The following is a 72,089-nucleotide window of genomic DNA, read 5'->3' on the forward strand; positions in this document are numbered from 1 at the left end:
CTAAACGGTTATCTCAAAAATGGCAGATAACCAAAAAAGGTCACATGTGGGTTTTGGGTGAAATGCAAATAAACTGTTCTCGCGTCTTTTTATGGTTATATTGTGCTGTGAAGTAAATCCATTAATCATCGTGGGTTTATCCTAGGGTTATAATACAATTACGACTATTTCAAATTTCAAGTACCCATTAGTACCTATACCCATGGGTACCCATATGAATGAGCACGCATATTCATGAGCTGTTCGAGCCCACATTTTGGCAAACCTCACACTGGCCAGCATTGTTTTTTATGAGGTTGACATAACTCCTGAGGAGCGAGACGAGACTGAAAAATTGCTGCGAGACACTGAAAGGTCTCTCACTATATCAGCAGAAGAAATTGATACCTACCAAATACTAAAGGCAAAATTTAAAAGTGCCTTGGAGAAAATTAAAGCGAATGGTCCAACATCACAGTTGTGGGTCCAATACTTTCGTATGACCACTTTGATAAAACTATTCATCCAGGCAGAGCGTGCTTGTGATTGGAACCTTCATTTGTACACTGTCCACAAGATGCTCCCTTTTTTCCACGCAGCTGGACATTTTTTGTATGCTAAGAGCGCGCACCTCTACCTTCAGGATATGATAGCTCTACAAGATCGGATGGATAAAAGTGAATACGACATGTTCACAAAAGGATCCTTCACCATTTGCCGGTCTGACAAGTTTTGGTCTGGGTTGTGGTCAGACCTAACAATTGAGCAGAAGCTGATGCGATCCATGAAAACCTACGGTGGGTTGACCCAAGGAAGAGGAATCTCCCAAAGTGTTCTGGCAAGGTGGACAACAGGAATGGTGTTTATGTTGAACATTTGTGAAGAACTGGAAAGTTTTTGCAGCTTATCATGTCATACTGGAGAGCAGCATGTAGACATGAGACCTTCTCGAATCATCCGAGATAATAGTGATGTGGAAAAACTAAAAAAACTGGTTTGCTCTCCACCCTCCATTTCCCAAAACTGACAGTTTAATTTCTATCAGTAGTGGTTTACTGGCAGGTCCTGAAATTAATTGCCACACAGCCCAGAGAGTTGGATCGGAAGGAGTAATGAAAATTGTGGGGAAAATGTACGACAAGGTAGTAATATAACGGAAAAATAAAGTAATCACGCTGGCATCGATCACCTCAACCGTTAAACTGCCGGACAAAAACAGAAGAGTGGCTGTGGATCCGCTCACAATTTTTCAGCGAGTGTGTATTGCAAAGAAATCTGAACAGGATTTACAGGATGACTTCAAATATGAGTTGGCCCCGTTCCCGATGTCTCTGTTCAATGCACAAGGGATGCGCAAGGGCACAAAATCTACTCTGTACTCTGCCTTCACTCCTCTTTCCAGCCACACGCCGATAGATGCCAGCACTCACGTCACTTTGGATGTTGGCTACCTCTTGCACAAGGTCGTGTGGCGGAAAAGCACGGTTCGAGCACTTTTGGCGCGTTATACCACCTACGTCCGAAACCACTTTGGGAAGAACGTCTCCATCGTTTTTGACGACTACCCCGAAGATGCTACCAAAAAAAACACCAAAACAGCGGAACGACTCCGGCGCTACGCAGCTCATTCCAGCTACGAATTGACTTTCGATGAATCCACAGTAATTCAAATTGCTCAAGAGCATGTTTTGGGCAATGAAAACAATAAGAGACGCCTTATAACTCTTCTCTGTGACGCCTTTCAGAAGGAGGGAGTAGAAGTGGCTGTTGCCGAAGAAGATGCTGATGGAGAGATCGTCATAATGGCGTTATCAAAAAAAGCAGATGCCGATCGGGTCGTCATAGTGGGAGAAGATGTCGACCTGCTCGTTCTTCTCAATGGTTTAGGCGCTGAAGAGACAAACGTCCATCTTTAGAAGAGCACGAAGGGAGAAGCTGGTTGCTGTCACTACTCTACGACCTCCTACAACAACCAGGACTCCCGACAATTACCAGGAACGGTACTATTTACCCACGCGTTTGCCGGGTGCGATACCACCTCAGCACCGTTTGGCCAAGGAAAGACCAAAATCAGCACACTTCTGAGCAAGAGTGAACCACTTGCTGAGCAAGTGGAGGTCTTCCTTCGGCCAGACTCTACCTCACAAGCCGTGAGTGAAGCAGGCATCAAGTGCTTCATGGCTCTATATGGGGGTGACATCGCGAGGGATACTTTGGATTTCCTGAGGTATAAGACATTTGTCACTTCAACAAACATAAACCTCGCCCGTTTGCCACCGACGGAAGATGCTGCAGGCCACCATGCAGCAAGGTGCTACCTCCAAGTGCAGAAGTGGCGGGGAGTCAACTTGAATCCCACTGAATGGGGGTGGAAGCTGTCTTCTCAAGTACTCACCCCCATCCCCACCACGATGGATCCCGCACCTCCTGCCCTTTTGCGAAAAATTTCGTGTAAATGCAATAAAGGATGCTCTGGGAGCTGCTCGTGTAGAAAGGCTGGGCTCCACTGCTCAGTCCTCTGTCAGTTATGCGGTGGCAAATTTTGCATTAACGTCCCGGATGTGGAGCTTAAATGCTCGGACGATGAAGATGACCCGACTACAGACTGGGTGCCTTTCCCAGCTAAGATAAAAAGAAAGACATGATTTGGCAACCAAGACACAATACCTACATGATTTATATTATTTTATTTTTTTGTGTACATGTAATTTGTCCTTATAGTAGGTACCATGATGTTTGTACAAGCATTTTGGTATGTAGGTATATAAAACAATGTTTGAAGATGACGTAATTCCCGATAGATGTAATATCTTTTCTTTTTTTCATCAAATATCTGTTAACTGTTTGATAAATAAAAACATTAAAAAACGTGAGAACAGTTTATTTGCATTTCACCCAAAATCCACTTTTGACTGTTTTTGGTTATCTACCATTTTTGAGAGAACCGTTTAGTCTACAGATATCAATCTAGTCTTAAATAAAAGCTTATTAAATTTACAACAACTTTATTTCATACAATATTTGACGTGAGATGCGTATTTTAGAAATTATTTTACAAAATAAGTGACCATTTCGAAAAAATTTCACTTTTTGGAAAAAATTGCCTATTTTTGAAGAACTGTATCTTGAAAATCAATGGCTTTATATAGCTTGCTTTGGTTTCAAATTATAGCAAATTTAGTCTTCTTTAAAAGTATGTTTACAGACTTTACCGGTCAGACCCTTCCTTTACTGAGATATTGAGCAAAAACTGAAAAAAATCCGAAAATTTCCTGGTTTTTTAGGTCCACCGCCGCTTGCACAGCACTTTCGAAGTTGCAAAAAAAATTTTTTAATACTGGTTTAGGTCCTAACAACATATAAAAAATTCAGAATGACTGGACCTTTTGCAAGCACAACCCCCTTTTCATGTTTAACTTGACTGGACTATATGTATTCTAAAGGAATTGAACATGTTGTTGAAATTTTCTCATTTATATGATACAATAATATTGTATACCATTTCTTTTAATGAAATGTAATTATTATTTTTCGGAATAACTTATTGAGTAAAACCTCAAATTATAATATTTAAATATTGAAGACAATATTAGTGATTTTTAAACGAAAATCTGAAACAGAAAAATCAGAAAAGGAAACGGTCACATCTGGGACTCGAACCCAGGACCCTTGTCTTTCCGGGACAATGCTCTACCAACTGCGCTAATAAAACCCTATCCTCATCGGTCACTTTTAACTGTATCATACTTCGAATAAGAACTACCAACGTTGTCTTCATTTTTTCACCGCACATTTTTATTGGCAACTATCTTTATGTATGATCGCAAGATTCAACCCGAACTAAATGCAATCCTAGACAGCGTCTTATAGATAAACCTATCTTATTGTTTTTATTTTTAATGTGCGACATCTATTGACTTTTTCTGCAAGTCTAGAAATGAATTATTATTTTTCGGAATAACTTATTGAGTAAAACCTCAAATTATAATATTTAAATATTGAAGACAATATTAGTGATTTTTAAACGAAAATCTGAAACAGAAAAATCAGAAAAGGAAACGGTCACATCTGTTTCAGATTTTCGTTTAAAAATCACTAATATTGTCTTCAATTGTTAGAAATTGGAGTTTGGTTGGCTTTGCATAGATGTCGCTGTGTGTAGATGCTTGCCTTTCCAACGGACTGAAGTTAATAAATAAGTTGATAGTTTTTTCAATAGATGTCGCCATAAATTCTTCTCTGCTAAAAGTCAATAAATAGGTTGATTTATAATTTTCTTCCTCTTCTGCAATAAACATTTCTGGCGAAACAAGTGGGTTTAAATTTCTACCTGGATCCAAAATTATACATTGGACCTTCGTGCCGCATCCGTATTATCGATTGAATCGCGGATGATAAAAGAACCAGCAAACATCTTCAACATCCAACATCAGAGGGGATCTTCAGAAAAACGGGCAAGTGACCATATCCCATATACCTACCTTATTTTCCCAGGCAGGAGAGCATGATTTATTACACAGCCGTATTTCTTTGTTTGTTTTAAAATTGAATCGGGCTGATTGTTACCAAGTGTTGTTTGAATTGATTTCATACCCATCATCGAAATTGTAGTAAGCAATAATAATTGTTACAACAATATAAAAAGAAGTTAGAATACAAAGCAAGTATTTTAAATTTCTTAAAAGATTTATTACGAGCGGTTATATTTGAAAATCCGTTAGTTTAAATTTCGAAAGTTACCGCGAGTCGGTAAAAAACACCAACCCAGCCGCGAAGCAAGCTGACGCATGCGCGGTGGAGATTGTGGAGAGAATAACAATAGTGTCAAATTGTTTTCTTTTTGACAGCCATCGGGCTGTTGCATTTATAAAATTCAGATAAAATTCATTGTTTATCGGTTAATTAGTAAAGTTCTGTGATCAAGGACAGTGCACGTGTAGTGATTGATTACAAGTGATTATCATTTGACAATACGTTCTGTGAATACCTCCTTTCTTGATATTTAAAAATGGATCTCAAAACTTTGATTAACCAGCGTGGAATTTGCAAGGCGAAATTAACTAGGTTCAATGAATATATAAACGGTGATAATTTGTCGCAATCTGAAATTGAAGTCAGATTGAAGAAACTTGAACCAATTTTAGACACTTTCGACTCATTACAAGATAACATAGAAGCAATTTCGCCGGAAGAATTAACCAAAACAGAAAGGCAAGCATTTGAAAATTTATATTATAATCTTGTTGCTAAGGCTAAAGATAAATTGTTAAATAAAGTTCAGAATACAACATCACATAACATACGTTTGCCTATACTTGAGTTGCCAAAATTTAATGGGAGTTACGAAAATTGGTTGAATTTTCGGGATACTTTTGTTGCTTTAGTTGAAAATAATCCATCTTTAGAAGTTATTCAAAAATTGTATTATCTGCGATCATGCCTTGAAGGTGACGCAGCTAAATTATTAACCTCACTTCCAAATAACCAGGAGAACTATCATACTGCATGGGAGATGTTAACTTCTCGCTATCAAAATATAAAAATTATTATACATAAGCACGTTGAAGCATTATTTAAATTGCCTGAAATAAAATTTGAAAATTCCGTAGCATTAAGGAATCTTATCGATGAATCCGAATTACATTTAAAATCGTTAAATAAGTTAAATATACCCACCGAAAATTGGGATATCATGTTAATATATTTATTGTCGCGAAAACTAGATAGTGAAACTCGACATCATTGGGAAGTATTTGCCACAAAAGAGAATCTACCCACATATAAAGAGTTTATAAAATATTTATCAGATCGAGTTCAGATTTTAGAATTTGCTGGGATTACTGAAGGAAAATTTAATCAAAATAAAACTTTTCCTTTCAAATACCGAAAAGAAGCTATGATTTCTTTAACGCCTCAAATGACAAAATGTATTATTTGCAAGGGCGATCATAAGGTTTATAATTGTAAAAAATTTTTAATATTAAATACTAAGGATAGAATTATAAAGATACGTCAAGTAAATGCGTGTTTGAAATGTTTGTGCTTGGGTCATAAGCTAAAAGAATGTAAAAGTAAATACAATTGTCGTATATGCGAAAATAACTCGCACAATACTTTGTTGCATTTAAAAAAGGAAACAGATAATTCGAAGTCTCAGGATAAGGATTCACCATCAACATCAAATAATGAACCTTTAGTTACAAATCACTCTACGAAAATATCTAATAGTTTTGTTTTGTTATCTACCGCCGTTATTAAAGTGTTGAATAATAACGGAAATTTGATTAAGGCTAGAGTTTTATTGGATAGTGGTTCTCAATCCAATTTTATAACAGAAGAATTTGCAACAAGGTTGCAATTAAAACCCAAAAGGGCAAACATACCGATTACCGGAATCCAAAACAAAATATTGAATATTAAAAATAGCATAAATTTAAGAATTTTCTCGAACTATTCACCGTATGAAAGAGACATAGAATGTCTCGTTTTGAAAGAAGTAACAAGTCATCTGCCGCAAATTTCTTTTCAGAGAAAGGATGCCAACATACCTGATGGTCTTCAGTTAGCGGATCCTGCCTTCTATGAAACAAGCTCCATAGATATGCTACTCGGAGCGGAAATCTTTTGGGAAATTATGAAGCAAGATCAACTTCGAAATGGAGACTCAGGACCCATATTACAGAGAACTGAATTCGGATGGCTGGTGTCAGGACCCATCGTCACAACAAAAATAAAAAGGCCAGTAAAATCTTGTCAACTATCATTAAATATAATCCATAAACAGATTGAAAACTTCTGGAAATTAGAAGAATTCCAACCGGTGAAGCACCGGAGCCATGAGGAGCGAGCGTGCGAGGAGATTTTCAAGGACACTTATAAAAGGAATGACAATGGTCGTTTCATGGTAAGCTTACCACAGCGCCCCTGTGTTAAACAGTTGGGAGAAACGCTGCCCATGGCGGAAAAAAGACTTTGCAATTTGCAAAGGAAATTTTCTTCAAATCCTGACCTGATGAAAAAATATAAAGAATTCATGCAAGAATATATAGACTTGGGTCACATGACCCGGTGCGAAGCACCTTCTAATGAAGATTGTTATTTTTATTTGCCACATCATGCAGTATTGAAAGAATCGAGCACTACCACTAAGACTCGAGTGGTATTTGACGGTTCAGCAAAATCATCCAATGGTATATCGTTAAACGATGCTCTCATGATAGGACCTGTTTTACAGAAAGATTTAGCCGCACAATTGATATGTTTCAGAAAACACCAGTACGCGATAACAGCCGACATTGAGAAAATGTACAGGCAAGTATTGGTGCGACCCGAAGACAGAGATCTACAGCGAATAGTATGGAAAAATTTCCCGGAGGAGGAAATTCAGCATTATCGACTTAACACCGTTACCTACGGTCTGGGGCCGTCATCATTTTTGGCAACTAGATGCCTCCAACAGCTGGGAAATGAAAATATATCATCAAACCACAAGGTCAGTCAGATTATAAAGAATAATTTTTATGTGGATGATTTAATTACTGGAGATGAAACTGAAGAAAACTGTTTAATAATTAAAGAACAACTAATATCCATCATGGCATCCGCTGGGATGAACTTAAGGAAATGGCGGTCGAATTTGCCCTCGTTATGTTCGAAGGAAGAAAACATGTCAGATATGATTATTAGTACAGATTCAAATGACAACAAAATATTAGGCCTGTCTTGGAACAATCAGCAGGATAATTCCCTATACACAGTGAAGTTATTAAAAAATCCAATTAATAGCAAACGACAAATACTGTCATGCATTGCGTCCATATTTGACCCGTTAGGATTAATAGGTCCTGTTACTGTTATTGCTAAATTATTGATGCAAAAATTGTGGCAGGCAAAGCTTCAATGGGATGAGCCTATTCCATATGATATGTTGAAGACATGGGAAGCATATGTGAATGAACTGCCTCAATTAAATAATTTAAGAATAGGTAGAAAGATAATATGTCAAGATCATGTAAATTTACAGCTACATGGATTTTGTGACGCCTCAGAAAAGGCATATTCGTCCTGTGTTTATATGGTGTCTACTGACAAATTGGGTAAGAAGTACTCCAATTTGATAATGTCCAAATCACGGGTAGCGCCTTTGAAAAGTGTTTCTCTACCCAAGTTAGAATTATGTGGAGCCGTATTACTGACAAGACTAGTGAATTACATTAAAGATGCTCTATGTACTCCGGATATACCTACTACATACTGGTGTGATTCCCAAATAGTACTGTGCTGGATCAGGGATCAGCCGGTAAGATGGAACACTTTCGTTGCTAATAGAGTGGCGGAAATCCAGGAAACCAGTCAGCCGGAGCAATGGAACCATGTACGGTCGGAAGACAATGCAGCAGACGTGCTTTCCAGAGGAATCAGCGTTTCACAGTTATTAATTTCCAGCATTTGGTGGCATGGTCCAGGTTGGCTGACGTTGGATTCAGCGTGCTGGCCAAATTCCAACTCATTTTGTATTGATCCACCAGAGATCAAAACAAGCTCGGCACTGTTGTCTGCTGTGAAACAGGACTGGGACATTTTTGATAGATATTCCAATTTTTCCAAATTACAGAGAGTAACAGCATACATTAATAGATTTATTTTTAATTGTAGAAACCCTTCGCAGCGCCGCTATAGTAAATTGACAGTGAGTGAGTTGGAAAATTCAGTAAACAAATTAATATCTCGGGCGCAATCATACTGTTTCAGAGACGAAATTCGAGCTTTAAATAATGGAGGTAATATACCTAGGAATAGTGCACTAAAGTCATTAGATCCTTTTATTGAAAGGGATCTAATTCGTGTGGGGGAAATGTAATTGTAATTGTAATTGTTTATAACCTTGTAATATTTTAACCGCATCCTCTCAAGTGTGATGCAGGTAACCTGCATCACACCTGATAGAATGTGTTGTTGAAAAAACTATTTTATCTTAATATTACTCCTTAAGTGTTTACAATGGTATTAGCAAATTTATCACAAGTTCGGGTATTCAAACCTAGTATATAAATAGACTACACTTGTAAACAGTTGACGAGCTATTATTATATGTTCATAAAAAGCAATTTTTTTTTAATATATACTATGTACTCCCTAAATTGAATTTTCAGGTTCATGCATTTATAACTTGTACTTTATATTATAAATAGTTTTAATAATGTACTTTATCATATTTCAGTAATAGAAAATTTACTTTATATGAATAATAATTGTACAGCTTCTAGTATAAACACACAAGATGTTTCTAGGCTACCCTTACATGACATTCATGCCATCATTCAGCCAATAGCTTGAAATAATTTTGCCCATTTTTAGCCAAGCTCCAAGCCAAATGTTGTTGAAGCCGCACTAGTTATAGATTTACTTTTTAAGCTCATGGAATAGTTTTATACAACTAGTGATATAGGTGATATACAATAATGCAAATAATCTTAAAATCATAATTTTTATTGCATTAAAAATTGTTCATGATGTACATACAGTAATTTAATAAAGTCTCAGACATATGTTTTCAAACAGTATTGTAGTCCTAGGTATAAAGAACCAATTTTAAAAATTAAGATTTCTCTTTATGTCGTTATAACTTTATAACTGGAGGGGAGGCGTGTGGAGAATCACTTACCAACCTTATAAGTTAATTTTTAGATGTGTAATCCCTAAACGCAGAGACCTGAACGGCTTAAAGATAACCATAGATCATTCCGAGTTCAATAGCCGTTCTGACGAGTCCTGTTATACGTTTGTCATTGTTTGTCTCCACATTAAAGCCTTTCTAGTTTAATGTAAAATTGTGATCTTTTAAATCTGTTAAAATAAAATTATCCTTCTGAAATATAATCGTGTTTATTGGAGTCAAAATATACTTGGATGGTGACGTTGTTTGTAACACAGGTAATAATAATAATAATAATAATAATTGGATAATTTTTATAGCGCCGTTTTTGTGAAAAATCACCTCAAGGGCGCTGTACAATGTATTTCCTAGGATCTACATTTGTTATTTAGACCAACTGTGCCAGCACGAGGTTCGTCATCCGTTCAGGCATGTGTCTGCCGCCAATATAGCGCTGACATGTGTCTGCTGCCAATAAAGAGCGCTGACACAACATCCTCACATAGACAACAAACCTTGGCAGCACCGCTGTGACGCTCGACGAAGACAGAAGATGGAGACTCTGCTGCAAGAGTCCTAGGTAGCGAAGGAACTGTACCAGCTGCTGCAGGGAGAGAGACTACCCCGTCCACCAACTGTGCCAGCACGAGGCTCGTCATCCGTTCAGGCATGTGTCCGCCGCTAATATAGCGCTGACATGTGTCTGCTGCCAATAAAGAGCGCCGACACAACTTCCTCACATAGATAACAGACCTTGGCAGCACCGCTGTGCAAAATCACCTCATCCTAGTTTACCTTAGTCTCTCCAGTCACCTCCCAGCCTTTCATGCCACCTAGTGCATCCTCTCGACCCTTTCAGACTCCTTCCTGGCTCCAATACATTATTTCTATTGTCGTGATCCGACGATTTCACACCTCTGTCTCAGACCCTTAGGGCTCGCTTATCGCAGGCTATCATAAGCAAAATCTTGAACCAAAGTCAAAGTGAAGTTTATGTGTGTCATCTGTAACAAAATACATAAACAAAAACAGAAAATAAAAACAAATACAAAAACTTTAAACAAAATATGGCTTATCTGTTCTCCAAGCAGACATCCTCGGTTGAAAAGGTCCCGTAAATCCCGACACCACTTGACACTTGAGTCAGGTATAAAATCTTCGACTGCATTGAGAAATCTTTGTTCTAGCTTCACTTTGAAAATTTAATCGGTTTAAAATGCGTTGGAAACAAAGTGGTGAAACCCACAAATTTATAAACATGAAACTCTCAGGGCAGGCTCGAAACCAAAAGTTCTACTTGGCACACATTCCTTGCTTAATTCACATTATGTAGCATAGGCTTTATTTAAAACCTATAAAGTGAGATAAACATTACCATTTTGCAGCCAAATCGACGTTTCTTACCAATTTCGTGTGTAATTCTTAGTTTAAATCTCCCGCCAATGTCACCTGCTAGTTCCAAATGCATCCTTGAGGCGGCGCCAGTAGTGGGACGCCACCAGTGACGCTATATTTTCATGCTTCATTAGCATTAGCATTTATTTTGCGAAGGTCAAACACGTTTGGTTTGTTTACAAACATCAAATACCGTAAAATAACCTGTTTTTCAGTATACATTACTCTTCTACCGGTTAGTGGTCGAGTGGTCCACAGGGTCAGGTTTCCACAGCGGTGTAGCGGATTCAACCCACTGCTAGTTCGGTCTCTACCATTGCACGTGCTTCATTTTTAGTTTATTCGTTTCCTTGGTATATATGATTTTTTTTTTACCTTTATCTAAATTCGAATAATTGACAACTTTTTCATTCCAGCACACCACCACAGAAGCCATGATCACCTACTATGGAGGCATGGTGCCCCCCTACAGCCCCGTGGAGATGTCAGTGCGAGCCTACACTTACTGGGGTGCTGCGGGGGCCATGCAGATGGGGCTCCACTCCCCACAGGCGCCTCCTACCCCACCCACCAGACCCAGGCTGTTTGTGTTGTATAATTCACAGCTACTAAAGTACGCCACCCAATAATATTATAAAATATATACATATTTAAGCTCACCGTATCCACGATGGTGATCGAAATTACCCAGTTTTGTGATCCATCGGCGGCTATCCTTGTATGTGGATTTTGCATAAGAGATAGAATAGGATAGTTCTCACACATAACACACTTCAGTAGTGTGTATCACTAGTTAAATTTTTATTTTAAATCAGTCAGTGAACATATCAATATAACAAAATGGCTTCACACCACCCTAAGGTATATTTATTATTACCCACTTGAATGCCAGCAGATATCTAACATTTACACCCGTCAAGTGCCGGCATCATATGCTAACAGCTCAACCACACATGACACGATTTTATGGTATTTTGAAACTTAAAATATGCCCCTAACATACCAAAATGTATTATGTAGCCTGCAGTGGCGGATTAACCCTAAGGCAAAGTAGGCACGTGCCTAGGGGCGCCAGTTACAAAGGGGCGCCGGCGGGCGCCCCTAGAATTAAAAAAAAAGTGGGTGTGTCAAGCCTACGCAAGACAGAAGTGAAACTTCTAGTATTCCTCTCTCTCTATTTTCATTTCATCATCTCTATTTTCTCTCTTAGGTTAGTTTGAAAATTAGAGGTTAAATAATTCAACGACGAAGCATGGATTTGCTTTTTCTAATATTTTCTTATAGATGAATGACGTTCGATTAATGTATAGTTCCAAAAATTTTCAATTTATTCACAAGTATACAATATTACATAAATAACAATATTACAATTAAAAATTACAAAGAAATTACAATGACAATTTACCAATCATGTGCCATTTTCATTGTCAATTTCATGAATATCATTTCCTAATGTCGTGATAATTGGGTTATGGTAACTAAAGTGCGAGATATTTCACTGTTAATATAATCTCGCCAATATATTAAACAATCCTATTCCAACAATACTACTATATTGTGAAATATTTATCAACTCTTATAGGTTATATTTACCTTATGTTAATGTCATCACTGTGTGAATCAGACTCTCCTCTTCTTTGGTGATTCTCAGGGGATATTTCCTCTTGTGCCACTGATGTGTTCATCACCTCTATCTCGTCACTACTCATTTTTTACACTGAAATTCTGTACCAAACCGTATGAACCACAATCAATTACGTATTTCACTCGTATTACACTCACGACGCAGTATACTAACCAAGCAGCTGATGCTTGGCGTGGCGCAGTTCGCTGGTGTCTGAGAGAGAGGAAAGAAGAGAAGAGAGAGAACGTTCGTGAGCGGCTCCCCCACCTCAACAAGCGCATATGGTGAGAGAGGGACAGTGAACGGTGAGCGGTGGTGGGGGTACCCGCATTTTCGTGTCGATCCTGACTCGGTTTTACTCCGTCCCCGAACATTACGCGCCTAAAGAAGTTTCACTTCAAAAATATATATATAAACTTAATTTTGTAAGTAAGTATGCACCTGCTTACACAATATAAAAGATTATTTACTTCTGTAGAGATGCAGAGCTTCCAAAGCATACTCGCCTTCTTGATTATTCCTCCATGCCTCCATCGCATGATTTTTTAATAGAAGACCGCTCGCTCGTGGATTCGTTCGCGGGCGTTGCTAGATTGCAGGGCAAAGGGCGCAGCGGGGGCAGGGGCTAAGCGGCCGGCACCGGACTTCCGAACGGATGACGGGGTGACAGTCACACTCATCACTTTCAGCTTGGATGTCGCCGGTTACGCGCGCTTCTATTGATTACGTACTCGCAGCGGTATTTGTGTGAATTAATTAGTACATTGCGTTTTAGTTCATTACCCAAATAATGAGTGAATTGAAGAAGAAACCTAGTGGTGCAGCTTATAAAAGGAAGGCTAAGGAAAAAGAAGAAAAAAATCAAAATATTATAAAGCATACGAAACATATTGAGACATTTTTTTCTAAATTAAAAAGTGACGATTCGGAATTTTCTAACGCAATTCACAGTGCGTCTTCTACCGAGTCTATTCAATGTGAAATTCCTACTAGTTCTAAACAACACGATTTTTCCATGCTGCCTACTCTGTCAGCCGTACAAGTTGTGCACTTGTAGCAGTCGCAAAATAGACTGTTTATCGTGGGATGTGACCCAGTCAAGTGGGATATCAATAACGAAACACAAGAATACATTGCAATTAATGGATTTAATCAAAATCAAAATGCAGATTTTTCATTGAGTAAGAGAATATATGAAGATAAAATCTCACGTTTTTTAACAAAAACAATGTTTGAAAGAAAGTTGTTAAATAGAGAAAAACTTCCAAGGAAATGGCTTATTTACTCTCCAAGCACAGGTAAAGTTTATTGTGGACCTTGTTTATTATTCGGTGGTGGAACTAGTTTTGGAAAACAAGATGTTGGTTTTAATGATTGGAAGAACGCATCGAATAGATTAGAAAGCCACGAAAACTCATGTGAACATAAAACATGTATTTTGAGCTTGCAACGTAGATCTAACATTGACGGTCGTGTCGATCATGAGCTCGCCGCTCAATTTCTAGAAGAGATGACTTATTGGCGTGAAGTTTTAAAACGAGTGGTTGCCACTGTAAAATCTTTAGCATCGCGTGGTTTACCTTTTAGAGGACATGACGAAAAACTTGGCTCTCTTCATAACGGAAATTACTTAATGACGCTGGAACTCATAGCGGAGTTTGATCCGTTTTTAAGTAAACATATTGCTCAATATGGCGGCAAGGGAAAGGGATATACCAATTACTTAAGTTCTACAAAGTGTGACGAATTTATTGAATTGATGGCAAACAAAATATTAACACAAATAAAACATGAAATCAAGATATCAAAATATTATTCAATAATAGTGGATTCAACACCAGATATTTCCCACATTGACCAATTAACTTTCGTGATCCGATACATTCAAACCGACGGTACGCCCGTTGAACGTTTTCTTAAGTTTATCGCAAATGTCGGTCACAAATCACAAGACATAGCAAATGCTATTATTAAAACATTGGACATGATTGAAATTAATATATTAGACTGTAGAGGCCAGTCGTATGATAATGCCGCAAATATGTCAGGCATTTACAATGGATTACAGGCCAAAATAAAAGAACTATGTCCCCTAGCAGAATATATACCCTGCTCTGCACATTCGCTTAACCTAGTGGGTGAATGTGCCGCTGAATGCGCTCAAGAAGCTTGTTGGTTCTTTGGTCTCCTTCAAGAAATCTACACATTTTTTACAGCTTCAACTCAAAGATGGCAAACTCTACAAGCACAAATAATCCTAGGTAATGATAAAAAAAATAAAACTACTGTCAAAAATCCATCTGACATACGCTGGTCAGCTCGAGCAGATGCTTGCAAAAGTTTGAAAGAGTCATTTCCAGAAATTTGCAATGCTTTAATTGCTATCGAGAGCAATACAGAGCAAAAACGTTCTGTTGTAGGTATGTGAAGCTAAAGGCATAAGATTGAAATTAGAACGACTAGAAACTGCTTTCATGATCGTGTTTTGGGGTTTTATTTTAGTTCACATGAATAAAACCAATAAAAAATTACAGTCCGTTGATATTGATATTTGTACAGTTATTCAAATGTATGACAGTCTGATTCTAATAATTTCTTCAGAAAGGGAAAATTTTAATAAATATGAAGAGCAAGCCTTAGAATTCGCATTAGTCAGAGAATATGAAAAGGACATCAAGAGGATACGGAAGAGAAAACTCACAGCAGATGAATCTGCCGAAGATATTACTTTTTCATTATCTGGTCGGGAAACATTTAGAGTGACAGTATATTTAGTAATTATAGACAGACTTGTCGTTGAACTTCAAAAGAGACGAGAAGCGTACAGCAATTTTTATACCAAATTTTCGTTTTTAAGCAATTTGGTCAATTTGAACACCGAAGAAGTTCAAAATAGTGCTAGTATGTTAGTAACAATATATTCTAGTGATTTAGAAAAGTGCTTTGTTGATGAATGTATCCATCTACGTTCTTATTTAAGAACGATAGCTCGAGATGGAGATCTGCCCCGAACAACCAAAGCGATTTTACAGGTTCTAAGAAAAAAAGAACTTGAAAAAATTTATCCAAACATTGACATAGCCTTAAGAATGTGCGTATCGACGGCAGTCAGCAATTGCAGTGGCGAGCGGAGTTTTTCCTGTCTAAAGAGAGTGAAAAATTATCTTCGCTCAACCATGACAGACAGGAGATTAAATTCGTTAGCCATACTTAACATTGAATCCAAATTACTGCTCTCTTTAAACTATGACGATGTTATTGACAACTTCGCAAAACAAAAATGTAGACGCAGAGATGTTTAATTTTTTTTGTGATTAGTATATACCAATTTTTAAATTTAATTCCCGTAATTAACCTGCTTGAAATTTAAATGCAAATGCATATTTAACTTGTGACCAACCTTTGTTTCCGTATGTTTCACAAAAAAATGTTTTCCATATTGCTCATCGTGCGTTTAATGTACATTTTATTAACATACGAGTGTACCAATCTAGGCACTGTTTTTCAAGTAAATACTTTAAAACCTCAATTTTTTCTGTCTCCTTTAATATCTCGAAACGTGTACATTCATTCTCAAAATCATAAATTTGATGTACACATCACTGGTATTATAAGTAAGTCAGGCAGTGCCTTAGTGGGTTTTCATTTCTTGTTTTCTTATTATGTTATTACATACGATTTGTTATTTTATATTATGTTATTATATACTATTTTCTATTATACATTATATGTACAAAGAAATGTGAATAAGTAAGGTTAAAAAAATATATACATATTAAAGTTCCTAATAGACATACCTAATTTAAGGAGTCAAAATATATTCCATATTGAAATAATTAATAACAATATTGCATACTTCAATCCACTGTCTCGAATGTGTCGTCTGTACAACACAGTTGAATGCGACCTTATAAATATATTCGCAAACAGTCTCGCACATTTTAAAAAACAAATTAACAATCTTCTACCATAATAAGTCATGGAGAACAGTATATGTCATGGAGAACAGTTATAACAGTTATTAGCTTTATTATTCTCCTTTTTTTCTTCCTCATCTTTTTCTGTACACTCACTATATTTTATATTTCATGTTTTATATTCGTGTTTTATATTCATGTTTTATATTTCTTTTTGATTATTATTATTTCTGTTTTTTCTCACTACTAGCATCTTCGCCTAGTAACAACTGAACCTTGTTTACGCATGCTGTGAACATTTTTAATTGGAGTGTTAATATCTGTGCACATTCCCACGCAATAATATTAATGTAATAATTTAATAAGTTAACACTCTGTAAGTGTTTCAAACAATAAATAAATAAATCATTGATCTATTGGTTAACACTTGATGTTTTTCCTGAAAAATTTTCGAGTAAAAATCTTTCTGCTGTTTTTCCTAGATTTTTATTTTCACTACCCTTACTATTATTATTTTCAGAAAGTCTCGTATCATGTTTAATTTCGTCCAGGTATTGTTCACCAAATTGTAAATTCCCACCTTCATCTAAGTAAATTTTCCTCAAATTTAGTTAAAATTAAAACTTAAAGTTAAAACTCAAAAGTTAAGGTAATTCCTATATTTTTTTTACATTAACCCAACACAAGAGGCTCTGAGGAAAATAATTTCCCTCAGGGCCTCTGTCATTTTTGAAGATGCTGTGTGGAGGGTCTTTTTGAGGAGAGGAAGGAGTGAACGTGGGTCTTGAAGAGACCCATGTTGTAGGAAGGAGGAAACACAGAGCCCGGCAAATCGTTCCACAGCCGAGCTGTTGAACACAATAACGAGTCGTAGAAGCAACCCGTTTGACATTTGTCACATGACAAATGTCAACCGTGTACATATGTTGGGCGCGCGTTTGGTGTGTTTCCCGACTATGCACCGGTGCCGAGGGGATCAATGATGCTAGTTCCTTGGAGCATCTTCCATTGAAATACCGGTTAATAAATATTTTCCGTGTTTGATGTTTTTTCTTTAGAGAATTCTGAATTTTAGTAAAAACGTCCGTAGTTGTTATGGTGGTGTGTTTTCTTGCAAGTTTCAAATCATCAGGAATATCAAATAAATGTTCATCGGGTGACTCGATTGAAGTTATGCAGTTCACACCGGTTTTTCCACCCAATGCTGCTAACACTGTAAATGTGAATCGTAACTTTTCCATTTTTCTTCACTAAAAATATCGTTTTATAAGACAAATAAAACAATGCGTTGCTCTGAAGTACAAAGAAACGACATTTAAAGTTTATTTGTCGTCCTTTTTTATATTAAAAAATGACATTATTTTTATTAGTCACTCAGTCAGCCACATAGCGAGTACACAATGCTGTTCATAAATAAATGCTGTTTAAGTGTAACCAAGACAACACATGTGACATTTGAAAAGTGCATAAAATAAAATTCGTAATTTAAACACAAAGGGATCCTAGGCATTTCTAGGTAGGTACTTATTAGTGAGTACTTATTCCTTTACATAAATAATTGATCATTTAAATTTTTTATGTTTTATTAATTATCCCTATTAATATTATAACTGCGAAAGTGTATATGTGTGTGTTTGTATAGGTATATGTTACTTCTTCATGCAAAAAAACTACTGAACCGATTATGATGAAACTTGGTATGTAAAAAAAAGATAGCTGGCAGTGTTGCCAACGAGGGCGATATATCGCCATTTAGGCTACTCAGAACGAGAATCGGCGCTGAAAAAATCTAAAAGGCGACTGGTCGGGCTACTTCAGAGTCAAGTTAAAAACATAATTTTCACGTAAAAACATCAATTTTAAACAAATCTCTAGCCACCCACCCCCCCCCCCATGAAATTTTTTTTTCGGGACAAATTTTATTTTCTTGAAATTCTCTAGCCACCCCCCCCCCTCCCACGAAATTTTTTATTTTCACGTAAAACCCACCTAACTACAAATTCGGCTACTTTAGGTACTTGTTAAAATTTAATAAAAAATTTATAATATGTGGTCGCTAGAGGGGCGCCGATGAGGTGCGTGCCTAGGGCGCTCTCAACAGTTAATCCGCCTCTGTGTAGCCTGAACCGTCATTTAAAACCTTTATTGAGAGAAGCATTCTCAAATTCCCTTTCGCGTGGCACTTTCCCGCTCTTTTTCAGCACCTTGTGTTGGACAAGTGGTCACCAGATGCTACACAAAAGTAAAGCGTCCCCTATGCGACTTTTGTTTACGGCATTCTTTCTCATTAGCGTTTTAAATTCCGTCGCTGGCGTTGTCGTTGCGAAGTAGCTCCGAATTTACTCCGAACGATTTTTCCCGTTTATAATTATTTTAAGTGTATATGTAATTAAATACCCGACGTCCCTAACCTCCATACAAGGAGCGTGTGCATTGTTATTGCATCCAGCTCCTAAATTATAACTTAACACTTTGAAGAAATTTAAGTCTGTGCCGTCGTCGATATGCTATTATATTAAATTACAAACTTCACTTATCACTCTACCAAATTTGTCTCTCGCTAACGTAATCACAACATTACAAATATGTTAATATTGGCAAATTGTTTCCACACAAATCATTTTCACCCGTTCACTGTTCACATAAGGAGTCTTCCAGTCACTATCTCCAGGACCATCTTCCGCCTTAGGTAAGGCATATCGTCCTGGGAGAAGGAGATGGGCGCATCTCGGGAGAGGAACTCTGCAAAGGTGCAAGAGAACATTCCGCAGTCGCTGCCATTCATCTGCTGGGGAATATCCTGAAATAAACAAGCCACAGTCAATCAAGCTGATATTCAATATGAAACAGTAATGTATGGATGCAGACTGATGTATTGTGTATAGAAAGTTCCAATAGTACGCTGTCACTAATCAACTAATCAGCCATCCCAAAATCCGGCCTATTAGTGTTAATGTAAGCGGTCCATTATAGTACAGGTTTAAAAACAAACACACCTTTCAAAATTTTACATTTTTGGGTTTAAAGTTAAGGTGTTATGTTAACATTTGCTAGAAGACTCCATTTTGTAAACTTATTGACACAAAAAAACATGGCGGAACGAAACAAACAGAAAAACATGCAATAGTTGCTAGAAATCACCGAACTCGGACTAACGGAAATGTCCTAAAATAACAATAATTAACCCTGGTGACTAGTAAAATGGTCAATTGTATTTGAATAAAACTTTACTTTGGGCACTAATACAAAGATGGCAGCCAATATCGGAAATAATTGTTAAAATAATATACATAATTCAAGTATCGGTCGCAACCTAATCTTTTTACTTTCTGTGTCTTCTTCGATTTCAAATTTTCATTGAAAATCATTGATATTGTTTTCAATAATAATTAATATGACAGTGGTGCTGCTTACATTTTAATAAATTTTCTCTCATTTATGATAATGTCGTCAAACGATGATGACGTTTGACCAACTATTACATCCGATGTCACCGAAGGCAATAATCATATTGCTCACATCATTACAAAGAAAGGAATATCAATATTGTAGATTTTTCATGGCAGCAAGAAAATTGGCAGAAGGTGATAATGTATTTCATTAATTTCATAGAATAAGTAAAATAATAAAGTTATCCTTCATTGCATAATCTGCGAGTTTACTACAGCCGCGCTTCCAGAGTAAATAAAGACAATCCAGTCACCTTGACACATTCTCTCTGCCACTCAGATGTATCTAACCTCTCCTTCCTTTTGTCCAAACTCTCAGCGCTGAGGTATCCGAGCAGGGCATCGCAACAGTCCATGTTCTTGCCGCCCATGCTGTCAAAATACAAGATCTTTTTCTTTCTGAAGTCAATGATGCTCATACACCAGTGAACACCCAAGTGCACTGGAATCAACACGATTTCGCAAGAAAATATATTCACCTGGAACAGTCAAGAAAATCGGTTAATTACTTCATTTTATATGTAACAAATTTAAACAAACAATAAATTAACAAGTTGGTACTGTAATTAAATTGTCCAAACAAAGGAAGCTTACAGTCTACAATAGAGTGCTGATAACAACTATGATGTATGGCAGTGAAGCATAGAATTTGCATCAGAACCTGGATTTATGGTTAGGAAGCTAAGAAAGTTACCTCGTGAATTAGGCCTGCAGTTCATTGACTCTCAGATTGCATTTAATTTAATGCAAGCAAATTTATCAAGCTATTTTATTGTTTTGGTTTCATTTTAAAAGCATTTTATTAGTCTGTATATTTGTTAAAGTAAGTCGTAAGTCAATGGTCAAGGTCAATAAAAAATTGAGCATTAAAGTAAATTTTTATAAATAATACATTTTTGTTGTTTTAACATACTGATTTATGTAACAACAAAAAAGCAGGTAAAGCATTACAGCATCGATAAATCACTACTTCTGCCTGTTTCACCAGTGGACTGCCGATGGGTCTCCGGAGAACATGCGAGCATTCTAATATTATCCTTGTTAAAATAATTTGCGATGCAATTTGACCTTGACACTTCAAAAATGTGTGAAAAACAAAATCAGCATTTTATGAATGACGCCTCTCTGAAGGCTGAAAAAATATTTTTCTGTTTTATGCTCCGGCCTTCAATAAGTTAAATGTGTCTGGATAAGCGCCTTTGAGATGATTTTGCATAAAAACGGCGCTATACAAATCATCCAAATATTATTATTATACTACATAGAATTAGAAAAATAAATTAACGAGTTGAACAGCGATCGTGCTCCCGAAACATTTATTTTTATAACTGAAAATTTCAAACCTACATCTCTCGAAGAAGTAAGGAAATTAATTCTTACTTCACCGAACAAGCAGTGTTCGCTCGACTCTATTCCAACATGACTACTGAAAAAGTGTTGCAATGAAATTGCTCCCTTTTTAGTTCATCTTTTTAATAAGTCACTTAGCACGGGTGACTTTCCAAAATCCCTTAAATCAGCTATCGTAACTCCATTATTTAAAAAAAACCACAACTGGACGCTGAAGATCTTTTAAATTACCGACCCGTTTCAAATCTGTATCTGTCATATGTCACTTAAATTCAAATGAATTATTAACTAAATACCAATCTGCATATAGACGGTTCCACTCCACAGAAACCGGGTTACTTCGTGTTTTGTTGGACATAACTACTGCCATTGAGTAGGGTAAACTGGCACTTCTTTCAGTCTTGGACAATGGACATGAGTGCTGCATTTGACACGATGACTTTCTTAAACGATTAGATGAATCATTTGGTTTAATTTGTGATGTTAAGACCTGGCTGACATCGTATCTGGCCAACCGTTTACAAGCCGTAAAAGTGGGAAAAAACCAATCATATTATGCAACCCTTTCATCTGGAATACCCCAAGGGTCCGTTCTGGGCCCACTACTCTTCATCCTCTTCACAAATGATGTCGCTAAAATAATCGAATCATTTGGCCTTCTATCTCACTGCTACGCTGATGACCAGCGTTATTTTGACTGCTTTTCAGAAGAAATCAACAGTCTAAAAATTCGTAAAACTGAGTGTATAGAAGCAATTACTCGCTGGATGACCTCAAATAGATTGAAACTAAATCCAACAAAGACTGAGTTTCTGTGGACTGCTACAAACAGACGTCAGCATAACATTGAAAACTCCCCAATAACCATTTCAGAAAGTGACATCACTCCAAAAACGTGCATCAAATTACTGGGTGTCAATCTGGACGCTAATTCTTCCCTTAAAACTTAGGTGAACAGAACTGTAAGCACGGGGTTCTTTCAATTAAGGCAAATTAAAGCAGTGCGGAGAAACCTGCCAACAGAGGCGACTCAATTGCTAGTCAATTCTTATGTTGTTTCACGTCTAGATTATTGCTACGCAATATGTACCTATATGCAAGTCTCCCCAAATGTCAAATCAACAAATTACAATCCGTTTTCAACGCCGCGGCAAGGCTTATCACCGGAGTATCTAAATACTCCCACATTTCAGAGCATCTCAAAAATCTGCACTGGCTAAAATGTCCTGAAAGAATCCAGTTCAAGGTATGCTGGATGGTATTTAAGTCACTTAACGGAATGGCTCCGGCTTACTTATCAGAATTGTGTATTCCAGAAGATTCCAATTCCCGACAGTCAACCCTTAGGTCAGCAACGTCATCAGCTATCGGAAGGTTGAAGGAACCAAAGCGCACACCAGATACTAAGTTCGGTGAGCGTGCTTTCGCCGTGTCAGGACCTAAAGCCTGGAATGGACTGCCGCATGTTTTGAGAATGATCGCAGACTCGACAGAATTTAGGTCTTAACTTAAAACGCACCTTTTCAGACAGTCGTATCCATAATTTCAGAAACCTCCACTTTCACAGTCGACGGCAATTTAAATTAACAAAATGTAAAAAAAAATAGTAAAAATAAAATAAAATAAATAAAAATAAAAATTAAAAATAAAAATGATAACAACTAACAATTTGTAGGATTTTTAAGACAATTAAATTAAAATAAAAACTATAGCAGACTTAAGGTCATGCGATGACCAGTATTTTTTGATATAGTGTCGTCTGCGTGAAGTTTTATCTTTTATAAGCATAAACTTTTTAATATAAGTGTGTTTGTCGGATGTGACTTGCCAGGTAAGTATGTTTTGGTATCTTTTCTAAATAATAATAATAATAATAATACCTGGATGAATTTGATAGCGCCGTTTTTGTGCAAAAACACCTCAAGGGCGCTGTACAAACTTATAATACATTTCTACAGTGTTATTACTTAACTATTTATGGAGAAAATATACAGTTCAATACTTACCTGGTAGGTCACTTGAGATTAACACTTAATTAACATTATCTAATTGTTTATTGGCGAAATTTAGATACAGGATTTTGGACTTAATTGAAAAATTGAATATAACTGGACTTTCTCTTAGGATTGGTATATTTAATTTACGGGTACGACAGCTTAAAAAGGTAAGTTTTCAGTTTAGACCTGAATTCTGTTGGACTTGTTATGGATCTTAGTTCCGGAGGGAGTTTATTCCAAGCCTTTGGCCCAGACACTCCGAAAGCGCGATCACCAAACTTAGTATTTGGCTTGCGCATAGGTTCTATCAGTCTGCCTACAGCTGCTGATGTTGCTGATCTAAGCGTTGACTGCCTCAGACCAGTGTTTTCCGGGAAGCATAGTTCAGAGATGTAGGGTGGGGCCATTTCATTGATGGATTTAAACACCATCCAGCACAGTTTGTACTGGATTCTTTCAGGGCACTTGAGCCAGTGAAGGTTACGAAGGTGTTCTGAAATGTGCAAATATTTTGAAACCCCGGTTATGAGCCGTGCTGCTGCATTAAACACTGATTGAAGTTTGTCAATTTGATATTTTGGAAGGCTGGCATAAATGCCGTTGCAGTAATCGAGACGTGAGACTACGTAAGAGTTGATAAGTAGTTTTGTTGCTTCTGAAGGAAGGTTTCTTCGGACAGACTTGAGTTGTCTTAGGTGAAAAAAACCGGTGCTTACAGTCCTATTTATTTGACTTTTAAACGAAAAGTCTGAATCTAAATTGACACCAAGAAGTTTGACTGTTGTTTTTGGGATGATATCGCTGCCGGAAATAGTAATAGGTGAATTGTCTATGAAATGTTGACGTTTGTTTGTGGCTACCCAGAGAAACTCAGTCTTAGATGGGTTGAGCTTCAGCTTGTTTGAAGACATCCAACGAGTTATTGCTTCTAGACATTCAGTTATACGGATCTTGAGACTATTGATTTCATTTGGAGCGTAGTAAAAATAAACTTGCTGATCGTCAGCGTAGCAGTGAGACAAGAGATCAAATGACTCGATTATTTTGGCGACATCATTTGTAAAAAGGATGAAGAGAAGTGGACCCAAAACGGATCCCTGGGGTACCCCTGAAGAAAGTGTTGCGAAGTTGGACAATTTATTTCCAACCCTCACGGCTTGTAAGCGATTGGATAAATAGGATACCAGCCAATTTTTTTATGTCAGAATTCAAACCAAATGTTTTCTCTAATCTCCTAATGAGGAATTCATGATCAATCGTGTCAAACGCTGCACTCATGTCTAGGAGTGAGATAAGTGATAACTTACCTGACTCTACGGCCAGAGTTATGTCTGATAGCATACGAAGTAGTCCGGTTTCAGTTGAGTGGAACTTTCTGTACGCAGATTGACGTTTTGCGAATAATTTATTTGAATTCAAGTGACTGGTTATTTGTGCGGCAGCAATTTTCTCCAGGATTTTTGAAATAAATGGTAAGTTTGAAACGGGCCGATAATTACCTAAGTTATCGGCGTCTAGATGTGAATTTTTCAGGATTGGTGTAACTACAGCTGACTTGAGTGGTTCAGGAAAGTCACCCGTGCTAAGTGATTTATTAAAAACATGAACTAGGAATGGAGCTAAAACAGTAGAACATTGTTTTAATAACCACGTCGGTATGGGATCAAGACTGCACTGTTTATTAGGCGAGCTTGAAATAATTTTTATTACTTCTTCCAGCGTTGTGGGTTTGAAGGACGACAAAATTCCTTTAGAATTTAAAGTGAATATTGGCGGAGGGGCGTGAGATGCGGAAGCACGAATGGATTCAATTTTTTCCCGAAAAAAAATTGAGAAAGCTTCCGGGGTAATATCTATTTTCGTTGGAACAGCAATAACAAATGTAGATCCTAGAAAATAAATTGTACAGCGCACTTGAGGTGATTTTTCACAAAAACGGCGCTCTACAAATTATCCAATTATTATTATTTATTATTATTATTATTACTCTAATATCATCTGCGCTGGAATTTTTTTCCATGCCATTTTTACCTTAATGCTTTTAAAACTGTTTTAGAGGACAAAATCAGAATCGCTTGCGCTAATAACACTGCAGATGACTTATACTTATTTCATGAAGTAAAAATCTTTCAATTTTATCTGTGCACGTCAAAATCCATTTTCATTGAATGGCGTCCCAAATATTTAAATACTGGAATTTCCAAAGCAATATAAAGGTAATTTTTTCTTTGAAAACACCTTTTGACTATTGTTTTTCGTGTATGATATATATATATATATATTTGTTTATGCACAAATAATATAATCACTTTACATATTCTTAAAAATATTTTTTAGTGTTTTTTTTTTATTTCAGGTGAAGTTAAATATTCTGAGGAAACATGATACAATATAAACTTGAATTGCATATAATTAATAAAATATATTATCTGTTAAAGGGAAAAATAAATAAATCATATTTTTTATTGAGACATTTGAGCATAACTCATCAAGGTAACTTTTGAGTATTTTCATCCGACAATCGAGTAAATTCTGAATGCAAAAATAAATAAATGTTGTTTTTATTCCGATATTTGAGCATAACTCATCAAGGTAACTGTGGCACAGCTCTGCATATTTTCGTCCGGAAATCGAGTGTATTCTGAGAATTTTCTGCTCCGGCTTTCAACAGTTTAAAGTACCTGCACAGTATGTTATTTGATATCTAATTTTATTTACAAATTACAAAACATTTTGACAACATTTATTTTGCTGCTAGGACACTTAGGAAGTGAAATAAGCGAATCACCACACAACTTCATTTGGGTCACAAACCTAAAGCCTGCTTTATGACAGAACGGTTTAAACTATTTGATTATTAAGGTATAAATGATATGCATTAAGTAAACGGAAATCTTACTTTTCTCGTCCACCTCTTAAGACCTGCATGACCGGACTGCATGAGTTTTGGGTAAAAGAATGTATTCATTCCAAACACTCTGGGCATTTCATTGTTCTTTTCACTCCTTTCCATCAATAGATTCATGTAGAAATTGATGACTTCATCATTAAACCAGTTCAAGCCAGCCAGTGTCTGGATGTCGCGTCTGCAAAACCATTTTCGAAAAAAATAAAAACATCCTGATGCATAAAGACAGTTTAATTCTGAAATTCTGTTTTGAATTAGTCAAGAAAGTCAGACTAAAACCGTAATAGTGTGGTGTGTGTTGTTTGTTGTGACAGTAATGCATTGTGAAAAGAAGCAGATAACTAGTATTCCAGTACTGGCTGTACAACATTGATAGATGTTGGGAAATATTTTAATTCTTACCTGTGGATACTCAGGTTAAACTTCTCAATGAGTACTTGATTGGGTGGGTGAGGTCTCAAAGCGTTGTTGATAATCATTTGCTGTTCATCTGTCAACTCCGGTAATGGAATTTCTTCAGGCTCTTCACTCTCATCCGTCAAATCCAAAATGGAGGAATTGATATCCTGTTGCTTCTTCTTGAGCCAGAACTCACGGTTGCACTTAGATTGTGTTGTTGACACAATAATGCAATCTTTCTCTTTTTGTTTCTTTCCTATATGAATGATTTGGTACTTCCTGTTCAAGTTGTCCATCAAATCGCCATTGATGTACGGCCTCTCTTGGAGATACTGGCGCAAGGAATTGACTCGTTCAATACGGACAGAAGATGAAATAGAAGCATCATCAGCCGAAACCACTTGTTCAGGGTCAGAATCAGATAAAACCACGGTGGCAGTCGGGTCATCTAGTGATTCTTTGTTCATAGTTCCATTCTCAGAAGCTTTACTTAAATTAGTAGTCAAATCTTTTATATTCTTTTGACATTCCGACATATCAACCAAGGTCTTGTTCAGGAATCTATCTTTTGAGAAACTAGAGAGCCTGATCAATTCTTCATAACGCTTTGTATCATCAAGCCTATTGCACTTCTGAATGACCCTGGTGGTGCTCGGTAGGTTCAGAGATGAAATCCTCTTGTTATTTGTCTTCCCGTGGCTACTTCTTCCAGTATTCTGAGATTTCCAAAAGGGAGTAAATGAGTTAAGTCTCATGGCTTTACTGAGAGAAAGCGGAGTTTTAAAGCGACCAGTCAATTGTCTGGAAGTCAGTTGACCAAGAGTTGGCAACTTCGATACCGAAATTGGCTTGGCAAATGATCTTGGTATTTTACTCATTTTCTGTAACAGAAGAATTAAACTTACTATAATAAGTTCTGAAGATAGATAAATACTTTTGTGCTGAAATACAAACATACAAACACGAACAATACTTCACTAAGGAATTAATTCACTTGATAAATTTAAAAAAAGAATTTCATAAAATCTATAAAGAACATAGATCTGTACTTAATTATATTAAATCAAAAAGTGTCAGGAAAGCTTGCAAAAATTTGTCTAAAAATTGTTATAAAAATTATATAATGGAAGTGGAAAATACTATAAATCATGATGTAAAACATTTCTGGAAACACGTAAAGTCTATGAAAAAAATGAAGTCGGGATCCCCGGAACTATGAATCATAAACAAAGGAGTTCTAGCAACATAAAATAAATTATTTTCGAAGGAAGAAAATACTTTGGGGTGTGACATATTGAATGAAAAAAACATACACTTAGTAAGACACCACTTTATTTTTGAATTAATAACAATAGTCAACCGGGTTTCGCTTGTCCCAAGCTTCATCAGGACTAAATATCAACAGTTGATATTTAGTCCTGATGAAGCTTGGGACAAGCGAAACCCGGTTGACTATTGTTATTAATTCAAAAATAAAGTGGTGTCTTACTAAGTGTATGTTTTTTTCATAAAATAAATTGTTGACATGTTTGCCGATTTCTTTAAAGATGCGTTTAAACCTGACATTTCAGATGAACAAAATTCCGGATTTTAATTCTGATATAAACTTGCAATTATCAAATATTAATATTAATATCACCGACATTACAAATTACCTTAAAACACTTGAACCAAAATTAAGTTCCGGGCCGGATCAAATTCCACCCATCTTGATTAAAAACTGTGCAGACAGCTTATCCATTCCGTTGTTCATATGATTTAATAAGTCTCTGTCAACGGGAATTTTCCCAAAACTTCGGAATAAAAGTTATCTCCAATATTTAAATGCGGAGATAAATATGCAATTGAAAATTATCGTCCAATTTGTATCCAATCATCGTTACCCAAGATTTTTGAAAAATTAATTCTTCTAGAGATAAACCCCAGCGTGAAATCCATCATTACAACTTGCCAACATGGTTTTGTTTCAAACAGATCAACTTAAACCAATCTATCCCTTTACGAAAATTATATAACAAATGCACTTGCTAATAGACAACAAGTCGATTCTATATATACTGATTTCAGCAAGGGTTCGATAAGCTGTCGAAAATTGGCATAACCGGTAACGTACTATCCTGGTTTAAGAATTATCTGTCTCATCGAGAGCTTACTGTCTGCATTAAAGGTCAACTCTCCTACACTTTTACAGCTACAAGCGGCGTGCCCCAGGGATCACATCCTTTTCAACATATTTATAAATGACGTTACAAATGTATTTAAACGTGTCTTTATTTTGATGTTCGCAGATGATATGAAAATTTACCTCCTTCTTTAGCCGACGTTTCGGACAGCGTTGCAGTGTCCATCATCAGGGCAGATCTTCGGATCTACCGGATCTGCCCTGATGATGGACACTGCAACGCTGTCCGAAACGTCGGCTAAAGAAGGAGTTAGCGCAACACGGCATAACACCCCAAAAACGAACAACAAAAATTTTATAGACAATTCACCTATTACTATTTTCGGCAGCGATATCATCCCAAAAACAACAGTCAAACTTCTCGGTGTCAATTTAGATTCATTTTCGTTTAAAGTCAAATAAATAGGACTGTAAGCACCGGTTTTTTTCACCTAAGACAACTCAAGTCTGTCCGAAGAAACCTTCCTTCAGAAGCAACAAAACTACTTATCAACTCTTACGTAGTCTCACGTCTCGATTACTGCAACGGCATTTATGCCAGCCTTCCAAAACATCAAATTGACAAATTTCAATCAGTGTTTAATGCAGCAGCACGGCTCATAACCGGGGTTTCAAAATATTCGCACATTTCAGAACACCTTCGTAACCTTCACTGGCTCAAGTGCCATGAAAGAATCCAGTACAAACTGTGCTGGATGGTGTTTAAATCCATCAATGAAATGGCCCCACCCTACATTTCTGAACTATGCCTTCCGGAAAACACTGGTCTGAGGCAGTCAACGCTTAGATCAGCAACATCAGCAGCTGTAGGCAGACTGATAGAACCTATGCGCAAGCCAAATACTAAGTTTGGTGATCGCGCTTTCGGAGTATCTGGGCCGAAGGCTTGGAATAAACTCCCTCCGGAACTAAGATCCATAACAAGTACAACAGAATTCAGGTCTAAACTAAAAACTTGCCTTTTTAAGCTGTCGTACCCTTAAATTAAATATACCAGTCTTGTTATATTCAATTTTTTCAATTAAGTCCTAAATCCTATATCTAAATTTCGCCAATAAACAATTAGATAATGTAAATTAAGTGTTAATCTCAAGCGACCTACCAGGTAAGTATTGTACCTATTGTATATTTTCTCCATAAATAGTTAAGTAATAACATAGATCACTGTAGAAATGTATTATAAATTATAAGTTTGTACAGCGCCCTTGAGGTGTTTTTGCACAAAAACGGCGCTATACAAGTCATCCAAGCATTATTATTATTATTATTACATAATATATGTATATGTGAGATAGTTGTTCAAAACATTTCAAATAGTATCTATTCTCTATTATTAAGCAAAGTAATTTACTAAGTTTATAAACATTAAAGTATAAAATAAATAGAAGATTTATCATTGTTGTAGAAAGCAATCACTTTGTGGTTTGACATATTTAATAAAATAAAATACTTTTTTGTTTTAAAACCACGATATTTATTAATTTAAGAGTATTTAAGTATTAATTTGTACCCTGATGATGCTTAAGTAAAGGGAAACCGGTCGGTTCTTAAATTAATAAATATCGTGGTTTTAAAACAAAAAAGGATTTTATTTTATTAGAAGATTTATCTTTTAGAATTAAACAATAACTTTGTAAACATCACTTATAGGTAAATACTTAATGTCGACCGGGTTTCACTACAACCGTAGCTTCATCAGGACTGTATAATACTAAACCTAGACATCTAAAATATAAATTAACATGTGTTAATATCACGGTAAGTAGACGGTCTGAGCTACAGTGGAAGAGGTAGGGATAGGTGGGAGATTGAGATGCGAGTGCTCTTTGTCAATAGGGAACAATCTGAGTATAGGGCTTTTATTTAGGTTTATTTGGTTGTTGATGACTTTGCTATTGACGTTTTTGGCTTTCCTTAACTCTAACGCTTCTAAGTTATCCAACCTAAGGCCTATTCCGTTTTTATGCAATAGACTGACGCCAGTGTTTTTGTCAAACGTATGGTTGGTTGATATGAGATGATTTGCGAATTCGGAGAACCCATTACTATTTAAGCATCTCAGGTGTTCTTTGACTCGCGTGTTGATATTACGTGCTGTTTTGCCTATGTAAAACGCGGGACAGTCACTACATTGCAGTGAGTAAATACCTGAATGATTTAACGGATGTTCTTTGTCCTTAACGTTCATCAAAAATTTACCTATACTATTGTAAGTGTAAAAAGCTGGTTTGATATCTGGTGGGAGGTTTTTTATGCTTTTTTGAGAGAAATTATTGATGTACAAAATTCTACGCCATTGTTGAGGTTGATTATTATTAGTTGATATATTATTATTATCCTATTGACAAAGAGCACTCGCATCTCAATCTCCCACCTATCCCTACCTCTTCCACTGTAGCTCAGACCGTCTACTTACCGTGATATTAACACATGTTAATTTATATTTTAGATGTCTAGGTTTAGTATTATACAGTCCTGATGAAGCTACGGTTGTAGTGAAACCCGGTCGACATTAAGTATTTACCTATAAGTGATGTTTACAAAGTTATTGTTTAATTCTAAATTATAATGTCACATCACAAAGTAACTGCTTCATATGACGAAAAAAAAAAAAAAAAAAGAAGATTTATCGTTACATTAATTATTTTGTATATGTTAACTATCTATCTCTGAATATATATAAATGTAAATGGTCGTTTGTTGAAAATCTCTGAAAGTTCTTCACTGATTGCATTGAAATTTAGACACAATGTTGCATTAAAATATGCGTGTGTTTTTATATACCTACATTATTTAGATGGCACCTGTGACAGGAAAAACAGACTGAGCCACAGCAACACGTGGCGGGTTATAGCAATTTTTGAATAAAGACATTATTATTTTGAAATTCAAAAGACTTTTATTATCTTCGCTCATGTACCAAGAGATTGTACACATGTGTTCGAGTCTCCAGGCGGAAGATGTTACAGAAAGTGTTGCCCCATGGGTTGTTAAAGAATCAATATAAACCGAGTTCTGCACAGAGAAGTAAAGTAAGAAAACAGTTTATAAGGCGGTCTACTGTGGAACCTCTCTTGCAATGCAGGGTTTTACAGCATTCGGCTTATGTGGATTCCTTACCGACACGTGGGACGACAGGCTTAATGGTACAGAAGGAGGTAAGATAGGGATTTTTGTGCTGGGTAGTATTTTACTATTTATTAGTCCATCAACCTGGCAAAATATGAGTTAATGAGGGTTTGACGAACGTGGTCATCTCCCCTGTTAAAGATTGGTGCTTGCACCAGTACATCGTTAACCTCGTCCAAGTGGTCTATGAATACAGGTGGTTGATCTTGTTACAATGATCCCTTGTACCTACCTGCATTTTAATTTATGAAGAAAGGATTGGAAGCCGTCTTTTAACAACTCGAAAAGTTCTTTCAACAACATTTCTGGTCCTGATCTCACTTTCTTTATATAAATGTTGTTATCGAGAAACGGAATTCCTTAAGGGTGTTAGTAAATATGGCTTTATTCCATAACCACCATTTCCAACAATCACTTCATCTCCAAACTCACCGCATTCCAACCTTACTTTGATGCTGCTACTATTAAAAAGATGGGTATCTCCAGGCTACCTGGCTACTATGTTGGTCATAATTTGTGATATATTGGTCGACAAAAGAAACAAACTTGTAGTTTTTCAATATTTTTACCAGTTTTTTCGTCATTTTAAATCACGGAAACCAACGATATAAAAACGAATTTCGACAATATTTTATGTACAAAAGGTATCTTAACTTCTTCCCACAAAACCTTTAACTTCATAAATTTTAATCGTTGGGTTTTCTTTGCGTTATTTGCCAAAATAGTGAGGGTCGTTATCACCAGTAATTGGCATATCGTAGTACATACGATAATGTCAGATCGCAATTGTGACGTTTTCGCATGCGTCAATCTTTATCAAAATGGCGGATCGCGTTAACCGGCCGATTTCGGGTGATCACGATTTCATGAATATTTCGTTGAATTTTCTCTTGACGGACGATGAAACAACCCAATTTATGGAAAATTGAGTGGATTGACGTTGTGATGACTTTCTCACACGTGATTTTTTCCGAAACAACTCGCCCTTAGTATCTGTACCCGAAATAAAAGACCTGGGGATAATATTTGACATCAAATTAACATTTATCTCCCACATTAACAATATAACCACTAAAGCGATGCAAATGTTGGGTTTCATAATTAAGAACTTCAAAAGATTTCAAAAATTTAAAAAACTTATTAATTTACTGTATTCATCCATTTTCAGAAGCCATTTAGAATTTAACTCAACCATTTGCAATCCATTTTACCTCTCCGCGGTACACACGCCCTCCCAAATTCAGTCGCACACGATAGCTGCCTTGGTAGACTATTTGCTAAAATGTACTTTCTAGTTAAAACTCTGTTCAATTGAACAATTTAATTTTAATTTTACTATTGGTACTCAAATTACAAGTTACTGTTGAAAATCTAAATTAAATCAACTTTAATTCGACTCCGTATCACATTCCGGGGCAGAGATATTGCGTTAAGTATTCCTCTGGCGTTCCCGACTTCTTCTACCATTCAAACAAACCAGTCTCTAAACATTCCTGGCACTAATAAGAACAAACATTGAAATTTTCAGCGAGTTTTGCCAGTACAAACCAAAGCAGGCCGAATTTTTATATATTAAGATTAATCCACTGTCGGTAAAAAGATCCTAATTAATCCGGAGTAGATGAACATTATATTGATTACAAAAGTCAAGTTTAAACATTTTTGCAGATTGAAAATAAGATTTAAACAACAAATGAATGAAACTTACGTCTTTGAAGGTGTTGCTTGGATACTCGTTCTGATTGTAGTATCGGCTGTTGATGCGGTTATATGCCTGCAATTGCAAGGAAGGGGGGCATGGCCGGTAGGGCGCCGGGTAGGAGCTCCCACCCCGCGGCGGTGGGGCCTCTAGGGCTCCCGGGGGGCCCTCCAGAGTGTAGACGGCTGTTTCGCCTAGCTTCATGGTGAGGGCATTGAGCTCCATCGTAGGCATCATGGCGCCCGCACCTGCTGACCCACAAACATCTGAGGATAAATCGTTTGTACTTTCAAGTAAGGTAATGCAGATAATTTAGTCAAGATTGGGAACAATTTACAAAACTGACAAAAACACAATGTTTAACCGTAGTTTTAAAATCTTCAAAGTCAATTATTTTGTCAAGGCACTGCACAGTACACAATCGCAGAAGATACTTTGGCTAGTGTAATATCCTGTAGATTCACCTTAAAAGGGGACTTGGGTTCAGGATTGATAATGATACGTAAGGCTAGTTACTATTTACAGAGATCGTTTATTGCTTGTTAACTGTGAGACTACAGAATACCGAATGGTAATACAGACTACCGCCGAAGTGCTCCCCGCACCTCGCGGTCCGTAGGTAGGTACCGTGTACCACATTCTCCCCCACTTAAGAGGAGAACTCCTACCAGGTTTACATCTTACCTGAGCCTGTTTACAACATATTTATATAGTTATCATATATGGGAGAGTAATAATAATAGTAATACATTATCTATAGGTAGTACACATTAGTTTTTTCTATGCCGCAGCCTTCCAGTCCAAGGAGACTGCCACGGTGGTTCCTGAAACAGAGGAGAAGACCCATTAGCCCCTTTCCGAAAATATTGGGAAAAGTCTAGGTCTGATACTCTCATATCAGAGCCTAGATCGTCACTATACACTTTTTCACGCTCTTTGGGATTCCACCTTACACTCATTGGTGTCAGTTGATCCTCATGTCTTTTCCAGATTTGCCCTGAGTCTTTTATGAAAATTAAGTAGGTATTAAATCCAATTCTTTTTTTAATGATACCTACCACCCAACCTTTTTTTCCTCTAAAATCCTTAGTCATCACCTTTTTCCCCACCACAAATATATTCATATTTCTTTTCTTAGATTTATAACTCTTTTTCTGATTTTCTCTACTAACTAATATTTTACTCTTTACTTTATCCGACATACACCTCTCCCCCTCCTTTCCGCAATCGCTGGAGAAATGAAATCAAACACGGACCTTAATCGTCGTCCTAACATAGCCACCGCTGGCTCTACACCAGTCGTGATATTTGGGGTATTCCTATAATCAATTAGGAATTTGGTTAACCTATCATCGACGTCTTTCGGTAACCCCCCATCAGTGGCGGCTCGAGCACATTTTCGGTGGTGGGGACCGTCATTTTTTATGTGTAGATACTGACATTTCATTGCCAGAAAATGGGAGTACGAGATCCAATATAAATATATACACGAATAGGTTTTTTACTGCAACAAAAACACTAGCACATAACCAAGATTTTTTAGAAAACCACTCTGGATTAAAATGTAACTTTTTACGAGTTTTAACAACATGAAACTCGATTACAATGTCTCTAGGTTGGTGAGCACCTAGGCGTTTCACTTCTACTTTTTCGTCAAACGTTAACGTACTGAATTTATTTTTCAGTAAAAAGTCGACTTCATTCATTTTTTCGAATAATTTCTAACAAAAATTATTATTAGATAAGAAGATAAGTCACGCACCTAACCAGAAACACCAAATATTCATAAATATTACGTTTAATAAAAAATAACACAAGTTAATCGTAGATACTTCAGTTTAAAGCGCTTTTACCACGAGAACGGCGCTATAGAAATAAGAAATGATCCGATCAATCGATATCAATACTATTATTTTACTTAAACGTCACAAACGATTATAACACGACTAACGCATATTCTGACCCGTGCATAACTGACCTACTTCAATAATTAGAACTAAAACAAACCATCACAAGGGGATTTTCAAGTTTGTCCCCTGAGATTTCGTTAGAAGATTCAAATACGCATGCGCAAATTCATAACATTTCATACAAGAGTATTCTGTCCAAGTAGAATAATCACTTTAGTGCATAGACTAAATAAGACTCGACACGGCATAACCATTGAAAAATGACCCCAACACAATTTTGGTTTGGTTCACGTGCACATTTATGAAAAGGCGCACGCATTGTGTCGCAATGCGAAATGGGCACTGTGCATTGCGTTTTACCTTTTTTTGGTCTAGAGTTAAGCTATTTTGCTTGTCAGCTATTTTTGCTGGTAAAATTCCTGACGTCACATGAATAACACACCCACAAGGAATCCACCAATTGGGTGATTCCTGTTAATTATTATCACGTGGGAGCATACAAATATCACGCAACCAATGCGTGATAATTATTGATGTATTAGTCGTCTAGCGTTGACACGCGCGACAACTCAAGTGTGTGATATATTTGGTCCGTGCATTTTGCCAATCAGGGTTGTATTAAGTCGTTATTGCCTTTCGGGTAATATCTACTTCGCTTTTTCGATTTTTTGTAGAAGAATTGATAGAAATAAATTTGCTTCATTTAATGAATTCATTTATTTTATGGGTATTTTCGCTTTGGTTTCCCTACAAACCGGAAAAAATGGAGAAATGGTTAGAAACAATCCGAATTCCCATCAGCAGGAAACCGCGTTTGCTCTAAGAATTTTCAAACATATTTATCTAACTGCAAGCGGCCTCCGACGTGTATACTGCAAAGCTTTGCCTGTTTTTCCGGTAATTATAAAAGACTTAAGAAAGTTTATTATGGATTGATCAGGTTTTAATTGATAATGTCGTTGTTTTCAGGCTGATATTGGACAGTCGCTGTCCACCATGGCCACAGGTCCTGCGAATATAGATACCGCCATTGTTTTTTCTCGAACAAGACTGGTTCTCAATCCTGCTGAAACTTCTTTTGTAATCGAATAGCCGGTTGTTCCTGTATCAGAATTGCAACAACCGATGTTCGTGAATGCCGTAAATAATACGTAAAATCCTATTTAACGGGAGTAAAGAAATAAATAAGTATATATTGTAATCATGTAATCTCCACCCCCCTTACCCCTTACCCATACGCTCTCTGAAGCTATGTCCTCATCATTTTTGCTTATTCAATTAGGTTGCTTCGTTACTTTCCCATAAGTCGTGGTTCAGCTCGCTTGTGGACCCGCAATATTTGATGATTTATCTCTCTCTTTATGTTAATCTTACATTATGTTTAATGTAAAGTCGTTAGGTTAGTTTTAGTACTTAGGTTAGTTTTCAATAATGCTATCTTGAAGAAGGTTGAGAAACTAGCTGACCAAAACTAGTTGACACAATGTCTTAATTCTAACAAAGTGGTCGAAGACAAAATAACTTTTAATTGAATGATAGTAGTATAATTATTAAATATACGAAGTGTTGTTCTAGTCTCTATAATTTTATGTTACTGTTAAATGTTTTACTAATATTATTTTATATTCGTCAGTTTTAATTATTTTGTATAATTTTCGACAGCTTACTAGATATCTTCTGTTTTAAAATGCATGCAAAAGCCCGACCGGGCATAAAACCAAATTAAATTAAATGATTTCAAATCACAAAGTGATTGTTTTCTTCAATAATTATATACCATTCTATCTAAATACTATGGTAAATTAAAAAAAACCTCTTCACAATAATAAAAATGTGAACGTTTTTGCTTTTGTAGGACCTGTATAGAATTTCTCATTTTTGTGTTATTTATCAATTCTTTCCTGATTCAGCCCTTATTCAGCACATAAAATTTGCTGTAAGTGTTAGTTTCTTTTTGGCTTTATGTCCATTTTACAAAACCTCTGACAACAAATTCTCCGTGGTTTTGATTACGAGTTTGAACGCTTGTACAGGGAGTTTAAACAGAGTTGGGTTGTTAAGTTCATCTCCATATTTGTGACGTACGCTAGGTGGGGTCATTTTAAAAATGAATTTAGCTAGACAGGGCTAATCTAGTGTAATACATCAATGCTTTAGTGGGAATAAATCCCTGGGGTTGTCCCCCAACTGCGCAGAACGTTCTGCGCAAAACTGGACGCTAGCTAGGTCGGGCTCGTCGGTCCCGTTGGTATTAGTAATTAGTATGCTGCAAGGAACGGAGGAGGCTAGTCGCACGTTCGTCGGAAGAAACTTTTCAAATTCCAAGCTTAAAAATTACCCTAATGAATTTTTAGTTGAAATTTCTGCAACTGTTAATTACTTTCATGTAAAGAATGCATTCATTATTTTTTGCGAACTGAAAGAATTGTCATTTTTTTCTTGGTAGATTTCTGGAATATCTGTAGTGGGGACTGTCCCCACGGTCCCCTTGTGAAGAACCGCCACTGCCCCCCATTATGTAAAATCTTTTTTTTTAAATTTTTACACGTTTTAACTGCGTTTTCAGCTAATCCATTACTCTGCGGATGATTCACAGGAGAAGTGATGTGCTGGATTTTTCTATCTTTACAAAAACGCTTAAATTCTTCTGAACAGAAAACAGACCCGTTATCTGATACAATAGTTTCTACAGTACCAAATTGAGCAAACATCCTCTTTAATTCCCTTAAAGTATTATCCGTATTAGCTTGCTTTAAATTAATGCATTCTATCCACTTGGTACTTGCATCTACTATAATTAAAAAATTGGTATTAGCCATCGGACCAAAAAAATCAATATGTACCCTTGTCCACGGCTTTTCCTCAATCGGCCAATGTTGTAAAGGAGTTTTTGGTGGATTCGCCTGATTTTCCAGACACTTTTTACATGATCTAACTAAATTTTCTATATCTTTGCCCATTTTTGGCCACCAGAAATACCCTCTTGCTAACCCTTTAGTTTTAGCTATACCTAAATGTGAACGATGTAACATATTTAACAAATCCCCTCTCATAGAATTTGGAATGATGGCTTTATGTCCCCAAAAAATACAATCTTCTACTAAAGACAACTCATCTCTAATTTTCCAAAAAGCCCATAACTCACTATCTTTTGGAATTTTCCTTGGCCAACCCTGCCGTAAATATTGTTTTACCAATGATAACACGTCATCTTTAATAGTGGTTTCCTTTAAATTATCAACATTTAATGGAACCTGAGAGTTATCACCAACATAAAATAACAACTCTTTTTCAATATCCTGAAAATTAATGGAACTCAGCTTCTCAATATATAAATCCTCCGATTTATTTGTATCTTCTATTGGTAATCTTGATAAAAAATCTGAACAATTTTTTTCTGAAGCTACGTATTCAATTTCATAGTTGAACCCCGCCAAAATTAAACTGTAACGTTGCAATCTATTAGCACTCAACACAGGAATGCCCTTCTTTTCTGACAAAATTCGTACTAAAGCTTGATTGTCGCATTCTAATTTGAATTTCCTACCGTATAAATATACAAAGAATTTTTTTAATGCAAACACTATCGCTGTTGCTTCTAAATCTAAAATACTATATTTACTCTCTGTGTCTGTCAATTTCCTTGATGCAAACGCTATAGGTCTACTACTACCATTTGAATAAGTATGTAAAATTGTCGCACCCAATCCCTCTAAGGATGCATCCGTTACTAATTTTACTGGTATACGTGGATCAAAATGTACTAACACGCAATCAGAAGAAATTTCTTTTTTAAGTTCTAAAACTGCATTTTCACAGTCCTTTGACCAAATCCACTCCGAATCTTTTTTTAATAATCTATATAGAGGTCCTAACAAACTAGATATATTCGGAATAAAATTTCTATAATAGTTAACTAAACCTAAGAAACTTCTTAACTGGTTAATATTACATGGACTACTAGACTCCAATATTGCTTTAACTTTACTTTCTAATGGTCTAAAACCTTCCTTCGAAATAAAGTACCCCAAGTATTCAATACTTGTTTTGAAAAATTCACATTTTTCTTCATTTACCGTGAGACCACAAAGTTTCAATCTATTCAAATGCTACTAAATTTTTATTATGTTCCGCAACTGATTTGCCCGTAATCAAAATATCATCATAAAATATAATTGTTCCGTTTAAACCTTGCAATGAATTAAACATAACCCGCATAAATATACCTGGTGCTGCATTTAAACCATACACCAGTCGAGTATATCTATATAAACCTATGTGTGTAGCTATGGTAGTTATATCTCTACTACCCTCACTTAACTGTAATTGTGAATATGCCATTTTTAAATCTAATTTAGAAAACATTACTGCTCCACTGATTTGTGTCAATAAATCTGTAATTACGGGTACTGGAAATTTATTTACAACCAAACCTGGATTAACTGTTAATTTATAATCTCCACAGATCCTAACTGATCCATCTTTCTTAATTATTGGAACAATGTGAGATGCATATCTACTCGTTTCTACTGATTGTAATATTCCCTCTGAAACAAGTCTATTAATTTCATGTTCGACTTTATCTTTAATAGCTAAAGGTATTTGCCTTGCATTGCACATTTTTGACTGAAATCCCTCTATTAATTCCAGTTCAACACTATATCTATTAAATTTCCCTAATTTATTCGTTAATACGTCACCAAATTGTGTTTTCAACTTATCGACATCTAAATTGCTTTCTTCATTACCACCAAAATTATTTACTACCGTGCAATTATTCAAAAAACTAATGCTAATCCCAAATAATTCCATAAAATCTCTACCTAAAATTAAATCCGAACCATTTTCAATAACTACAAATTCAAAATTTTGTTGATTATTATTACATGTAACCAATAAATTTATTTTACCGCTCGCCTTTAGCGGCTTGTTATCGTAACTCGCTAAGTGTAAATTAAATTGCATTAAATTAACATGATTAAAATATAATTTATAGATACGTTCGGGTATGGCACTAATTCCCGCTCCTGAATCTATCATTGCCTCGAAAGAAATATCATTTATTTTCAATTTAATTATATACGGTTCAATCCTCTTATTAATACTTGAGACGAAAATCTTTTTTTTAATGCACGAAATATTTCTACAAAATTTAGCAATGTGACCTTTTTGACCGCATTTAAAACACTTCGAAAATTTATTATTCACAACCTTGCACTCTGATTTAAAGTGCCCGAATTTATTACAATTAAAATACTTTTTCTGTTCCGAATCTAGATGCTTCAATTTCGGTTTTAAATTATTACTATCGCGCGATGAACTTCTACTATGCCTCGAATTTAAATAAACACTTCGATGTTTCGATACTGATGGATTATTTTTCGGACTTTTTGATCTTGAACGTGAACTAGCTACTTGATAACACACTTTTTCATCTTTAAAATTTGCTTCTGAAGCCTCTAAACACGCTACGATTGAAATTAATTTCTCAAACGAATTTTTTTCACCCTCAATGAATAACCGTTCTCTAATTCTAGGGTTTCTCACTTTACAAATGAATAAATCTTTTAAATTATCTTCAAATCTAGTACCGAATTTACAATTAATGGATAAACTTTTTAACCGTGCCGCAAATTCTTTTACACTTTCTCCCGATTCATTAACTACATTATAAAATTTTGATCTTTCTTCAAACAACGAAGTAACATTTTCACAATAATTACCCAAAAATTCACACAAAATTTCTACTGTGACATCATTTATTTTTTTAGGAGTAACCAACTCAAACAATAATTTAAAAGTTTCCTCCTCCAAAGCGTTCAAGAATATAGCACGTTTCTTTTCGGCAGAAATTTTCTCATCATATAATATGAAGTAATTCTCCAATCTTGCTTTGAACACCCCGAAACAATCTGACTTGTGACTGAAGGTCTCTAATGGTTTGATTTGAGCCATGTTTATTGTTTTTACAACAAAATTACAACAATATTTAAAAAAAATTATCAACACAAAACTTAAACTATGGACTTAACTTAAGGCTAATGATGTTGAAGCTCTGGTTCTGGTCATCTACTCCCTCCTGTTGCAGATCTTCCTTCTTAACCTCTGGTTCTGGTCATCTACTCCCTCCTGTTGCAGATCTTCCTTCTTAACCTCGGCTGTACTCCAAGAATAGCTCTCGACCGATAGTTCCCAAGGATCCGCTCTCAGCTGCTCCTTGCTTCCAATACAGCTCCCAGCTGTGCTGCTGTTGTTCAGCCCCCGGCTTCTTATGGTTTGAAGATGAATTCAGCTCCCCGCTGAATATTTATCCTCTTCACGATAACTCCGCTCCCGCGTGATTATCATGAACAAATTTTTTTGATTCTGGTTTCGCAATTCAGCTCCCCGCTGAATTCTTTTTAATCTTATCTTTCAAAGATTCTACGATCCTGTTCTATGAATGTTGCAAGACTCCCCGTCCGTAACATTTTAAAAGAGCACCGCCATTACGTGAATACTCTTCGAATTTCTTGAATTTTAACAACACGTTTGCCGCGTAAATTCTTTTAAACTTCGCCACTGTTTTAATAATGACTTAGTTTCCTCGTCGCCACTGTAATATCCTGTAGATTCACCTTAAAAGGGGACTTGGGTTCAGGATTGATAATGATACGTAAGGCTAGTTACTATTTACAGAGATCGTTTATTGCTTGTTAACTGTGAGACTACAGAATACCGAATGGTAATACAGACTACCGCCGAAGTGCTCCCCGCACCTCGCGGTCCGTAGGTAGGTACCGTGTACCACAGCTAGATAACACAATTTTTTTACCTAACAAAATACGATTTATTTGACGTAATTTTAGCTAATGCAATAATTATTAGAACCAATACTTAGTAGAAAGATGTGGGCACTTTTGCCAAAACTTGTACACGTTTTTATCATTTTTATACATTCCATTTACATTACTTTTATGTTTTATTTATAAGTTTCTACCATAGACATATGAATATTAGTAGACCTGCCCTAAGTGATTAAAAGCGTATTATCCCCACTCCCCATACCGGTTCCATTGGAACCGGCTGGGCTGGCGTATGGCCTCAAGTGAAATTTGAAAACGTGACGTCATCATTCTTGTGCGAACTATGGTCGAGGCATCATCGGTTCATTTTACGAAATAACACGGCAAAATGTTGACTTGTAGTATGAAAACTTGTAAAAATAGATGTGAAAAAGAGAATAAACCCAATTGTCGTATTACATTCCATATATAAGCATTATTTTACTTTATTTTAAGCATATTCACATCGTATAATATAGATCAGTTTTAGAAACATATTATACTATCATATCGAGAAACGTCTGGACGCAAAACACAAAGCTGGTTGGTTGCTGGGAAGTAAATTATGAACATTTGTAAAAGTGTCTTAACTAAATACTTAAACGAAATATTCGACTCTGAAAATACAACCGAATTTTTTTGCCGAATTTGGACTTCGCAAATTTGTTCATAACGTGGCGAGTAATTTGCGCTCCCATGTAAAAATGTCTATTCATTCCAAAGCAGATTTTACTTTTAAGAAGTAAATGGTGATATTATAATGCGAGATGCCTATTTACTGTCAGATTGATTTATTGACGAATCACCGTCAGCCTTACGCCCTTCGTTCTTCAACAGTTGATTTTACCCCTCGCCATTATCTTCTCGTCTATTAATTCCTATGTCTGTGGTTTCTACCAATACAAGATTACTAGAAGTCGGGTTTTTTTGTCAGTGCAGAAATTCTGGGAAATTACCATAATATGAACTCCTCATTGGCCAGAATAAGTACCAAAGGAGGGCGATAATGTGGATTCTTCAGTGGACATTATCAATTTATCACTTAATAAATACAAAAGATTGTTCCTAGGGCACTTCGGTTATGTATAAAAAAAGCTGTTTAGTAGTAAAATAATTGCATATAATTTTATAAACTATTCCCTTTGTAAAAACCCCTAAAAAAGGTGTTCGAAAACTAATGTGGTCACTTAATGGAACACATCTACTATTTCTTCAAAAATATTGCCAACTGCATGCAATCTAGATAACAAGGGAGTATCGTGATATTATTGTTACAATTATTATAAAAGATTACCAATGTTAAAAGAAAGAAGAGAAAGAGATGACTTGATCGAGAATAAGAAATCTTCACCACTAACCAAAATGTTAATTTTTTAACATAACATCTTTTGCATTCAATCCTTGCAAATAGAGTAAACACGGAAGAAAAAAATACCACAACATGTCATGTTGATAATGATACTTATCAATCAATCAATCAATCAATCAAAAAATTATTTATTGTAAAATTAAAATTAAAATTACAAAAGGTAAAGCTTATGGGTATACCCCATTTCTTCCAGCTAACCACATTTATTTAATTACAATGTTTATACAGATAAAATAACAATATACCAATGAAAAAATAAAAACAATACAAATATATATACCAATAAAAATAGGCGTTTCATTTACGTGAGGTATTCACTCAACGTGTAGTGACATTTATTAACAAGGAAAGTGTTTAGTAACGATTTGAATTTGTGTGTATCTTGTATTTGTTTAATGTTATGTGGTAGGTTGTTATATACTTTAATGGCCATTTAGTATGGTCCTTTTTGGAATATTGTTTTGTTTGCTTTTGGTATTAGTAAGTTTTCTGTGAGCCTTGTAGCGTATTTATGTGTTGAGTTTTTTAGTGGGAACTTGTCTGTAGATGATCGCGCTAACATGCATAACTCCAATATATATAAATATGTCTGTGACTGTCAGAATTTTCAGATTTTTAAACATAGGTCTACATGAATCTAAACGATCAGAGTTTGTAATTTTTCTTATGCATCTCTTTTGTATGATGAAAACATCTTTAGCGTTTACCGAGTTTCCCCAATTAGGTAATTATAAAATTTAACGCAATTACTGTTAAACTTATTGTGAAATCAGATATGAGCGCATCAGCAGAATGAATGCTGCCTGCTCATAACATGTAATAATTATTAAAAATAATTTGGATCTAGTAGTTCTAGATGGTGTAAGAAAATCAGGGAATAATATAATTCAATCAACAATTTTCAAGTCAAGTTGGAAACAAATCATCTACGTGAGAGTTTAGTAAAGAAAAAGTAGGTTAGGTTAGTTAAGATTTGATGTTTATTCTTTCCTTCAATATTATGGAACCACTGATCAACCGAGTGGATTCTGCTAGGTGGAGGGCGCTACGTCAGTCTCCACAATATGTAAGTATATAAAGTGAATGGTTACCGTTTGCCCTACGGGGAGGGGGCCGGGGGTAGGCAGTGCGGCGCAGGGCCTCGGCGGCCGCGGCGTGCTGTGCAGCATGGATTCGCCTGCCCTCGGCGCTGTACTCTTCCACGGGACCGCCGCCCTCGCCACCCCCCAACTGCAGCGACACCACAAACAGCTTGCAGTGGGCGGGGCCCTGTTCCGAAGTCAGGCGGTACTGGTGCTGGATCTAGAGGGAAATGAGACGGTTAAGGTAAAACGCGCAAACAGGACTGTGACGAATTAAAGAGTCTTGACATCTGAGGAAATATCATGATCCTCAGCAATGACGAAATTAAAATTGGTCATCTCCAAAAAAATACTTTTTGAGATATGTATATGAGAAAAACAGTTTATGACAAAATATAAAAATAACAAGTAGAATTCAGTACACGTGTATTATTATTTGTGCCAAGTCTACCCTTTCAATTCCAATTTTTTGTTTCGTATAGATTTTTTTCTTTCCTTGAAAAATCCAATTTTTGATAAATAAGCTACAGGCCATTTTTTTGCAACTGCAGGAAGACAGAATGGGACAAATCTGTTCTGACACACATTTTTGCTTAACCTGTTGAAAACTAGGGCAGAAAATCCTCAGAATACAGTACAGTGCCAGCTGAAATATGCAGAACTGGATGAAAATTACCTATATGAGTTTTGCTCAAATATGGGAACAAAAACTGCAATTTATTTTTATGATTAATTATTTGTTTTCTGTTTACCAGATAGGTAATATATATTCCACGTTTACATTGTTAGACTTTTGCCCAGAAGAGTTTGTTGTATCAAAAAAAAAAAACTAAAAAAAAGCATTTGGTAGACAACCTGCAAACTTACTGACAACTTAACTTTGTTTAAATGAATACATACATAAACTGGTTTTATTACTTTTACATAAACCTGAATAAACTATACATGAAAAACAATAATCAAAAGGTGTTTTCAAAGAAATGATGACCTTGACATTCCTTTTAAAAATCGAAAATTTTGGAAGGCTGTTGAACAAAAATGAATTTTGACATGAACAGACAAAAGTTTACTCTATTTCTTCTCTTTCCGCTGATTAACCGATTCAAAATCTCGTCAGTGTTCATTGGCTCTATATATCCAAAACATCCCTCTCTCTTCTCCACGTACGTAATACATGGTTTTCAACACATACCCTCCAATCTATCCAAGAGGGTATGAAAAGTGCATGCAGCATTACTTGCCTTGTTGAACTGAACCAACTCATTGACCAGGAGCTTGGGCGTATTCTCTATACTCTTAGCCACACTGCTGGAAATATCAGGCAGGATCTGCCTCATCGTGGCCTGCACCGGCTCCAGCTGATCCATCTGGGTCTCCTGCGCAAGGTGCTGCTCCAGCTGTAGCTGTGGCTTCTGCTGGTGCGGCTGGTGCACGGGTGGTGAGGAGTGGTGCTGCTGCTGCGGCTGGGACTGATGCTGCGAGGACTGGTGCTGCGAGGACTGATGCTGCGAAGACTGGTGCTGCGAATAATGGTGCTGCGGAGGAGAGTGGGAAAGAATCTTCTCTAGGTGCCATGGATCTCGGAGAGGACAATATAACAAATTGTAAAAAATTTGGTAGACTGTCCAGGGGGAAAATTGGTATCTTTTGCGTTAGCCTCACTCCTGCATTTTGCGTGGAGGCACAATATCATTGCTCTACTTTGAATGGATTCAATGTCAAATTCGGTGTTCGATTTGAAATCGACTGCGCTACCACGCGATTGGTTAATGCAAACGATACAGACTCACCCCACGAGGAACAGTCATCCAAGGCAACCTCTAAAGGTCAACTGAACTTGGATTGCTTGTAACGAGATAATTACGAAGATTTACAAGATTTCAGTTAGCTCAAAATTCTTTTAAAAAAGTTAATTAGTTTAACGTGACATGTTCCTGAATTATTTGCAGGTTTAATGGTGATGCCTCCAAACAATGTGCTGTATCTAGAACCAAGCAAATATGTACCATCTAACTTTGTGGTCTGACATTTCCACAGCTTTTTCTGTTAAAAAATTCTAAGTTACCGGATCTATTTTTAGCTCGCAAATGTAATTTCCGTTATGTGATATGGATATTAGGAATAATATGAAAAGGACGCCCAATGCGTGTTCCATATTTTTTAATCCAAATCTCGGATGTATAGGGGTTTTCAAAACGAGTATGATATAAAACGTAATTTTTACGCTTTGAAGGACTGTTTGCCAGATAAATATTATTTCTCATTGTTAATTGGTTAACCGTAGCGTAACATTGCATTCAATTGTATTGAATCTAGAGCTCATATTTGACTTTCATAAAATTAGCATATTTATTAGCGTGTAAGTAATCATTTCATTATTAAGACGTAAGATCCAAGGAACGAGAATGAGGTGCATTAAGCGTTTGATTTGTTGGAGCACCCGACTTGAGAAGCCTTCGTTTCACCCTTCACATAAATAACAACAAAAAGCATATCAAAATAAACAAGTTAGGCAATAACAAGCCAGGTTCGGCGGCAGAGAGAAACACAAAGAACAAATTGTCTTCTGACGATTAAAACAAATACATGTTTATAGCATTACACACGCGCAGTGAACCGCGCGGAACGGAGCGAGCTGCTACCTTTGTCAGAATGCCAACATGATTGACATTTGACGTCGACATACAATGTAATCCCGAAGAATGAGAAGCAAGCGATATATTGACATTTTAACCCGTGCCCGTGATTAGTCGACTATTTGACACTGACTTTCCGTTTCTTTCTCGGAGGCCATATATATTACTATGTTACTATGTATTATTATGTTATTATTATGAAGAGGCCCTGCCAATGGTACAGTGTTATCTCTGACATGCCAGCAAGAATCTATAGCGGGTTCTGGGAGTTTGTATGAAGTATAGTGGGATTTTTTTTAACAATGACGAACACTTTTATGAACAAAATATTAACTCTACTATTCGGCTACAACCCGGTTAATGGAAAAATGATATTTTAATGACGTCAAAAAATTGTTTTTTTTTGCGGAATCGGTCTATATAACTGTTTACAGCTTGAAACCTCATTTCCATCTGTCCAGAGGATATTATGAGACAAAAATCATATTTTCTTCTTCATAGTTACCATATTAGTTACACGGAGGAAAAATACTAATATTGAATATTGCTAATTGATTAAGTATCTCTTCAAATACTCGCAAGCCGGTTAGAAACGGGATTGCAGATCCTGAACGAATGAAGTGATAGGTTTCCTAATAAACCTCATTTCGTCATTGTACATTTTCAAGGGAAAGGCAGGGCATAAACACGTGTTTCGATATATTACGAATTTACTAAAAGTTTACCAGGAAACGGTCTGCAATTCCGTTTTTAACCGGATTACCAATAATTTGAATACATTTGTAATTAATTAGTAATACTGTTTTTTCTCACACATGATCACACGATCGTCAATTGCTCCATATAGTTAAAAAGTTAGTTATTATTCAATGCTTCTCTGCAATTCTTTTCAACAATACTCTATACCTGTGAATAGTTCATATTAACTTGCTCCGTAGTAAAGTGTATTTTAAAAACTATAACGCTCAAATTAAAAGTTACTCGGAGTGTTACGTGTTCGTACTACAAAGTTCTATAATTATTTTTTATGATATCCGAGTTATTTAAAGTTCCTTCCGAATTAAATCAGCAAAACTATAAACAATACAATTTGCTTTACGCGGGTAGTACGAAAAAAACATTAATTCAAGATGCATTGCCGAGTGTGCTCAGAAACTCTACGTACTGACGAGTTAAAATTCACGTGTGCCGCATGCAAAGGCGCATTTCATTTGGCTTGCGGAGGTATTATTACGGCGATCTCAACAAGTTTGCAAGCATTGCAATTCAGCCAAGCCCGGCGCTGCTAGCCCGTTGCAGACAATCAGTGATACTGAACCTTTGGAGCAGATTAAAAAAGTTACGGATATTAGTTCAGCGCTCGCCGCTCAGACACCGACAAATCTTAAAGATATTCAAGATCTAGTCATGAACAAGACGTCCAATCTGGAAAAAACACAAAATGATATTCTAGATCAGAATAACAAAATACTTGAAAGTATTCAATTTATGAGTTCTCAATATGAGGATTTCATGGCTAGAATCCGTGACATCGAACTAAAAAATGATGAACTCACTAAAAAGAACTCAACCCTGGAAGCTAGGATTTATGTCTTGGAAAAATGTGTGGACATGCAGGAAAGGGAACTCAAAGCGAACAACATAGAAATAAGAGGCATCCCAGAAATCAAAGGAGAAAATCTGCAAGACGTTTTTTTCAATATCTGCAAAACAACAAAGTCCTCCACTGATACAAAGGACATTGATGCCATTCATCGCGCAGCAAAAAAAACAACAAGAGTCATCCGAGAGAAATCATTGTTAAATTCAAAACGAACATAGCAAGAGAAAACCTGTTAACAGACGTAAAAACTTTCAACAAAAACAAACAGAATCCAGAAGACAAATTGAACACCTCAAACATCGGTATAGCTGGTTCCTGCTCGCCGATCTTCATTTCAGAACAACTAACATTTCGCGGTAAACAGCTGTGGTACAAGACACGAACAGCGGCGAAGGAGAAACAATATCGCTTTTTTTGGATTAAACGGGGGCAAATTTATCTTCGTAAAAACGAGGGAACTAATGCCATTATTATCTCAGACGAAAGCAAATTGGCTGCGCTTTGATAATTTTGAATTAATGCCTATTCTTTCGAGGTATGTCTTGACCCGTGCATTTATGTCTCGCTCTATATTTCTCCATATTTGTTTCATTTCCTACCCTTCTGGAATTCATTTGTTATGTATGTTATGCAGTTCCTGCTACCTTATTTTTATTATTATTATTTTTTTGTCTTCTTGCTATCTCTTTCATAGTACTATATCTAATTACATTATTTACACTATATTATTATATATTACTCATATTTGTATAATTTACTACCGTTTTCTAATTCATTTGATATCAAGCAATTCTTGCTACCATGTTAAGTAGGTTTGACCTAGGGTACAAATAATAATTGTATAAACTTTGTTCGGTAGAACGCGCCAATCTAGGTTAAAATTAATCATCTAGAATGTTTATACTTAATGATCTCAGGTGTGAAAGGTTCGCAACCAAGGTCGCGTGTCGGAATCCTGTTTTGTTCTTAGGGATGGTCTTACATAGTAAATAAAATAAAAAGCGGTGCATAGTATGTTATTACATGTATTGAGAAACATTTATAAAATTATACATTTTGGACTTACCCCAAGACCGACCTGTATCCGTAATCATAATCTACTCTACGAGAGCGAATCACTACGTCTCCTATTACTGAACACTGTGACTTCTTATTGGCGAAGCGACGGAACGTCCCCCGGACTCCATCCAGCGGCTGACGTGACCCCGTGAAGCGTGGATCGGGCCTCCGAAAGGGGCAGGAATATATCTCCCGGCCACATCCACGATCTCCAGCTAATAACGCGGATGTATCCGGGTTCTGAGGATGCTGCAACTTAGGCCAGTAGCTTTCTCTCGGCCGCCGGCCACGTGCGGTTAGTATTCCCAAACATCACACGTCCAAAATAACGAGGCTCCCGCTTGACGGTTTTGCGTAAGCCGAATTTAGGATTGAATATAATTTCATCTCACGCCGGATGGGACAATTATTTACGGATTACCGCTGTCGGCTGATTACCGGATTACGATTGTCGCGTGGTTCGCTCGTACACCATTTCTTTCAAAGAAATCACCATTACCCACATCGGGAATGGTTGTTTAACAGGTTATATTAGATAAATGTGATGATGCAGAATAAATTAATGAATAAAATATTAAAACAAAAGGAGTCTAGCCCTGCATCATAACATTACCCCCCTCGCCACCAAATGTTTGCCCTCAAACATATAAAATTGTCTAAATAACCTAACCCTATTCTTTCCAGGTCGGTCCAAGGGTCTACTACAACAGAAGAACAAAGTTAACAATAAATATCAACAGTAGATAATAATCATCAATAGGAAGTATTCAAAGAACGAAAATTAAACCAATGTGAGAATAGCGAATGTGCGTGCCGCAACTCCGGTCGCACTTCATCGAACGTAAGGCAGGATGAACATGTTTGCGGTGCAGCCATTCTTACTTAAATAACTATAATATTGTAGGAACTAAACTTAAAAAACTTAATCTAAACATAACAACCAATGTTACGTGAACGGGATCCGCCAACACCCACAGCTTGAATATGCTGGGTGAAGACTAATTGACTTAGCGTCATGGACAACCGTTGACGTTACATTTATAAAAATTACATAATACCTGAGTGTCTATCACATTCATTTTACACAACCAAATGTAAAAATGCATCACTAACCCAAAATAGGGTTATAAGCCCGTCAGGCAACACTTTTTAGGGAGCATAGCAACCCTCACTTATCACTGACTCTACTTCTCCTTAGGAGATAAGAAAACACTTTGTCGATGTTTCTACCTAATCTACCTAACTAGGTCGTATGGGGGTATCCATAAGAGAACAGAGCAGTTAATGAAAATACACAATCTTAATTCAACAAGAGTGTTAAGCAGTCAACAACCATCGCATAAGAATGGAGCCAAATTAATACAGTATACAGCCATCAATATAGAAGGTGCAATCGGGTTAAGTGATATGCAACTATTATTAGTGCAGTGATCTAGGTATACGTCCAACAGTAACGAAGGCGTAATCGATATTTTTATGAAACAACTTATGGTTTTCTCTGTAAACAGTTGTTCAAAAAAAAAAGTTGTTAATAATAAGTCTCGCAGGACTGTAACAACAATTATGTATAATAAACTTAGAGTTTATAATAAAAATTCTAAAACAATAGGAAAGGAACATCCCAGGTTACTTACATGGTAGCAAGATTTAATGCAATTCAATTTTTAAAATTAAAAAAAAAATTATTTGTAACAAGTACAACAAGTGTGTACACAGAAATGACTGTTGAGAAGTCAAAGAATCAGTAACAAACAAAATTAACATTTATAGATTAAACCTAGGTCAGAACCTACGGAAGGTTTCAATACATCTTCGTATGTTCTGATCTTGACAAAATACAGAAAAATCAGGTTCAAGAATCATAATATGAAAGAATTAAATATGAAAGAAGTGGCTTAAAATGTGGAAGGGTCGGTGGTGGGATATCGTTCCACATTATAAGTCAGAACCGTACTTATAAAGGAAAACAAGTAAGTTATGTCTCGTTTCATCAGCAATAAAGCGAACAGCTCCATTTTATCACTAGGAGATTAAATGTTCAGTGCACCGCTTGGTGCAGTCTTTAATATATTTTCATGACCGATCAAGACATTTACTGTAAAACAATAACAAAAATATCCGTTTACATATTAATGATGAAACGAGAACAACCAGTGTTCAAGCACGTAATTTGTAGACAATGCTTCTTTGTTTTCACCATCATGAAACGAAAGAGACAGTGGGAATGTAACTCCTTACATTTCAAGATGTTATATCCTAACACACACTACATGTTAAGGTATATTAGCCAATTTCATTATACAAAATTCATAATATTTTTAAATTAGTGTTCATTTGTTCACTTGGAGTCTGTTGTGTACTTAAGTTTAAGTAAATAAATAAATTATTGCTAATAAATAAAGACTAAATTAATTATTACTAATTCTAATAAGGTTTATTCACAAAATAATACATATATTTTGATACATATATTTTGAATGAATGAGATTTTTTATATATCGAATGGCCTTGACTTTGTTTATGGGTGGCTCTTTTCATGAGCATAACGTACGACAATATAAAGGCGTGCATGTTTATAAGTGAGACTTGTTATATTTGAGAATAATAGCGTGATTTCCAATAAATCACTACAAATAGTATCGTGTGAAAGAGAACATACAACTCGATTTCAAATAGAGTTTATGAATTTTATGTGTTAAGTGTCGTGTTAGGGTTGATCATCAACCTCCAAGAACAACCCGAACCACTCAAACATATATCTCACTACGAAATACTAACGTACGTACATAGATCAGAGGACAACAGGCCTTTCGCCTCCTGCAGGAAAAACCGTCCACAGGCAACGAATCCCCCGCCTTCCAACTGATGATGCAGTACAGTGTTCCGTACTTGAACCAGCAGCCCAAGTATAATGATCAGACAGCAAGCTTCTCTCGCCCTCTGTCTGTCATGTCTGGTGAACGTGATCGACTCCGGATCGATCCGTTGCGTTTGGGGTACAAACCCATCCTCACCATTCGGAACTCATGGACCTAATGGATGGCGAGTTGATACCAGGACCCAGTTGATCAGACCGAATATACCTCCATCAACTCCCTCCAATGATAACGTTACGTCATCGTCCATACCACAAAAAAAAATTGTGATTTTTTTTTTTTTTTTTTTTTTCCTTAATTCTCCAAGTCTGACACGTCGCGTGTAAATTATCCATTATTTCAAAAATTGATAGTAAATATCGAATTATTTCTGTTGTCAACGTTGACATTTACTTTATTGAACTTAATTTCAAAACAATTTTCCAAATTGTTATTATGAATGATGATGATGATGATGCCCTTTATTTAGAAATAATAAGATGTTCTTTTCTTGTTTATAAGATAAAAACCTTGATAAATAATGTAAAAAAAAATATATATTTTGTGGCAACCTTGAAAAAATTTGTGGCAACCTTGATAAAATATATGTGGCAACCTTGATAAAATATATGTGGCAACCTTGATAAAATATTTGTTGCAACTTTGAAAAAATTTGTGGCAACCTTGATAAAATATATGTGGCAACCTTGATAAAATATTTATTTCTTTTGCCAGCCCTGGTTTTTCCGTACTATTATTATATTTATATTATTATATTTTTCCGTAGAATATTATTTATTCTCGTATTAAATCCACACGAGAATAAAAAAAAAGAATCACTTTTCAAAATGAAAACAATTACCTAATTAGAATAAAAAATTTTTATTTGAAATTATTAGCGAAGACGCACCCATGCTATGAACTAATGGCAATGAACCGACTCCCGTTACTTCGATATGCGTTGTTATTTGTGTATAATAATATTCAGTTGTCAACTGCATTAATAAATAAACATGTTTCAATTTATTATTTAACGGTACCATAAAGGAGGAATGATCCCTAACATTCACACAATTCCTTAAAACAACGCACATAAGAAATTCATACAATCATGCGATAACAATTTCACTGCTGTCACTTTTACAGTTATCGGGTTAACATTTAACAAACAAGGTTAACATTTTAGGTTATGTATCAGAGCTCCAAGAGAACAAAATAACCCTAAACCATCCAAAAAAAAACATAATCCTGACACACGACTTACGCCGTTTTTTTTATTAAAAACGCGGGCAGCCAATTGTTAAGTAGGTTTGACCTAGGGTACAAATAATAATTGTATAAACTTTGTTCGGTAGAACGCGCCAATCTAGGTTAAAATTAATCATCTAGAATGTTTATACTTAATGATCTCAGGTGTGAAAGGTTCGCAACCAAGGTCGCGTGTCGGAATCCTGTTTTGTTCTTAGGGATGGTCTTACATAGTAAATAAAATAAAAAGCGGTGCATAGTATGTTATTACATGTATTGAGAAACATTTATAAAATTATACATTTTGGACTTACCCCAAGACCGACCTGTATCCGTAATCATAATCTACTCTACGAGAGCGAATCACTACGTCTCCTATTACTGAACACTGTGACTTCTTATTGGCGAAGCGACGGAACGTCCCCCGGACTCCATCCAGCGGCTGACGTGACCCCGTGAAGCGTGGATCGGGCCTCCGAAAGGGGCAGGAATATATCTCCCGGCCACATCCACGATCTCCAGCTAATAACGCGGATGTATCCGGGTTCTGAGGATGCTGCAACTTAGGCCAGTAGCTTTCTCTCGGCCGCCGGCCACGTGCGGTTAGTATTCCCAAACATCACACGTCCAAAATAACGAGGCTCCCGCTTGACGGTTTTGCGTAAGCCGAATTTAGGATTGAATATAATTTCATCTCACGCCGGATGGGACAATTATTTACGGATTACCGCTGTCGGCTGATTACCGGATTACGATTGTCGCGTGGTTCGCTCGTACACCATTTCTTTCAAAGAAATCACCATTACCCACATCGGGAATGGTTGTTTAACAGGTTGCGGAAAAGAATCCCGTCGTGCCCGAAGCAAACTCGCATTTTACGGTACAAAAGAAAGAATGGAATCCATCCATACAACTAATTACTCCGAAATAAAAATCACCGTGACTGTCAGCTGTGCAGTTCACGATCCCACCCGTTGACTGCCCAGCTAAGAAGTGTTTTTTTTCTTTTTTGTTTCCGCCCGGGTTCAGATGTTAAATTTTAAATTAAAATTCGAAATTTTACTAAAACTAATACCAGCGACAATCGCCCAGTTCCTAACTAGGTTAGAGAATCGGCGAGGATAAATGTGATGATGCAGAATAAATTAATGAATAAAATATTAAAACAAAAGGAGTCTAGCCCTGCATCATAACATTCATTTTGTTTTTACTTCTTGCTATCTCATTAATAGTACTACATCTAACTACAACATTTATACTATATTATTTATATTAAGCACATTTACCATTTTAACTACATTTGGAATCGCATTTAATTATATATTACTCGGGAACCAACTTCTATACAACACACAACCAACACATATTTATGATTCAATTAAATTATGATACCGGAAATGATTCCGGCATAGATCTTAACATGAATGTCATTGATGATATGAACAATCTAAATAACTATAAATGGTGTGCTTACGGCGTTAAAATTATACACCAAAATACAAGAAGCATTTCTAATATTGACGATTTTTTAATTTTTCTGGATCAATTCAATTACCAATTCGACGTTATTATTTTATCGGAATGCTGGCTTAGTAAAGATTACACCTCAAAAGTTATTCACAATTACTCTGAACACCACACAAACATATATCTTAATAAGTCTAGCGGGATCGTTGTATACATCAGAGACGGACTTCAATCTCAAGTTGATGAAATTTTCTTATCACAAGCCAACTGCCTGAAAATTGTATTGAATAATAATCTATGTATTTTTGCAATATACAGATCACCCTCTTTTCAAAATATTGACACTTTTCTGAATTCACTCCAATCAATTATCAACAGCTCAAAAAATATAGAACGGCAAATAATTATAGGCGACCTCAACATCAATACAATTACCGAATACCACCGCCAATCCAACGATTACCTATGTTTGCTAACTGAAAATGGGTTCATTCAGACAATTATTAGCCCTACTCGTGAGCAGGGCATGAGTAAATCTTGTCTTGACCACATCAACGTCAAAAAAATTAACCATGTTGACTCATTTGTCATTCACTCTACAATCTCAGATCACCATACAACAGCACTCTGCCTTAAAAACAAAATTCCTAATCCTGCTAAAATTAAACATGTTGCAAGAATAAACTATAATAACTTAATTGAAGACTTGAGCTCAGAAAACTGGCAAAATGTTCTAGACCAAACTGATGCCGACTCATCGATGAATGAATTTATCACTAAATTACATTCATATATTTCAAAACATACAAGCAATAAACTCATACCACATAAACAAATAAAACTTACGCCATGGATCACCCCTGGCCTTATCAAATCAATTAACATTAGGAACCAACTTCAGAAAAAGGCAAATAGGTGCCCTGAAAATATTTTAGTACAAGCTCATTACAAAAATTATAGGAACTTTTGCAAAAAACTAATAAAATCGGCCAAAGAAAATTATTATAAAAAATAATTTACGATAATAACTATACTCCAAAACGTTTATGGGAAGCATTTCGCGATATAACTAAAACAAAAATAAATAAATCTTCCGATATTAAATCACTGAACATCAATAACGCGAACACCTCAGACCCAAAAACCATTGCGAATTTTGCCAATAATTATTTCACGTCAGTGGGAGTCACACTTGCGAAAAAAATTCTCAACAATCTTAATACAACAGAATCCGATCTCGCTAAGTTAAAAATCTCTAATTTCGGTCATAAATTAGACAAAATCCAAACAACTTCAAACGAAGTCATAAATATAATTGACGAACTCAAGTCATCGAATGCTTGTGGTCCTGACAACGTTTCATCAATTCTGCTAAAAATTACTAAATCCTTCATAGCAACTCCAATCGCGTATATTTCCAATCTAAGCTTCAATTCAGGAAAATTTCCAAATCATTTAAAACACTCTATTGTTATACTGCTTCGCAAAAATGGAGATAAATCGCAGATACACAATTACCGGCCAATTTCTTTGCTCAATTCAATCTCGAAAATTATTGAGAAAATTGTAAAGAATCGTCTAAGTCATTACCTTGAAAAAAACAATATCCTTTCCAATAGACAGTATGGCTTCAGACCAGGATTGAGCACTGAAAATGCCATTACAAACCTGACGAAAATCATCTCCAACAATATAGATAGAGGAAGAAAATGCATTGCGCTCTTCTTGGATCTAGCCAAAGCGTTCGATACTATCTCACACAAAATTCTCTTGAAAAAACTACAGCGCATCGGCATTCAGGGTCAGCTACTTAAGTGGTTAGGTAGTTATATAGAAAATAGGAGCCAAAGAGTGAATATCAACGATACTCTAAGCGATCCGGCTGATATAAACTTTGGTGTACCTCAAGGAAGCACTCTAGGACCACTTTTATTCAATATCTATATAAATGAATTATGTAACAGTTCATTTGCCGATCATATTATCACCTTTGCCGATGACACAGTATTATTATTTGAAGGCAAAAATTGGAATGAAGTTCATAGTAATGCAGAAATTGGTATTAACAAGGTAAAACAATGGCTAGATAATAATCTTCTCACTCTCAATACTGACAAAACTAAATTCATTTGCTTCAGTGCAACTCAAGCGGGACAACCAAGAGAAACTCAAAGAATTATTATACACCATTGCAATGACCCAAACACTTGCAATTGCAATACCTTAGAGTATGTGGATAGCATAAAATATCTAGGAATTATTGTAGACAAGAATCTGAGATGGAATGAACATATCTATTCAATCTCCACAAAGGTCAGAAAACTCACGCATCTTTTCATGGCGATTAGAAATATTCTATGCGCAAAAGATCTAAAACTAATGTACTATGCCATGTGCAACTCTTTACTTGAATATGCATCTTTAGGATGGGGAGGATGTACCAAATCAATTCTGGACCCCTTAGCCAAAGCACAGAAATCACTACTAAGGGTCATACTTAAAAAACCATTTAGATACCCCAGTAATGATTTATTCAAAGAGATAGGAGTTCTGGATGTGAGGCAACTATTTATAAGAAAAGTTATATTATACACACAAAAATATCGTCACCTCTTCCCCTCCGTAGAACATTATCACAACACCCGACATGCAGGGAGGAATCCAATAGTTCCACTTGCTACTATGACATCTCTTGCTCAAAGACAATATTCTTACCTAGGTCCAAAAATGTTCAACCTTATACCCGGTTCTTGGAAATTTAAAAATGGAAGCGTCCTGCGTAAATTAGTCAATGATTGGATTCTAAACTTAGGGAGAGTCGAAAGTGAACGTATGCTGTATAACTGTTAAACAAAATCACCAAACTTCTGATGTTTTTCAACCTAAGATTTATGGTTATGCGCCCCTGAAGCCTGTCTGCTCATTAGGTACATCACTACTGTAAAGCGTATCACATTTGTACGTCGCACACTAACTCTGTGTGAAACTTGGTACCTACTACGGTAATGATTTATAATAAATACATAACACAATATGGCGTACGAAGTAATGCACCAATTTCACCAAAGTAGCACTAAATCAGGTACTATGTATTTATATTCATAGCTTATGTTTCATAGTTTATATTTCTATCTATATATATAGTTATTGTTTTTACATTTTAGCAGTAGTTCAAGAAATGAGCGCGGTATATATTCGTATTGCCGTATAATATAATTTGTTCTGAATTCATGTTTTAATTCAGTGAAAACAATCATGCACATAATTTATTACACATTCTAGTTACAACGCTTACCTCATACTCTGTAAATTTTAATATTTTATGTTACCAGGTTAATTCGGAAAATCCGATTATAATATATGCTACCAGATTAATTTTATCTACTTCTCACAAAACAATGTATGTGTACTTATATTTATTATATACATTTTCTTTATTACACAACTTAGTTTCAGAGAAAAATGAAACTTTTTTTTTTGGTTTTTGTTATGTAATTATGTACATTTCAGTAATAATATGAACTAAACATGTCAATTTGTCTGTCCTAGAACGGGAAACTTTCCTAGTTGGACAGGCAAAGCATCCAATATGTAATATGTACTTTCTTTTGATAAATAAATAAATAAAAAAAAAATAAAAATAAAAAAAAAATTCGCTGAAAATCCATACGATAGAGATCCCGATAACTCCGCCGATATGATTAGGAATTAGAAATCTAAGCTGCGTGCGAAGTTCTTATTTCCAAGTGAGATTGAAGCACGAACCAGCATAACTAATAACTCGCCTCGAAGTGTTCTGCTTGCCCAACTAAATCGAGGGCGATAATTGCATTCAGATTCGTCAATTTACACAAATACTACAAATAATCAAATAGTACCTACGTTTATTCGATCTAATATAATATTATTTTCATGGAAACAGAAATGTTTCTTATATTAAGATATTCAAAAGAATCTTCATAGATTTAGGCAGATAGAAGATACTAACGACTTTATATTTCAAACATCATCACTGTATATTGTATCCCCAAAAAGAAGGCATGACCTCAAAAAGCCGCTAATGGGCGTTTACACCATTTCTTTTCATATTTTAGAAGAACTAAGCTCATAAACAGACAGACGCGGATAGAGAAATTTATGTATTATTTTGAGATCTCTTCAAATTATTAGTCATCCTGTTGAAAACGTGACTGCAAGCCGCTTCCTGACGAAGTGTTGGTAAATTTGTAATCATATTGGAACACGTGTTTCATCCACCTGCATTTGTCTAAATTAATATATCATGACGAAATGCAAAAATGTTAGAACTTTTATGGAATCGTGACAACAATCGGTAATTTTTATTTTATTTTTTTTTGTTGCATTATATGTTGATTATAATGATTGCAATACTAATATCTGATAGAGTCTTTCATCTACTTTCAAGAACAGTAATTTGTTTTAAAATTGTTCAAAAACAGCGAATTTATCTGAAATCAAATGTAATTCGAAAATATTTTCCGCGGAGTCAGTTTTCTGACAGTTCTCCCAAGAGAAATACTTATATAAGAAAATGATGAGGTTTTAGAAGTTAAGATAACTGTCCATAACTAATTGAATACGGGAGTTTAATATCATTGAAAAGTAGCTTAGACTCTTAGATCACACTGAAAAGAGCTTTTTTAGCAAAACTCATTTTAGTACAGACTATTCACATCTGATACAGTTTAGTATTAAGCCTTAGGATAATAAAAATAAATTCAATAGTATTTAGTAGGAAAAAGAAGTTAGTCATGTTAAAATTTTATAAATAAACCCTTCAAACTTTAAAAAGGTTTAAACTGATAACTGTACTGTTACTAACCTAAGTACATTTTAATTATCCAAAACCTAATTCTTACTGCTTACGTCACACTCTACTACCATGTTTTAACTATACATTACAGCAGTGGCGGTTCGTAACTTTTTATTGTAATAGAGAGCTAAGTTTGAAAAATTGGACATTATTGATTTTGTTTATTCCAAATCGATTTTAAGTTTTTTTCCAAAAATCAATTTTTCGTATAAAGATTTTCATGAAATTTCAGTTTAAACGTGCGCCGCACGGTTTTCGGCTGCAGCAAAATAAATAATGCTATTTTTTGTCAATATTAGCACTGTAGTACACCCAAAAGTCACGAGCCGCCACTGCATTACACTGTATAGCTACTGCTTATGTCACACTCTACTTCCATATTTTATAATAGGATTTTTTTGTATAACTTGCACTTATCATCATTCCCCTAAACCGTATGTAGGTACCTACGAGTACAGAAATAAACAAAAAAAAAATTAAATTAAATTAAAAATGTAATACTATTTCTCAAAGAACGAAAAGGGTATAAAAAGAGATGAAAAATATAATTTTAATTGAAAATCAAAATAAATTCAACACGACTATACAACAAAAAAACCTTCTAAGCTTTGAATACCGCGTGCACCGAAAGTTGCTTCCCGTCCTGAATTTTCCCTTCTGAACTAAACGCGATGGTCACCCCTCATTTATTTGGTTACGCGTTAGATGGGTCGCTGCGATATTCAAAGTACAGATACATAATGATATTAGGTTACGCGTTAGATGGGTCGCTGCGATATTCAAAGTACAGAAACATAATGATATTAAAAGGTTACGCGTTAGATGGGTCGCTGCGATATTCAAAGTACAGAAACATAATGATATTAAAAGTTGGTTTTGGTCGGGTACAAACCACCCCCTGCTCTTACTCGGTACTCGGTACGTCCCAAATTGAAAATATTGGTAGCCTCCTCGGTGATTTGATAATGTGACTGTGGAATCTAAAGCGTTTTTAATATTTACCGAACCACTTACTCGTTATAACTTCTATTCCAAAATAAAGAAAACGTGAAATTGTTTTTGGGAATATTTGTAGGATAACAGCCCTAATGATTTTTTTTCCATTTTACACAACTGATATAGGTACCGTTTACCACAATAGTTGTTTATCAATAATGTAAAATTGAAAATGCTTTTATTAGTAAAAACATTACCGTCTTACTAATAAGATTCTTATGAGCCTGTTCAAAGTTTTATGGTAAAGCCGGCCTTCTGCCTGGTTTAGAGCCGTTTAAACCATTCTAGAGTCGTGGTAATACCGTGATTTATTTTTGGGGTGAGGGGTAAGGTTGTCCAGTCTTTCTTCACTGTCACGTGTCATCCGAAACTAGTCAAAAGTCTAAGTTGTATATCACTAGCTATTAATATTAGTTATAAGCAATGAGGTATATAGATAAAGTAGCTTTGGCGTTCGAAGTATGGGCCACGCATAACGGATCATTATCCGATGTGAGATCTCTGCCATATCCTCGGTTACAAAGTACATATAGTTTTCAATTATTTATCGACGAACCGGTGGATGCAATCTGTCAGCATGAGATGCTATAATAGTTGGGCTAGTTTATAGTTAGTAATTAGATTTTGTTATTTCTATGACATTAAGGACACTATACAGTACATATAAAACATATGTTTTTATAGTATTAGGCATAACTCACTAAAAGCAGCAAGGCTTTAAGCTTCTTTAACATCTGTCGGTAGCTCAGTTAAATCCTTTAAAATAAAGATTATTTTGGGTTCCCGACAAATTTAAAATCTCCACAGTTTCTCGTGTGGTAGCCATGTATTGCGAAATTATAATTTACATTCTTAAACATGTATTTCGGGAGCATCTTATTTTTTAGCTTAAACGTAAATATAAGGGGATTTGTAAATTAACATTCCTAGTTTTTTGTGCACAATAATTATCTTAGAATACCTACCACAATTCAATACTGCTCGCATGATTCTATTTTGAATTATTTGCAATTTATTTATCTGTGTTTGATTGCACAAGAAAAGTACACTAGAGCAGTCATTTAAATGAGATGCTACTATACCATTATAAACTAATTTACTTGTATTTAAATCTAATTTATTCCTTATTCGTCTTAAAAATTAACCTTTTTGCCATTTTCTTATCTAATAATTAAAAGTTATAGATATAGCATTATATAAATTTATTATATATTTGTACAGCGCCTTTCAGGTGATTTTTCCCAAAAGAACGGCGCTACACAGATCATCTGATTATCATAATAACTGTACGGTTTAGGATTATTGTAAACGGAAGTGGCGCCCTCTGTAATTTTCAAAAAGAACCGTATAACTTTTCAAATTAAATTATTGTTATTTATTACTAAACTGAATATTCGTTGGGTAGGACATCTATCAAAAATACAAGATAGAAGACCACCAAAGAGGCTTATTTAAAAAAATATAATATTTTAAAAAAATAACTTAGGTTTAGAATGTTTAGAATATCTGGACTAAGTTAAAAACCATTCGTCCAGAACCAGTGAACCCGCTTAAAAGAAAAAAAAAACTTTCGACTTAGTCCTTTTTCATCATGCGCCCAGTGTTCGCCCACCAGACCTTCATATAAATACATATTGTTTTATGGATGGCTGGACTATAATATATTTTTAAACTATTGTCAATATTGTTAAAACTCAATCCTCAATTTATTTTATTTATTACAAAATAATAAGTTATAATGTATTATTCCCAGTGAGCTTACAAAACTCATTTCGGGAAAGACAGCATTATATTAAAGACAAGACAACATAGATACATTAAAATGAAGAAGTTATTTTGGGGTTCCAAAGACAGAATGTGTCAGTCATTAATAAAACTGCTGAGGAAATAGCTTTTAACACATTTTGCCAATGTTTTTTTGTTCCTTGCTGGAAGTTTTAGATTACTAAGTAATGCGTTATATTGCTTATGTGATAACCAGGTCCTCAACAAATCACCCTTTTACACAGTCATATCTATAACTGTGAAAAACAGAAACCTTCACCGTACGCGACATTATAAATAGCCAAATGTAAAGAACCAATAATTTCTAAATTAAAGTCATTTAATAAAAATTCTCATTTCAAATTCAAAATTTAAAATAAATATGAACCCTGCTTTTGCACACAATTCTTCTAATAAACGTAATATCAAAAAAAATAGCAAATGTTAAATCAATGTCCAGTGTTTGTACTATAGTGTCCTCTGCGTCGTAAACTTTTTTTTAATAAAAGTTTCACACGCCTCAGGAAACTCATTTCTACAGCATTCAATCTACTTTCATTCAATCTCGTCATTGCCATACACTAGAGTAGTTACCAGCACACCATTGTAGACTGCTAGCTTCGCTTATTTGGAAAATTTTCTATCTATTATCTACTGTACGGGACCAAGTTAGTGGAGCCCGCACAAATACTGCAAATTCAATAGGGCACCGGCACACATTGACACCTTGATCTGAGAGTTTTTGCAGGGGCAGTAGGAAAACATTAAATTAAACAAGTATTACTTTCCCGAGTACTCTCTGATGAGAAGTGACTGTTTGTACCAGTTACTTCTCTATTTATTGGACAAAATTATACATTAAATTTCACACATGTTCAATGAGAGTAATTAGCGATCACCCTTATCTCTTCACTGTAGTGAACAAAACAAAAACATTAGTTTTTAAATGTATGGTGGCGCTGAAAATCCATTAATATTAACTATAGCAGTCGCACATTAAGGATGTGATGAAAGGCTTTAAATCACAGTGAGAGAAAAACAGATAAACCATAGCTGCTAGAAAATATGCAAATTATTTATGAAAACGGACATGCTAACGACATCTGGCGGAGAAAGAATTGATCCAGCTTGCTTGCAGTAGACTCCTGTAATAGTTGAAATTATATCGAGGTTCTAAGACGAAAGCAGAGAGGTCGTAAAATCGTCTAGGACTAGACAGGGCTTCCCCTTTTCTAGGCCTAAAAATAAACAATGAAGGTTGTCAACCAATAGATCTAAACAAAGAGCTATAAAAATTTTGAGTAACCAATCAGTGAACGAAGGGGGGTGTGTCTACGAAAGACAAAGGATTGAACCTTGGACCCGACATTAAAAAAGATAATTAATTGCATTTCCGTTCCCACAAAAATTAGAGGTGAACGCACTATGGCATAAACACTGACGTTCAAGGCGACAAACTCTAGGAAATGTTTACAATAACCGAGACATTTAGGTGATGGCGAACCGTTGAAATCGAGTGCTTTGAAGATTTTACAAATTGAAAAACACACGCACGAAAATGCAATGGAAAATTTATAAACGTGATAGTATAAAAAAGGGACGGGAAAAGCGAAGGAAAGTTACTGGCGGAATTTCAACTGTAGTGCAATTATTTATGATAGAAGGAGGGTGTCATGTTCGATAAAAATCGTACTAAAGAGAGGAGTGAGTGTTGGAAACAATGGAAATTAATCGTTATCAATTTAAGATGAAACGGACATATTGGTAAATCAATTTTGAATGAAAATCTCGCAAAAAAAATAGACATTTTAGAAAATTGCGGCGACCGAATGGAAGGATAATACAGAGATTTTAGCTGCTACGAAGGTTCTAGGGACGTGAAAATCGAGTATCAGAAGAAGACAGTAACACTAAACATATAGCGATAGATTAGATTCAGGAAAAGTAGACATTATACATAATTATTAGGTTAGATATATATTAGAGTTACCCAATATTACGGAGGGATCGAAACAAGATAAAAGGTTGGCGGTCTCATGTATATTTTGAAGGGTAAACAATCGAAATCCGAACATGATTTTTATTTACGTTAAGGTAATAAACGATTGGAAAAGCGATTAACTTTAACGTTGGTCTTATGAAGTATTTAGATTAGTCAAAAGAGATTAAAATTAATAGGTTTGAAATTAAACTAAATTTACGAGTCTAGTACCAAAATTTTAAACGTAAACAGGTGTCCAGACATATAATTTATGTGAAATCTTGTAAGTGAGGGATGGAGGATGGGGCGGAGATTGGATCAGGCAATAAAAATGACAGATATCCCAGAGTCTAATTAGGTATATCTCCCATAGAAGTGTGGAAAATTATATATTAATTAATAATAGATGAAGTATGAAATTTTCCTGGAGACCACACACATCGGGAAAAGTGGAGAAAAGATAAAAGGAAGGGTAAAGAACGGAGATAGGAAATGATCCATGTGGAGAAAAGCGATACAATTCGAATTTATCCGTGAAATTAATAAATACGACTTGGAAAATGAGTAATTATAAGAGTTATGAGAAATGACATAAGAATCAAGAAGAAATTGTGCAAGAAAACGTCGCGGATAAAAGAAAATCCAAGAAGATAAGGAAAAATTCAAATCTGCGGCATTAAGAGAGAAAGTACTGGTGAAAATGGAAAAGCCCATATAAGGGACAATAAAATTGAGTAGAATTCAGACGAATCGAAATTCAAAAATGCGTAGTAAAGATTTCAGCATGGATTTAAACAATTTTCGCACGAGATGCACAAAATTGAGATCTGTATATATGTTATTGAGGACGGACCTATCGCGAATTGAGAAAAAAAAGGAACGCAAAATCATGAGATTTTAACTACATTTTTGTATGAACAGAGGACAAAGGGAGCTTGGGCGATTAACACAGACTCACCCGATTCGGACCCTATTAAGTTAGCGACGTGAGATAAAAATTGACCGCCACCCAGAGCCGGAAAGCAGAACATCTTATGGAACCACAATCGATATTGATGGGAGGGATGTTCGGATTTACGAGTTGATAGGAGATAGAATTAAGCATCAAGAGAAATTCAGATACGTCTTTTGGAACCTGAGAGGGGTATAAAGTGATGGTACACACCAGTTTTGAGGCAGTCGCGCCGAGGGTTTGAAAAGTTGTTACATCGCAGTACTACGTCTTTGGTAGGATTAACAGTGAAAAATCTTTAAGTGTTAAATTTTAAATAAGCCCCTGGACTTAGGAAAATTTTGTGAAAAATACAAGTGCTAGAGTCAGTGAAATTTAATAAGTCAGTTAAATTAAATCAAACAGTGAAAATAAATACAGTTTAAACTCAGTGCTTTAAAAGTAAAGTGAGAAGTGCTAAAAAGTGAATTGTGAATTAATTAAAAATTTAAAAATAATTATTTCATTCAAAGTGAAAACATTCAAATTAAATTTAAGAGTTTGTTATCGTTAATCTAAAGTGAACGTGATCGCGTATTGATATTTAAAAATAGATTATAATTTAACGTCAATTTGGTTAAAAAATAATAATAATAGTAATAAATACTTCATCTTAGGTTAAAAGAAACACAAAAACAAAAAAAAAGGATTCGATAATAATAAACGTTTAAATCTTTGTTCTAAAATTAACAGTTAGAAAAAATTTAATTTATTAAGAAGTTATTTAAAAGTTTGCACAATTCGGAATAAATTTTCTTATCAATTTAGATAAAAAGAAATTTAGAATTAATAAATTGTTCAATTAAAATCCATCGTGCGTATAGCGACAGTGTTAAAAGTGTTTGTCGTTTTAACCGGAATTTTAATCATCAGTCTATCATTTCGAAAAAGAACTTGAAACAGCTATCATTCAAAAGCCTAAACTAGAAAGGTGTTATTAAATCAACGGGTTTTCTGAATTAGGATTTCGTTCGGAAGAAAAATTAAATATCAGCTAATTTATACGATTCAAGCGAGAATAAAATATTAAATAGGAATAAATAGTCGAAAAGATTTATTTTGAAATTAGTTGAAAAATACAATTAATTAGGTAGGATTTCTTCATCAAGGTTGTTGTGTACTACCCGACCGGAAATACCTTGACGTGGGTGAGTTTTCCTTTTATAAATAATTTTCAGGTCCCAGGAGACACAGAAGGGCTGTGAAGTGGAAGTATATCAATTGAATATTAAATTAAAACAACAAAACAAAGAATTACACATTAATATATGTATATTGTATATTTGTATATATATTTATAAATATAAAATAAAATATTGTACATAAAGAATATATATATGAGTAATGTAATTATATATATGTATTTTATTTATTAATCGAAACATCGAAATGGTAGCGATTTTTAATACCTACCCGAGGACATCTCTATATTATTGAAAAAGAAAATATGTATTTATTAATATTCAAGACTATATAGAATCATATATCTTATATTTATTTATTAATATATGTAATCTTATTTAACGTATTTTGACAATCGTGATATGTGTACATATATATGTATATTTATATTATTTTCACCTAATTTCTAGTAAATTTACTAACTTCGGAAAATGAAAAATAGTTTAACTTCAATAAAGGATTTAAAAATATTTAAATTGATAGCGCACAATAAAAGTAAAGGGGCACAAATGACTTCTAAGGAATTTTAAAAATAAACAAATCTCACATTTAGGTTAGTGTGTCAGGAGATGTTTATATTATTTGTTTACAAAACAAAGGATCACTGGAGAATTGGGTCAACCGCATAGTTTGAAAACGACCTTGGCCATAATTAGTTAGTCACAAAGGATTTTATTAATTACCCGAAACAGCTGGAAGATGCGTGTTCTCAAATACTTATCAATCACAAACGACAATTGAAAAATCACGGGTTAACCAGATTTATATCAAAAAATTACAAAAACATTTAAATACCATTGATTAGATAATCGCACAGTTTTTATTAGTTACCTGAAACAGCTGGAAGCTGCGTGCTTACAAATACCTATCATTCACAATCGACAATTGAAAAATCACGGGTTAGCCAGATTTATATCGAATAATTATACGAAACATTTGAATTTTATTGATTGGGTGCTCATACAAAACCCCATCAGTTGCCTGAGATATTTGAGGGTCGAGTACTCTCTAATGTGGCAATCAACTACTTGAAACAATTGGAAAATCACGGGATAGGATGAACAAAATTAATGTTGAAACCTGGAGGTAAAATTTAAAACAAATACAGTTCATCAAACAGGAGGCAGTGGTCGCTCCTACAACAAGACCATTAACCAAACCAAATAGAGATGACGATTCTCTTAAATAAAAACGTCAAAACCAAACAAACAAAAGCCTGGAGTTCGATAGCTCTCCAAAACAAACTATCAAATATGACCTTATTCTACTAGTATTTATTAGTATCACCTTATTAGTACGTATATATTCGGTTACCAGACCTAGAGCTTCGCAGAGTTCTTGGCGCGAGATCCGAGCTCGGGATGCGAGGTAGATAGCCTCGTATTGCGAGTTATAAACCTTTCCCAAACTGTATGTATACATATATTTATTCGTATGTACTGTTTACTGGAGAATGCGGACCTGCATACAGCTTGCATTTTAGGTCTTATAGGCCACTATCGCATTTTCTCTTAAACGTGGAATGAGGATTCACAACCCGTAAGTCCACACCAACCGTGAGTATATGATTGTATATAGGACGAAACCGGTTCGCCCTAAGTAAATTGTAGTCCAAGGAGGAGTCGGAATTTGGGGGTATCGAGACCCGGGGGGAAACTTGAATGCAGTACATGATGACGTGGAAGGCTTCTTGGGACACGATAACTTAGGTATCAATCAAGGAGCCGTGTCAAAGGATTGTGCAAATTTCTAGTCCACTCCCGATCATCTCGTTTACTTGATGGAGGATTGGAGCCAAATTATGCCAGCAAATGGGCTATTCCGAGTTCGTCAAATAGGCAATTAACTAATTACATTAACCTACTAAATCAATCTTTACATGTACCTTATAGTAGCAGAATCATAAAGGAGTGGCGCCCCACAGACACAAGAGTTTACCAAAATCAAATTTACTAACAATTAACCATTTGAGTTATATCAAATTACCTGTCCAAATAAACATGTATAATATCTTTTATCAGCGTTTAACTACGACTTTGTTAGGGTGCAGGGAATCAGAAATTACAATAGGAAAGTTAGCTCATTCAGGGAATTCATTTAAGTCTAGGTTTGCAAAGGAAAGACCAATTAAATTGTGAAACTCAACACCTCGATCAGAACCAAGGGGGTTACCACAAAAATGAATGTAATTAAAATCCTATATCATAAATCAAAAAAATTACACAACGTTTGATGGAATTTAATTACAATATAAATACGGGTATATTTGCGTTCAAGATCGTAAATAACGTATTAATTAGTTAAGTACATATGTCTATAAAGATATATAGTACAAGAGAGCTTTAAGTAGCTTTCTGTAGGTATCAAGGAAAAGGGTCCAATTTTCATGGAGGCTTATGTGTTGTAGGGGAGGAATTTTCCATCCCTGCGAACACATATGCAAAGCCTTAGAAAAAAATTTTAAATATCGGTCATAGCCAAGAGAGAAGAAAATTTTATATTGTTTGAAACAAAATAAAAGAATGGCGAAAAGGCGAAAACATTACAACTGACAGCCGTGTCCAGGAGGTTCAGGTTTTATAAGTTTTGAGAGAAAAAAAACAAAGTTATTGGTCAACCTATTGCAAAAACGGAGAAAATAATAATAATAAATAGGACGAAATTAATTAAAGAGTTAACAAAACAAAAACAAAAAAATTATCAGAAAAGTGCGACATTACATAAATATACAGTGAAATTTAAAAATAAATAGATTAACGTAAACAAACAATAAATCCAAAAAGAAAGTGTTAACGAATAAATCTTATAATACAAAAAGTGTCCTTATAAATAAAAATGTGTTAATTCAAATGACCGTGAACTTTAGAGTCAATAAAAATACCTTTCATACGATAGTATAAACAATATGAAAGAAGTAGGTTAATGATGTCATTCACTCGAGAGGAATGCGTTCCGTAAACAAAAACATTGTTTATGTTTTGGGTTCATCGAACAAATCGGAATGTTGATATAAAGCAAGTTTAATAAACAGACAAACCCGAAAAACATCGAACTTATTGGGACATCAAAGAACATCTAAAAATTGATAAGATAAACATCGAGATTTTAAAAAGTCGGAAACATCGTTGAATAATACGTATCACTCCGAGGAACAAAAAATTAAATAACAAACGTCGAGATTAAATAAACAATGACACAAAACGAGATAGCTGGAACAAATATAACATAAACATTGCATTTGGATATCGTGAAGTATTAACGTAAACAATTATTGTTTATCTTATATCCGACCAGCGGCGGGCCGTGGTACTTAACAAATTATTCACAAAGTCAGGAAAAGAAATTATTATTTCATCGCTAGACATTCGACAGAATTATGAGGAGGATAGAAAGGTTTAGAGAAATTAAATTGATTAATGTTTTACAACACCCAATGTACCTTACTAGATATCATTGGTTTTGCAAAAATAATAATTACGAAAAATATAAAATTGATTAATATCAATTGATTAACAAAAAAAAAATATATATATTTTTTTTGATTAACTTTAATATCATTATAAAACAAAAGAAAAACAATTATTTTGAGATGTTGGGGTGTAATCTATTATGATCATGTTGTAACATAATAAATAGCGGAAATATTACACCCATATCATGTGATAGATAGATCTATAATAACAATAATATCAAAATAGAAAAGTGTAATTGTATTACATCATAGTTACTCATTAGGACCACGTGTTAGATTCAAATGGTCGCGCTACGTGCCGCCAATGTAGATACTTGTTGTAAGAATCACAAATCTCGATAATCAACAGAGACATTAATGAGGGTGAAACATTTGATGTTTTGTTTTGTGAGGTAAGATTAATCTTACATAATATAATTTACCATCTAAACGGGTAAGTTGAAATAACGTAAGATTTACTCATGATAATTTTGTTGACATTCGGATCAGGTTGTTGACTATTAAAACATATTTTAAGACACGGAGAACTCAGTCAATGGATTCGATAAAGAATTCAAGTATAGGCCAAACAAATAAACGTTGTTTTGAAAAGACAAAGTGTTATTTGAGAATTCGAGTTTCAATTTCAAAAAAAAAAAAAAAATACAATTCGGAGTTGGCTCGAGATTTTAATGTCGTTGACGAATGCTTATGATGGGATATATATATGTGTATATATATACCTATTTCGAGGAAACATCGTGATAGGTATATGAAAAAAAAATCATGTTAGGTATTTCAAAATCATAATAGAATTTACAAATTTTGCAAATTGAATATAGATTTGAACTCAACAAGAAATAAATATGGCAGAGAAAAGAAAACTCGATGACGCGAAGGTAAGCACCGAGACAGTTCCTTTAGGTGATGAACTGAGAGAAATATTCAAACGATCGCGAAAAAGTTCGTTACAAGTCGAGAATTTGAAGGCACGTGATATGGGTCAGTCAGAGGGGGAGGCTAGAACATATTCGGATATCAAACAAAACGAGGGTATACAAGAGAGTGATGTGAAAATCATAAACGAACTTGAAATTTTACAGGAACAGCCAGGTGACAAAACACAGAAAAAAATCTAGAAAAACAAAAAAAAT

General features: G+C 35.3%; 1 protein-coding gene and 1 pseudogene across 1 annotated transcript; one reads left to right on the forward strand and one right to left on the reverse strand.

Annotated features, from left to right (window-relative positions):
* Positions 1 to 16,833: 16,833 nt before the first annotated feature.
* Positions 16,834 to 34,496, reverse strand: LOC149409023 (uncharacterized). The gene is made up of 7 exons (XM_089650212.1): positions 34,433 to 34,496; positions 33,693 to 33,931; positions 26,677 to 27,554; positions 26,266 to 26,452; positions 20,274 to 20,498; positions 18,968 to 19,370; positions 16,834 to 16,859 (listed from the first exon to the last, which is right to left on the reverse strand). The coding sequence occupies exons 2-6, from the start codon at positions 33,918 to 33,920 to the stop codon at positions 19,209 to 19,211; spliced, it is 1,680 nt and encodes a 559-aa protein (XP_089506338.1). The 5' UTR covers positions 33,921 to 33,931; positions 34,433 to 34,496; the 3' UTR covers positions 16,834 to 16,859; positions 18,968 to 19,208.
* Positions 34,497 to 48,851: 14,355 nt separating this feature from the next.
* LOC149409024 (uncharacterized) lies at positions 48,852 to 49,612 on the forward strand (annotated as a pseudogene).
* The last annotated feature ends 22,477 nt before the right edge of the window (positions 49,613 to 72,089 follow it).

The sequence above is a fragment of the Hesperophylax consimilis genome, unplaced genomic scaffold (assembly GCF_061612785.1).
Source record: "Hesperophylax consimilis isolate HC1 unplaced genomic scaffold, BYU_Hcon_1.0 scaffold_38, whole genome shotgun sequence".
Lineage (NCBI taxonomy): Eukaryota > Metazoa > Arthropoda > Insecta > Trichoptera > Limnephilidae > Hesperophylax > Hesperophylax consimilis.

Coding starts and splice junctions, on each gene's coding strand:
- LOC149409023 (XM_089650212.1), bottom strand. CDS start 33,920: ATGATGCCTACGATGGAGCTCAATGCCCTCACCATGAAGCTAGGCGAA. Junction 27,555..33,692: donor CAAGCAACACCTTCAAAGAC/GTAAGTTTCATT, acceptor CTTCTGTTACAG/AAAATGAGTAAAATACCAAG. Junction 26,453..26,676: donor TTTAACCTGAGTATCCACAG/GTAAGAATTAAA, acceptor ATGGTTTTGCAG/ACGCGACATCCAGACACTGG.